General features: G+C 42.4%; 2 protein-coding genes across 5 annotated transcripts; both read left to right on the forward strand.

Annotated features, from left to right (window-relative positions):
• The first annotated feature begins 14,420 nt into the window (after positions 1 to 14,420).
• On the forward strand, positions 14,421 to 14,749 carry LOC122154400 (small integral membrane protein 36-like). The gene has a single exon (XM_042802672.1). It carries the CDS (start codon positions 14,465 to 14,467, stop codon positions 14,747 to 14,749), a length of 285 nt encoding a protein of 94 aa, XP_042658606.1. The 5' UTR covers positions 14,421 to 14,464.
• Positions 14,750 to 14,754: 5 nt separating this feature from the next.
• MMD (monocyte to macrophage differentiation associated) lies at positions 14,755 to 59,677 on the forward strand. 4 transcript variants are annotated; one of them, XM_033002480.2, is made up of 7 exons: positions 14,755 to 14,843; positions 47,166 to 47,247; positions 53,663 to 53,823; positions 54,669 to 54,743; positions 55,149 to 55,250; positions 56,055 to 56,124; positions 57,393 to 59,677. In XM_033002480.2, exons 1-7 carry the CDS (start codon positions 14,803 to 14,805, stop codon positions 57,591 to 57,593), a joined length of 732 nt encoding a protein of 243 aa, XP_032858371.1. In that variant the 5' UTR covers positions 14,755 to 14,802; the 3' UTR covers positions 57,594 to 59,677. The 4 variants fall into 4 exon arrangements, with proteins under 4 accessions (XP_032858371.1, XP_032858373.1, XP_032858370.1 ...); XM_033002482.2 differs by lacking the exon at positions 14,755 to 14,843 and adding an exon at positions 32,023 to 32,122; XM_033002479.2 differs by lacking the exon at positions 14,755 to 14,843 and adding an exon at positions 36,961 to 37,028.
• The last annotated feature ends 6,379 nt before the right edge of the window (positions 59,678 to 66,056 follow it).

The following is a 66,056-nucleotide window of genomic DNA, read 5'->3' on the forward strand; positions in this document are numbered from 1 at the left end:
TAAAGGCTTTACTTTTTTCTCCAGTAATTCTGATTTGTTCAAAGCCTGTTTGGCTCCTGCCAGGCAAGCAGGGGTCTTGATTTCTGTGCTCCAGAAAAAACAAATAAGAAAAGCTGCCGTTGAATGACTTGATTACAGTGTCTGGTTCTTGGAAATCTGACCAGTGGTAAAACTGGAAGCATTTCTTATGTGCCCAGGGAAACCTCCCCCCTCACCAGCCGTGCTATGGAGATGGCTGTCTCACCGGGACATGCCACTGCATTTCACTTGTGGCTGCTCCTGGTTGACCTTCTTAAGTTACTGTGATAGCACCAGGGTAGGTGGTACCTGTGGTACCTCCTGAAGAACAGATGGGATTTCATGCTGTAACCTCCCTAGACCCAGGCATCTGCTTTTGGGGATGGTGTGCTATGGATCTTCCTTTCTTGGACCATGTCTTGCAGGTCATCTCCCAGGACTAGTGGCCTGAGCATGCTCTGGACAACAGGGCTGAGAAATGCTGGGGCAGACGTCTACCTTCTGACCGCCTTCGAGCAGGGCAGAAGGGATTACATTGTTGGCTGGGTATATTTTGTTGGCTGGCTGCCACTTCCTCACAGCTACAGGCTATGCACCTTGGTCCCAAAGAGTAAAATCAGAGCAGTTATTTCTGATGTGTCCCTAAATATCTATGAGAGATCTGCAGCTGTCTGGGGTGGGATCGTCTATTTAGGACAGTGCAAGATAGGCCTGTCTCTATTTTCCCACAGAGCAGGAGCCTGACCCATATACCAAGAAAAACAAAATTAGGAAAGAAGCATTTCCTTCCCTTTTGCTACCCAGGGTATTTGGTGAACAAAGACTCCCTTCTCTCTTTTCCCTCTGTTATTCAGGTGACTTAACAGCTCCTGGTACCCTGCAGCCAGGCTTGGATTTCATCCTTACAGTGTTAACTAAGTGTTAATAATCACATGTGAAGTTTGTGTTTGTGGTAGGAACTGAGCTTCTATGTTCTGGATTCATCCATTTGAGTCTCAATCTCCTTTTAGCCAGTCCCTTATGTCCTCCTTAGTTTTTCTGATGTCTGTCTATCAGGAAGGGGGTTTGATCCCTTGTCTTAAATCCTGGGTATATATTTCTGTTGCTGAAGTCTTTTCCTGAAGTTCTCTTACCTTAAAGAGATTGTAAAATCTCACCCGCTGCACACACCTTGACAATGTTAGTCATGGACCAGTTTCAGCCTTGGATTTCTTGCAGAAAGGTCTCCAAAGCAAACTCTTCCTCCTTGGAGAAGGGGGCTCCCCGCATGTGGGATTTCTTCTTTTTTCTTCCTTTTCAACTTGAAAGACCTTTTGCTTAACTTCTGAGCAAGCCCTTTGCTTTCAATGACCTGATCTCAGGCACACAAACCAGCTGGGAAAACATGAGAGCTGTAGAAGCAGAGAAGTCCAGCAAAGACATGGCTGAAACCATGAGAAAAATGGGTTTCTTGCCATGCAGCTGGGTGGTCCACATGCAGCCTGAGTGTTGCACTGAGTCTTGTGATACTTAACACACCTCTGAGCACAAGTATCTTCTCTGCAGGATCAGGCATATCATTTATCTCATTACATCCCAAGACTTTTCCTGAAGCCATGTGCTGCTGCTTTACAACTCTGACTCTGAAGCTGAAGGACAAGTAGTGGGGGGTGGCTACTAATTTCCACTTGTGCCATGAGAATTTGTGGCTTCTTAGGAGCTTTCAGCCTTGGATCTGAAAAACACATTTTGGTGTGACTCCAGCCAAAAAGGATGGCTTTGTTCAGTCAACCTCCGATGGCAGAAACTGCAGATATTGCCACAGAAAACCCGGGGATACAACGTACCCAGGTGTCACTGAGCACAGCCTCTTCTGGTGGCCTGAGCTTGTGATGGCCTCCAGCACAGCTGATCTGGCTCTCTGTCCTTGCAGCTTGTGTCAGGTCACTCAGATAAACCCATCACCCATGGAGCAGCATACCCATATCCTGTGGTCACCTTGTCTCCAAGTGCTCCTGGTGCAGATCAGTCTCAGTGTGTGGTGGCTCAGCCCTTCTCCTTCCTCCTCCTCCAACAGCAGGAGTAAGGCAGGCTTGTCGGGGGGTGACTGATCCCTACCCTTGGAAACAACCATCTCAAGCACATATTCAACAGAAATGAGAGAGGTTCTCTAGAAAGTGATGGGATGTATGGAAAGCCCTAAAGCAAAATCGCTGAATTTGTGGAAAAGATACTTCCTCCATACTTTTTCCACATTAATCTGACCTTTAAATCTTACAGACACGCACACTAATACAAGTGAGCCATCCTCTTCATCACTGAAGAACTGTCCATGTTTGCTATGGGGCATCCCATAGACTGCTTTGTGGTTCAGGGCCACGCATTTGGGGTTGGGATAACATGCCAGTGTGGGTCATTCTAGACCTCTGTGTGTCTCCCTTGAAACAATGTCAAGGGGCGGATGGGCAACTCCTCTCCCTTTACAGCAGTTATGAAGCTCAAGCATCCATTTGACGAGGCAAGGCAGAAACTTTATTTTCAAAACCATGTATGTGGAGCTCTTGAGGTCATGACCCAGGACGGGTCAGCCAATGTGCTGTTCAAAAAGCATTACAGTATTAAAAATGAAATAATTTTCTCCTTTGAATCACAGCAATCAATTGAAGTGCTTCCACACCAGAGCCAACTGTTTGAAATTGGATACTTTGTTTTGTGTAGTTTAACACTGAGTCTCCATGTTGTCTGAGCGAAAAAATAAAAAAATAAAAAATCTTTCAAAGTCAAAATGATTTGCCAAACATTAGAATATTATTTTGCACTCTAATTAGCTGATCTGTCAGAATAAGAATAAAAACAACACCTGGCTGCACTTAGGTTATTGAGGTACTGCCCAAACCAGGACAACACTGATGATGTAGTTCAGCCTTTTCACTATCAGGAGGTTCATCCATCACTACCCAGATGTAGCCCTCATACTACCTGAAGTTTGATCAGTGAAGTGACACCAGAGAGGGGGATGGCACGTGCCAGTCTGACATTGCACAGAGTTTTCCTTTGGTTTGGTTCTGTCTCTGCACTGACTGTGTTTGTGTGGGCTGCAGCTGCCAGGCTGCTGGAATGCATCATTGACTCACAGACGAAGATGGCACATAGATAATAATTCAACTAGAGCATCTCTGTCCCAAGAAATTATTGATTATCTGAGTATAATTATGACCAAGAACTGCTAAACATTACACAAAAGAGAGGTGTGTTATGTTAAATTGAAAATAGATGTCCCTATACAGTGTGGCACTCAGCCCCAGAGCATAAAGTGTTGTATCATCCTCCCTTTTCAGGGGATGACCTACTTCTGACACAAATGGTATATTTAATGCCTGGAGGATTTAGAGCCTAAGCTCTCAAAATTTCCTCTTTGGCCACCTTTGCTACATGAAGATTAAGTGTGATGTTAATCAAAAGAATTTGCTGAGCAATTGGCTGAAAACATTGAAACCATTCTCCGAATATCATCTATTTGTGTCAATTTTGCTTCTGATTTACCTCCACTGAATGACCCAATATACGATTAAGCGCTACTGGGTAGTTAATTACTTACTTGAAAGCATAAAGAGAAGTAGTTTTATTCACATGTGCATCAAACTGGCCATCTGCTTGAAGATCTGGCAAACCAAGACCTTAGCAGTCACTTGGAGACAGGAAACATAATAGTGTTTCCATACAGGATTTTCTACAGCAGTAAAGTAGAAGTAAATGCCGGCAAAAACAGGAGTGAGTCTCCGGCTGCAACCAGAGCAGCTGAGGGACCTTAGAGACAAGGATGCACACACCTGTGTGGCCTTATCCACATGTGCTCCCCCTTTAGAACTAGTTTATTGGCTTGTGGGCTGATGTAGACATCTGGCTGTTTTTGTGGAGTCATAATTTATTTGCATATCTACATTTCAAATTAAGTTCCAGATTGGAGTAGATCTCAGCTGTGGCACTGGTATCCTACCAATATATGAAAGTGTTAATATTGCCATTTTTAGGGAGAAGCAACCTGAAGTATCAGTGCAGAACTCAACCACAACTATGGCTGTTGAATTGGGTTTTCAACAAATAATGTAAAACCCTAAGCAGTGCTGGATTTCGAAACAGAACCGTATTTGGGCAGGAGTTCACACAATTGGGTCTGTAGAGCATCACAGAGGTTTTGGTCAGCTTGGCTCAGCTCTGCAGCTCTGGGGAAAGCTCAGGGCAAACAAGTCCTCATTTCATGTTGTACTTGTGAACATTTTCATAGTCACCTTCCCACTACCTTGACATCTACTTCAGCTCAAGGTTTTTTGGTCAGTCGAAGAATACATTTGGCTTGAGTTCAGCTGAGTTTTCGCCCAGAGAAGTTGAAATACATTGAGAGAATGGAGCGAAACCAGAATGTTATGAATTAGCAGTAACAAGATATCTGATGAATGACATCAAAACTTGACTGAAGTTAAACCTACAGTGATACACAAAGAGCCAGAAGATAGATGGGACCTGCAGAGGAAGCCAAAAAGGAACAATGCGGCAATGATAAGATAGCGGCTGGGAGAGAACAATGCAAAAATGTCTGGGGCTAAATTTGCAGGAGAAAACGGTGCCTGGTGCCAAGAAAGAAACCCAAGAAAGTGGCAGGACTGACTGCGGTATAACTGAAGTGTCTAGACAAGAGGGAGAGCCCAATTGTCATGAGTAAGGCTGGAAGGAGGAGATCAGAAGCCCAAACCTCCCAACAACATGGGGATGTGGTTGTCTCCTCATGAAAGATGAAAAGTTCCCGGGAAAAGCCCCTTGCTGCAGACTGGCGCTCTGCTTTTGTCTGAGGGAACACAAAATAAAAAGGTGGGTGTGGAAGAAGCAGAGAGGGAAAAAAAAAAGTCTGATGGTAAACAGAGTGAAAGTGGGTGAGGCAGGGGAACAGGATTCAGTTCAGACTGACAGTTATTTATTACTGTTTGTATCCCGATATCTTACATCTCAAAGGGAAGGCAAAGGCTTTGTCCTTAAGGGCCAGTTATCTGTGCCCGAGGGAGGCTGCCAGCAGCATGGTTCCCATGAGGGGGGACCACGTCTCTCCGATGGAGGTGGCGCCAGGCTGACCTTGTGCGTCAGCCACGAGGTGCGGTGATGGGAGCGGGAGCTCGGGGTGCTGGGTTAGTGACAAGCACCTGTCACATTTAACCTTTCCCTGTGGGAAAATGAGCTAAATAAAATAAATGCTGTGAAGGAGGAAAAAGAGAGGTTTGAATATAGTGGGAATGGCACAGTTCAAGGAGTCCATCTCTGTTCAGCAAAACACATAGGCATGTGCCTAGCTGTAGGCATCAAACAAATTCTGCAGCCTTGACTGAGGATTAGGTATAAGCCTTTTCTGTTTTTCTGAATTTAACTCATGCTTTAAAAACTTTGTGAATTTGAAATCGGGAACAGCAAAGCCAGTCTTGCTCTATTTTTCATATTTGTTCCCAGAGGCCTGTTGTCAAAACTGTACTCTGTGTACTTTTACAAAAGAAATCTAGGACATAATTATTTGAATAGAGAGCTATATGTGATAAAAATCTGTTTATACCACAACATCTCCAGCCAAATGATTGACGTATACATTTCTGTCCTTCCATTGATGTAACTTTTCAATTTCCTGTTGATGTCTAAGCTTGATTTATTTTTCCATTTATTTGGGTTTTACAAAGAGCACTAAAAAGCTTGGCACTTGGGTCTCTTTTTTTCATCAGTTCAACCCTCTTAGTCCTCGATCACTTCATTGTTTCTGCAAACAATGAAAAAGAGAGATGGAAAGAACAGCTGTGAACCGCTGGTTTGTTCACCAGGTGTCTGACTGGTATTCAAGTATCCTCTTTTGAGGGAGGCCTATATTCCCTGAAAAACCCTAAAAAGGCAAAATTCAGAGTTCACTTTATTTGCTGCCTTCACACATTATGTGCCACAGATTTGCAGAGATCCTAGGAAGGAGCCTGAAAACTCAAAACAAACAAGAAGAGCTACTTCAGGAAACCTCAGGGATTTTCTCTCCAGTTGCACCCCAGATGAATCAAGCAGAGAGCTCTGCAAGACCTCCTTAGGCAGATTTTTCCAAGTTATTTTTAGAGAGCCCGTCTTCTTCTAACCATCCAACTCCTTTCTCTCTTCTTCACCCAACATCTTATTCAGCAAAGCAGTGGTCAGGAGTCAGAGCTGGAGACCACTGATTTTGCAACACCACTTCCACAGTGGCTGCTCATGACCATGGTGACTTACGTTTAATTCTGCCTGCAAACCTGCACACTTGGGCAAAAGGCCTCTACCTATTCCCAGCTCATAAAAGTTCTTTGGTTCCTTGAAAAGTAGCTACGTGTTGCTGGTTGTCCCAAAGTAGCAGAGTCTTGAAAGCAATCAAGAAAAAGCAGATTGAATTAATAAAGAAAACTGATTCATTGCCTGCAGATTTGTAACATGATCACACCAGCACTCAGACAAGTCCCAGGAATAGTGATGTATTCCTTATATCCCACCCCATGGAGGTTTCCTCAAACACACATGTCACCATGAGGAAAGATGTACAGATTTTGTGCCATACAGAACTGGGGAACTGTTCAGCATCTCTGTCTGAAATGGCAAAAACTGGTGCGCAGCACTGCCAAAAGTTGGAGCCTCCGGTTCCTGACCTTCCCTTTCTCAGTCTGGGTACCGGAGTTTCTCCTGAATGTCTGTAGCACCTGACTTTTCTGGGAGGTCGCCTAAGGGTGTCAGCACCTACTTTTATCTTTCAGGCTGCAGTTGTGCTGGTGAAGAGGTTACTATCCCCAGCACACTGCCAGCTCTCGGTGCACCAAATGCCTCTTGCTAACATCCTCCAGCTGCTGCAGGCACAGTGAGCCAGATCGGCAAAATCCTGATTTATTGGGAATGAGGAAGGAAAGAATATAGCCCTTAATCTTCATAAGCAATAAAACAAGAAGCTGTAGTGCTCTAAAACAAGAAGCTATAGCTCTCACTTTGTGATTTCTTACATTAAGTGCCTTACTACCTATGATAATAATTGTATTCTGGCAGCCACAATGTAGTTAATAACCCAAGTTCAGCTAAACACACGTTTGAGCTGAATTCTGTGTGCACCTAAATCCATCCCAATTCAGCAAAGCATATAATCATGTACTTTAGTGCCAGGGAAATAAGGGAAGCGTATCCTTAAAGACTTGGCTGAAGTTATTTGTGCAGCACCGAGTCAGAACAGTGGAAAGGATAGGATAGTTTATACAGTGTAGTTTTGAGTTTGATAGTAAACTGAGATGTCGTAAGCAAAAGAAGATCTACAGAATTTGGTGCAACCATGTCTGTATCACTCTGATTTTATATCTGCATTATTTTGACTAGCTCTTGCAGAAGGTATGTTATGGGACAGAAGACAGATGAAGGAAGCACCCCAGCTCCAGCAGAATCAAAACCTCATTTGAGTCTGCTTACCCATGCACGACACATTCCAGGAGACTTGCATTCAATATCAAACATTTTAATTTTTTCCCTCCTGCTTTTAAGTTATTTCACTACTGATAATGAGAAGGCATTTACATTTGCATATGCTTCTCAAGCATCCAAGGACAAGTGGACTGACTGAATATTTCACAGCATGTCAAACTAGATTTGCCACAGTTTGAGGTAGGTTTGTATGCTTGCTTGTCTCATGGGTGCAGCGTTACAGACAAGGTATCTCTTGGCTGGCTGGTTATAAGTCAAAATCCTCACGTGCTGCCTTGGCTCTCATTGGAAAGTTTCCTAGAGACGGAAAACAAGCACGTTCCTTTTCTTCAGGTATTAATCCTCTATAGGCTCTCACCCTACAGACTGGCACTGACTAGTACATACCCACACTCTGTTGATATCAGCCCAATTATGTTGACAGAGTTACAGAGATTTATCTCACATGAAGATTTGGACCATTGTTCTAAAATCAAGTCATAGGTTTTACCTTTCACATCAAATCTGTCTTCCTGGTTAACAAAAAAGTCAGTAAAATTTTAAACTATTTTATGTGAACATTCAGCATTGTTTGAATTACATCCTACTGGAGATCATGAAAGGAACACTGCCTGACTGTCACACTATGTGACCTCACTGGTTAGGATTGAGCTCTCTAACCCCTCAGTCCCTTTGCCACACATCATCCCCGACTTGTGCACGCTCCTTTATAGGAAAATTAATTTTTTGCTTGTAAAAAACATATCCAAAGCAAATGTCACAATACAGAATCAGATCCTTTTGGGTTTTTCTTCCTCCAGCACTAAACAGAGCCAGCCTTGATGCCAGCAGAGCCCCCCAGCAGGGAGCTCAGGTAGGAGTAAGATCCAGCACCCCTTTTCTGTTTGATACATCTCAGCTGGGCCATTGGGTTGAGGGATACAGCTCACTTGGAGCCCTGAAACAGAGAAAAAGCAATCAGAAAAATAGCTGATCAGCATCTGCCACCTCATGGCAACTCGTTTTATTTTACTGAGGACCAAATCCTCTCCATCTGAGGCTTTTCTAGTAGGTTGATTTGCAGATAAAGGAAATTGGATCAAGTCAGTATGTTGCCCGGCTGAGTACAAAGGGCTGTAGGTGAGAACTGGTTTCATGAATGGGGTAGCAATGGTGTTTACGCTTCTGGGGCGAGGAGCTAAAGGCATGCAGGCAGTATTCATGAACAATGATTAATATAGTAAATCTTTGTAAGTCTTAATATGCAGTCTTTGTTTTGAGCTTCTGACTTTTTTTTTTTTTTTTTTTTTTTCCCAGCAAGATTCAGGATATACTTAACCTCAAGTGCCAGCTGCCTCTTTCACCTCTGTAGGACTATTCACAGCCTCAAAGGCAGACATTTCACTGACCAATGTATTTGTGGGTTTATGGTCCCAGGAGGGAACTGCAATACAAACAACTAAGTAGAATAGTTCTGTATCTTAATGACTCCTCAGTATTTTAAATTTTCATCTTCCTTCTAGAATTGCTATTCCTTTCTCAAAAGCAGCATTTAAATAGCTGTTTTCTAATGCTGTACAGATCAAATAGATAATAAATGCACCTCTAACTCAGGAAATGGTTTAACCACTGCGTTCAAATGCTTCCTGACGTAGAGCATAGTATAAACCCTGAACAGCGGAAACTCCTTTCTCCCTTCAGATGCTGACAAAGGCTTGACACCACTGACCAAAAGAGCTTAAAAAAGTAGAGGTATCCTTCATAATGAGCGGTGCTATGTCTTGCCGAGAGGAATCTGGTTGAAATCTGGAGTCCTGGGCCGTGCCCGGGAGTTGCCAACGCCGCCCGCAGCCCAGCACCCGGCGCGGCTCCCGGGGAGCCGGGATGCTTTCATAAGGAAAGCAACAGCACCTACGTGTGGTCAGCTTATATTAGGCATGTGTAAAGCTGTGGTGATGATCTAAAACTGGAGCTGCAAGAGGCCCGTAGGAAAAAACAGAGGCATAAAGTCATGATATCACCTTGTCCAACTTGCTGTGCTTCCCTTGGGTTGCTGTGAACTTAGCCGTGCAGTGCTGCCACGCTGTTATCCCCTGTGCTGCTGGCCTCCTGACTATCCCTCACCTCTTGTTATTTTTAGTGGTACTGGGCAATTCCAGTCCCCTTTCACCAAACTTCTCAAATATATTAAATTACTTCTTGAACTATGGAAATAAGCAGGCAATGGGGGAGACCTGGGCGAGCAGCTCCTTGTAGCACAGGGAGGAGGAGTAAGAGAAGGGGTTCAAGCCCTCTTACACCCTGGCAGAACTTGTGCTAGAAGTAAGGCAAGACCCCAAAAGCCCTAGGCTAAATACAGACTCACGTGTGCCCCCTTACAAACACCAAACACTGTTTAAGCAAGCACTGTTTAAGCAGAGGCATCCCCAAGAAAGGTCTCAGCAGCCGTGTTTCTGCTATTGGTGTCTGCTCGCGATGTGCATAACAAATCTGCTTTCACTGGATTTGCTCCAGGCACTTGAGATTTGGATAGATTGGAGTCACTGTGGTTTGGTTCTTATCACACCAGGTTTCTCCCCACTGCATTTAAATCTCTGTAGTTTCCCTCATAAGCTATGTCTTCTTGTATGAGGAAGGCAATGGACTCAGGTAGCTGCCTGCAGCCTATAAGCATCCACCTTCGCTGTCCCGAGCTGCAGAGACAATGTGGGACAAGGTGTTACCCAGGAGGTAGGGCTGTCCTTCCTGATACCCCATCTTGGTCCCTTCATTATTCTGTTTGAAATATGCTGGGATTGCTGTCATCCATATTCCACTCTTTCACACTGCACCGGGATTGAAGAGATTTGTTTCCTAGGAGCTATTTTTAGCAATGACACCACAGTTAAGCCAATCGAGCCTGGCAGTGACGGCTGTCTCACTGGGTCACAGCTCTGAGGTGCAGCCAGATGGAATCAGGTCAGCCGCGCCAGGCGTGCTGAGCAGCATTTTCGGTAGCACATGAGGCTCTGCCGGCACTCTGGCTACTCATGGGCAGCATCAGGACTGGAAACAGCTTTTGCTTCCATATGGCTGAGTCCAGCAGAGCCTGGTCCCTTTTGGATATTCTGCTGTGTACATCCATCTCGGAGCATTGTGTGACAAGTCACACTTCTGCGCTGCTGTGTCTTGGATCTGCCAGCCAAAATGCTTGTGTGATCAGCACTAACCTGCTATAGTCAGAAAGAGCCAGCACAGGAGGGACCTATTATTTAACTCCTGCTTTAGATGGGATGAAGCTGTAGTTTGCTGAAAATGGATTTCTTTTCTTCAGCCATTGCCTGGCATCCCTTTGCAACTTGTGCTGTATTTGTTCTCAAAGCAAACAGAGCACATGTAGCTCTCTCCTGCTAGAACCTCTTCCCAAGACTTTCTTTTTAAAATTTGTTTGTTTTGTTTCGTTTTGTTTGGGTTGGGTTGGGTTTTTTGTTTGGTTTTTGTTTTTTTTTTTTTTTTCTGATCATAGAGAAATTCTCTGCTGTTTCTAATAACCTCTGAACTTTTGTACTGTGAAATTCACTGTACAATGGCTTCAAGCAAAAATTATTTTAAAATATGTCATATTCTGTTATGTACATTTTATTCCCTCATCTCTCATGCCAGATGGTCTGGGTGCTTGCAGAAGAGGTGTTTTCTGTCCAGAAGTGTCTATAATTTGAGGGTGAACAATATAAGAGGATAAAAATGAAGGAATAACAGAGTGTGGAGTTGCATCAGTGGCAGCTGGAGGCCTTGGGTCTTCATCCAGGAGCTCTGGCCTTTGGGGTAGGTTTTTTGTCAAACATTAAATAATGGAATAGTGGAATAAATAGCAGACTCCAGCTAATCCACTTTTAGAGGCTATATTAGAGGTCTTGTGCAACCCAATGTCTCTGCACTCTGGTACAGCTGGTGGCAGAGCTGTCTGTCCTTTGAAGCAATTATAGCAGAGATAAATTTTGGACATCTGAGGAAAGTGGGTCCCACAGATGTGGTCTCACCTGCTGCTGCTAGAGCCAGCCTGCACAAGCCAAGACAATGCTTTGCCCCGACCATCATCCAGGCTCCTGGCACTGCTTGGAGAAACATATGAAACTTGCTTAGGTTTTTCCCAGTCCTCCAAAGCTCCCGAGACTCTCATTTGCTTGGGGGAAATGTGCACCTGCTCACTGCAGAGCTGGGAGAGCTGTCAGTACTCCATCAGGGCAGATGCCAATGGGGATCTGAGACTTTTTCTTATGAAAAGGGTGCAGGCATAAACAGCATGAGAAGAGTGAGATGGTGGAGGCTGGTGAAGGATGGTCAGCTATGGAGCTGTGGCTGCAGGATGGGCAGGAGGGAGCAGAGTTGGGCACAGGAGAACTCCAGGACACTGACCCTGGGAGCAGTGCCAGCTTGCTGGAGTGAGGCTCCACTATAAAAAGCCCCAGTGTGTGTGCAGACGAAGTTCCTGAGGTGATGTGATGCTCCTTCTCCTGGGGTGCTGGCAGGTGGTATTAGACCCTCACAGTCCTTGGGCAAAGAAATATCAGTGGACATCTATGGTCAGCCCTGGATGTGGGCTGTGAGGAGAGAGTAAGTAATGGTATTGAAGCCAAATCCCCTCAGACTTCAATTTTCAGTGCTCTGACTCCAGTCACAGGCTGCTGTGAGCAGGTACGGCTCAAGGACAGGGATCCTGGGAATACAACAAAAGCATAAATGTGAGATTTTGTTGCTGCAAACCACGCCCTGGGTACAGCCTTTGGGAAGTGTTTTGAAAGTATAATATGTTTTCACTCTAAGGAGTGTTTTGAGAAGCTGCAGAGATGCAGAAAGAGGGAGGCTTTTCTCTCTCCAAGGGATCATGTCTGCAGCAGCACAGAAGGTGGTGCAGTAGTCTAGTGCCAGATTTTACATTTTGAAAAGTCCCCCTGAAAGCTGGCATAATGCCTATCTAAATTAAACAATGTCATGTATCTCCAAGCTGCAATATTAGAAAGAAATATGAAACCAAGCTATTCATGTGGAAGACTTTAGAGGAGACAATTCAGGTTTGGCAAACTTGCTGGTACTAAATAAATGCAAGGGAGAAAAAATCCATAAACTTCCTTTTGTGAGCACAGTGATAAGTTTTCAGAATCCAGGCTGACATTTGAGGACTAGTTTTAAACTAACGTAAAATCCTATATATCTCTCAACATGTGAACTATATAGTGTTTACTACTTTGGTACTAATTTTTTGTAGTGCGACATGATTGAAATTTAAGACCATAAAACCTATTGCCTTCCAAAGGTGCTTGTGCTTCTGAGGCATTTTGAAGTGATTTTCAAAAGACTTTCAGTGTCCCAGGGAGTGCTGAAACCAAATCCCAGCTCCAATCATCATTGCTTTGGAGAGGAAGTGCATAATCAAAAGCCTTAACCTGTCTTGAAAAATCTTAGCTTCATCTAAACTACATCAAACAGCCAAATGCCTGATCTGCTTCAGACATGGCACATGATGTGCAATGGGCACGCAATATGAGGGTCACACGAATGCGCATCTTTGGTGCTGTGGGGTTCCCTCCCTCCTGCTAAGCATGCCTCTGCAATGCCAGGAGTGGGATTACTTCTTGATACAAACTTCTTCTCAGCTAAAGAGCCATGAGGGCAGACGGTGTGGGATGCAGCTGATGTTGGCCCTAAAATGAATGGCATGTGTTGAGGTCGACAGCAGCAGGATGGCCCCATGACATATTTCTTACTCACAGCTTAGACACGCCGGATCAGGTTCCCACTGACATGTAAAGCCCTTTTCCACAGCTCTGGCAGTGCTAAGAGCTGGGACAGACTAATCTCTTCCTAAAAGCCTCCTGTGCTGTAGTGCTGAACAAAACCATGGACTTCTGCATGGAAACAGCAAGCATGCTGATGTAGGGTCTGTGGTGCTCATCGGCATCGCCTCCTGCCCTTCCTGTCTGCCTTCCTGGTATCTTATGTGCTGGTATATCTCTTTCTTTTTTTTTTTTTTTTTTTTTTTTTTTTTTTTTTTTTTTTCGGAGGAAGAAGAGAGGTAGAGTCTCTAGCAGAGTTTTCTAGAGTTTTTCAAGCAAGCCTTTTGTGGGCAATGCATGGCACTTATCAATCTCAGAGATGTAAATATGGAAGATGCAAAAAGTACTTGTAGGTTTTGTGGCTGGGCAGCCCGGCACTGCTGCCAGGCAGGGGATGGCCACATCACAAACTTCACTTTTTTTTTAGCAAGCAGAAGGTCCACATAGGAAAAATAAACCAGTGGTGTCCAGGCTACAGAAATGATCTAGTCATGTTGCACTTTTTCACACATAGGAGACTGGAAGGGCACAGAGCAGCCTGCATGAAGTAGGATCCTACAGCTGAGTTTGTGCAAGAACTGGATGGCCAGCATGTGATACAGTGGTGTGACTTGTCCCAGTAATCCTGATATGCAGTTGGGTAATAAAAGTCTTTAATTCACTTTAAAAGCCCTTCTATAGCACTAGTTCAAGGTCTTAGTCAAAATCAAAATTGGGCTCATTAGATTCTAAGGAATGTTACCTTCCAAATTACTTCCTCTCTGATTTATTTCTGTGTTCATTTACTAATTACACAGCTCAGTTTTCTTCAGCCCACAAGTCCGAACCCACTTGTAGAAGGGAGGTTCTGCAGAATGCCCTTAGGGGAAACACAGTTTGGTACCTGCTGGTCAAGGAAAGAGGCAGTTCCTGTGCAAGGGGGGATGTTGTCTTGTCAATATAGCATTCAAATTTAGCTTCTGCCACTGTAGGCAATGTGGTATTAAAAGAAGGAGCTTAAGTTATTAAACTGAGCTGCTTTAATCATCCAGTTCGGGGAAATCCATTGCTACAGGAGACCTGAGGATTAATGTATTTTTACCACAAAGCCAATACATCTATTCTGATCAGTTAACAGTCAGTCACTCGTGCATATGAAACTTCATTCTCCAGGTTTGCACTCAATAGCATGGGACCAAATGGAGTCTTATTTGGAGATTGACCCCGTTACCTTGAATCTCATCATTCTGGTAGCTAGTTATGTTATTTTGCTACTGGTTTTCCTGATCTCCTGCATGCTCTATGACTGCAGGGGGAAGGATCCCAGCAAGGAATGTGCTCCTGAGGTCCCTGCAGACACCAAGCCTCCGATCCAGCTAGTGGTGATGCAGCAGGGCCCACCCAGCACCCACTGGGCAAAGGGGCTCGTCTCTGCCTATGAAAACTCATCCAACCTGCCAGGGAAAAGGGCTACTGTTGTGTAAGGGGACCCTGCCTCCGAGCTCTGGTTTCTGCTGATCAGCTTGCCTCATCTGCTATGTTTACTCTCCATTTGCAAAAGGATAACACATTCAATAGGTAAGTTGAAATGCCAATTTATTTGATACAGTGCCATTGCCAAGGGGGTCATTTTATGTTCAGCTGTGTTCTGCATTGATACAGGCTTGCAGTCTTGCCTGCTATCCATAAAGAGACTGATTTCCATTTACGCTGCCGCTGTCTTGCAGCACCTGGCAGTCGGAAGCAGTGATGCTGTTATCCACTCAAGCACTGAAGAAGGGCCTTGGTTTAATCTCTAGTCGTACTTTGGTACCATTATTTTTGCAGGAATACAATGTTGTTCAAAGCATCCCACCCCTGATGGCTGAGCTGCATTGCCCTGCAGCCTCGGCACATCTTCCTCAGCTGGCAGAGTGCAAATGACCTTGGTAGGCTGTTTATCTCTCCAGTGAGAAAAGAAACGCTAAGGATTTTAAAAGGATAGAGATTGTACCTTTCTGACAGAAGCCAGATGCTGCTCCCATCAGAATTTAATACTTTCCATATTGTCTGTAAGCTCCCAAGAGGGCAGTGCCAAGCCTGTCTTGGCACTTACTTTCCATAGGTAGAACATGAGCTCTGCTCTTACAGGGCAGAGTACCCCTTGCCCTGCACAAATCCCCTGACAAGATACGATATGCTTCCTGGAAAAGCTGGGTACAATGCCTCCTGCCCAAGGGAAAGCATGAACCAGGGTAAATTTACCAGTAATGTGATATGTGTGAGTCATTGTCGCCGTCTGCCCCACTGAAACAGGAATTTCTGACCCTCTGCAGCAAGTGTGACCTATGTCCTGGCTTTCGATGTGCATCTCCACGTGTCTGACCTTGCCCCCGAGTCTTCCTTCAGCTGTATCATATTCCAGCTGAGCCACATGAAGGCTGTTATGGTATCTCCGGTAAATCTAACATTATCTGCATCAGCTCCTGTTATTCTTCCCATAATTTGGGAGCTATAAGCTAAAGACGTTTTTGGCTAACAAGTTTCTCCTGCATCTTGCTGGTTTTCTCCCTCTTGGTGCTTGATAGACTTAAGCTCATGTCTCTTGAAGGGAAGGGAAATGTTTTCTTTGTCCTCCAGGTGAAGCACAAAGGGACAGAGACAAGGGAGATGTTGATCTTGTAGCCACAGAAGTGGCTGAAGTGTTCTGTAGCTGTTCCGGAGCGCAGTCAGCTCAGGTCCTGCTCTGTTCCCATCAGCCTGGGCTGCAAAACTCACCTGAGAACCTGGAGAGACACTGCCCAGGTTGGTCCCTGCTGTGTTCCATGCTGGCAGAGACACTTTGTCACTGATGGCCAAACCAACTTTTAAAACTAATTTGGCCACAGGGAATTTGTGGCTTAGGTTGGTTTGTTCTACCCAGAAGTGTCCATGATTGAGCAAAAAACTGAAATCTGTTTTCTGAAGTCCTAAGATGGGATGGTTAACATCAGGTTACTGTGTCCCTCTAGATAGTACCTAAGCTACTGTGTAAGGTGCTCTTTAACTGGTGGATTTTAACAGGTTATTAAGGGAAAAATAGCACTGGACCCACATTGTTGCAGGTGTCTGTCCCATATGAGCTTTTACATCATCTTAATGCAAAGTACCCACAGCTATAGAAAGCTTTAGTAAACATAGTAAGATTTATTACCTGTCTAAGTGAGGTGTCATGGATGACTCACTGGATGCAATGGTCCTAATGCCTTCAAGACAGTATTTTGAATACTTACAGATACAAACTGCAGAGGATTCAAACCACAGTTGAACAAAGCTGTCAGCTCGATTGCATGGTTTGTACTCCAGTGGGTAGTGACCAGCCGCCTGTGCTACATCCCCCAAAATGCTGGTTTGTCTACCAGCCAGCAGAGCATCCTGGCACTGGCAAAGAAATCCTGAGATACCGAGTATCTTTTTATTTATCTGTATCTTTTAAAAAAGCAGTCAGAATTGTTAGTGGTTTTTCTTTTGGTTTCTAAATTCTTGAGGGTGAACCCAGGTTTCATTTTCAAGCTGTCCTTTGCACCCCTGTGAGTTACAGATAATGCCTTGTTTGGGAAGGAAGCTGGAAATGGAAGGAAGACTCCTGAGAGGTGGGGGCTTAAGTAAAACCCTTAATGTGATGAAACTGGTAATAAGTCAGAAGTTGGTGGCATGATCCTCTGCCACATATACTGAAATAATTATGTTGAATGTCTTGTTTTGGTTATTTAGCACTGAAAAATTGCAATTAGTTAACTGCAAGTTAGAGCTGCTTTGGCAAAACTTGACAATGACTAAGGTGCTGGTATGTTATGGCCACTGTCATCCACACAGGCCAGTGTTACCTTTCCTTGTGCTCTCCCATCTGCCTTATCTTCAGCTTGTAAGTCCTTTAAAGCTTTTTGTGTGTTCATATATCATCTGACATGCTAGGAGCCTTCTTGGTGATAAGGGATCCTTGATGTTAGAGAACAGAAATCTTTGCTAAGAAGACCTTGGAAGGACTAAAAGGAGCTCAGAAATATCACAAAGATTGTGGCACAGCTGTTTTCTTTGTTGATGGTGAGATGTCATATAAAATGCCACAATGCCAACAGAAAAGCTCTGCAGTTCTTTGGCAAAGGCCATGCAAATAATGTAATGATACCATGACATGCCTGCTGTATCTTTGCCACTACACTTGTTTATGTAATACATGCAGAGATAGAGACTTGCAAGGCTATGTTAATAAATACTTTTAGATAGCTCAAATTCTCCAGGTACACAGTTTTTTCTGACAGCAGCCCTTTTGTGTACACCAACCACAGAGTCTTGGCTCCTTGAAACTCAGTGAAAAAGTTATTAATTTTGGTGTGGTCAAGTTTTCTTGCTTAAGCTTTAGGAAGATGGGCTGTAGTGTCGCAGGCGGTGACTGGAGAGGCTGCAGACAGGGGAGCAGTTTCTAGGGGCAAAATGTTCGCTTGTATGGAAATTTATCAGTTGTGATGGAGTTAGTGGACTTTGCCCTGAAATGTGGAGGTAAAAGCAGCAAATGACACTTTCCTCCTGATTATATTTCTAAACAGTGGGTAAAATTCCCTTCCAGAAAATGAGAGACTTAAGTGCATCAGGACTTTGCCTTCCCAATGGGAATAAAATGACTTTTTTAGTTTTGTCTATTCTAGAATATTATTGGTGTACTAAAGCAGTGAAAGAGCCCTTGGGTATGTATAAAGAATTGAAAGTAATGAAGTCACTGCATGTGAAATTACTGCTTTGTGGATGTCTCTGCCACCATGCTTTACTTCATGACTGTTGCAGGATTAATGCATGCAAATGGGCTTTTATCAGGCCAAGCCTGCAGGAAATCACCCTTGGAGCTGCATTCCCTCGAGTGCTTTCAGTCCTCTGCCATGTCCTTCGCGTCACTGAGAAAATGGGCAGTGCAGCTATTTTCCCTAAATTGTGCCGTGTCCCTTTCTGGAATTCACACGGTATAAAAAGCATCTTGAAACCCGGCTTTGCTGATAGCTATACCAAACTGAGCCGAGCGGGGGAGTGCTGCAGAGACTGAGCTATCCCTTTGAGAGACCTGCAGCGTCTTGCAAGCTCTGGTCCACAGCTGGCAGCACGGGAAAGCGCGGGGATGTTACACTGTTGAGATCTACAGCTGCAGTCAAACAGCACTCGCCTAGCTCTCTGCACTTACTCTGTATCTGGCTCTTCCATCACTGTTCAGTTGATCGTGGTTTCATGCCTTGCTTAAACTTCACAACACCTACGTAGACGTGTGTTTTGCCTTGAGGATTACGTAATATTTTAAGGCCTGGATATCTAGCATAGAAATACTGTTTTCAAGTACGTGACATCTGCAAATGAATAAGATGTTGGTAAAAATTCTGTTAATGTTTATTCAGAAGCAATATGAGTTGGAGAGCGTTGAGTGGATAGATAAGAATTTAGGAGATATGCTCCGTTCCCAGTTCTGCTCTTGGCTTATGGGGCATCCTTGGGCAGCTCACGTTCCTGCTGCACTTGGCTCCACATGTCTCTGCTCTGCATTAATTTTCTCTGCTCCTCTGACCTCTGCACTGAGACTTCTCTCTTCTTCTTAGATGTTTGTGCAGTTCATAAGGGGTTTACTACAAAACTGGCATGCAGGGGCTGCACTTGAGTTTCACTCTATGAACTAACTCTAGTAGGTTCAAAGAAAACAAAATAAAATATACTCCAACAAAAAATGGCCGGAGTGGGTGGAGCGAAGTCAATGAACAAAATGTGTAAATCTGGGGAAACCACGGACATAGAGCCTTCAGACACTTGCGCTGGGCGAGCTACGGTCATGGTGACGGTATAGATCTGTAGAGTGGTGGTACAGATCTATAGCTCTGTAGTTTGAAGGGAACGGAGTAGTGGTGGAAGGATTTATTACTATTCTGCAGGAAGCAGGAATTCAGTCTGCACTGGCTCACTTTCAGTTGGCTTTAGTACCCTTTTAAAGTTACATATTACTGCTTCTGTAAAGCCTTTATTAAAGGGTTTTCTCAGAAACAACATAAAAAGAACCCCAGATTTCTAGACTTCTCCAACATTAATTCAAGTTAAACATGTCATTAAATTCACTGAAAATAATTCCTTCATGTGAGCCTGTTCCACTGTAAATACACTGTCTAAACCCTCAGATTTTTTTTTTTAAATCCCTAATAAGCCACTACATATGAGTAGGGGATTAGTCCAGACAGATGAACCCATATTCACAAGGGAGAATTCCTTCCCATGAGTATAGAAACACAGTAATATGTCCAAGTCAAACCCTTTGGCTGTATGAAGAACTTAAGAATAGTTTTTACTGCCTAGAACTGCATCACCTAGTGTTATCAGATCTTCAGCTTGCATAATGTTGGTTCTTTTGTGGGAATGACAAGATATAAGAATTGATATTGGGCCTTTAACTGGAAATACTGTTCTTCCAGCCATGAGCTAATACTACTCCATGCGTAGGGGAGCCCTTCAGCCCGGCATGCCATCTTTTAGATGGATTAAAAACTGCAAGCCCAAGTCTCTCAACCTACCTTTCTACTTTTTATAAGGCAAAGCATTGACCTGTGTCTCCTGGTCCTACTCCAGTCCAAATGACTTTTTGACTCTCCCAAGTGCTTGACTCCCTGTGCTGAATCTGTCCCGTCATGTAGGGTTTGGGTGTTAAAAGCAAATGCATGTGTACTGCTGATGTCCCTAAGGGACTCCTGTAGCCTGTAACCAAAATAGCTGCATTTCAGTGGATAAAATGACAGACAGAGCCGTAGTGAGGATACGCACATGAGGAAGGTGTGAAGGATAGGGGAATGTAGGCTGGAGTCTGCTGGTGGTTGCTGCTGCCCAGGAGGAAAGCAGATGGACTCCTGGGGCAGCTGTCAGGACTCTGAGATAGAGATCTGGTGCTTCATGCTTGAGTGACAGAAAGCTAAATTAATTGTTTATAAATAAATTTTTCTGACTTCCACAGCAGAAGGCTATCTAACTTAACAAGAGAAAATCATACCAGAAATATTAAAAAATGGAAAAATTGGAATGGCTGCCATCTCTAGCTTCTGTTCCAACTCCTGGTTTTGTCTCCTCACTCCCTCCTTCTCAAGTGTGCTGGTTTCCTTGGAGACACCGCTGCTTAGTTTCCCTCTCTAATAATGACACTGTTTGACATTAACCTTTTGAAGAGGCATTTCCACCTTAAAGTGACAATCCGGGTGCAGTATTTGGAGGTAGATACTTGTCACAAGGCATCCAAATCCAGCATCTGATCACTCAACCCAGGCTGTGGATGGGTCAGTCTCTTCCCAGATACACAGCAGATGCTCTGTGTGGGCAATGAAACTGTGCCCTAGTTTCTCCATCTGTTAATGGCAGTAATAATTGTTATGCAACCGGGCTGTTGGATCGATTTAATTAATATTTATGAAGGAACATGAGATCCTTTCACGGGCAGTGCTACAGAGATATCGTTAATTATGAATGATTATATATCTGTGTCTCTTTCTGAGTACATAGGAGACTTGGATGTATTGTTTAAGCCACATTTCACACTCCCTCAGTATTGAAACTTGTTGGGCACACAGCATAGCTCTTCATTACCCTAAAAATACATGAACTTAACTGCTATTGTCTACAGCATGAGCAAGTAACACAGGCTTAGCATGCATCTCTATTTATATAAATGATATTGCCTAAATCATCAATATTTTTGTATAACTTCATTAGGTAATATTTTTCATGTTCCTTTTTTGGTCCAACCACTTCTTTTAAATAAAATAAATATACAAATTCAGGCCAATTCTAGGTCTAAACCTTTCAGAAAAGGTGAGGGGAGGCAGGAGTCAGGCACAACCGCCCACCTATGCTTTCTTCAAATGACACAAGAGAGCCCCTGAAGTTCTGAGTGATTCATGTGAGTTGCATCAAGTTTATTGCTGGAAACTGGGAATTCACAAATCAAATCTGATAAGCATAAAGGTGGATTGAAAAAAATATCTGTGAGTAGCAGCACTTGATTTAATGCCTGAATGTGACATGTACATTTGGTATAGCCACTGTACCACTTACCCTCAGCAACAACAATAAAAAGGACAGTACTTGATGGAAATATATTAATAGCACTTATTACAGGTGATTTCTTTCCTATTCTCTGCATGTTCTTCCCCTCTCAGGAGCATATTAAGCACAGACTTGACATAAGCCACATACTTGTTTTCTCAAAAAGAAACCTACTTGTTTTCCTTCCAAAAGAGAAGAAGATGGCAGCAGCCTTGGCTTGCTAGAGGACACTTCACCTGTCCTGAGCCTAAAGGACACATCCCTTATCAGAGAGAAAGGATCTATCTGAATTCCAGTTGGTTCCCTGCTTGGACCAGTGCAGGGATGTGGTTTGCTACATACAGGGCTTGCAGCAGTGTTTCCATTGAATCATTTCTCATCAGCCACCAACAACTCTGCCCTCCAGGCAAAGCACACAGGTTACAATGGCAGATAAGATGTGAACCCAGGGACACCAAAGGGAAAGAAGAGCTTTTTACTGAGACGGGAATAGTATTTTATCACTTTTCAGGGCATTAGTTTTAGACCAGGTTTACACTGGAACCAGGCTGGTTAATAATGAGTGGGTATTTTTATTACTAGCAAAATCTCTGATGCAGACATGATTACACCAGGAAAAAGTAGTTTGACAATAAGCCTTATTTTGCTTGCTTGAAACTATGTATATTAACTTGGCAAATAACCTCCTTAATTAATTGAACCTCTATTTACAGTTGATGGAGAGAGACAGCTTGTAGGGACGCACCATCAAGTCTTTTCTCATGCAGACAAGGCTCTATAAAGCTGCATTTTTATTTATATACATCTGCAGAATTGAAAATCGGGGCAGCGCTTGTAAAGCCAAGTGGTTTGTCCCTGGGGTATTGAATAGAAGGCAAATCTTTGGCATCAGGAGGCTCTCTGTTTGTTTTGGGAAGGAGAACTGGCAGTGAGCCCAATGCTAACTCTGAACATCTGAGGAAAAGGCTGGCTGGAAAGAATTATGTCGTGACGCAGACAGGGGAAAGCCAGGAAATTCGAAGCCAGGACAGAGACTCTACCTTAACTCATTCTGGCATGGAAAAAATAATTGTGAAGTGTTAACTCCATATCCTTGGGACACATATTTACAAAACATGGTGCTTGTATTCCTTGGTGGGATAGAGGTTTTTGCCAATTTGCTGTGGTAGAGATTAGAGAACTGCTTGGACAAGTGGGAGCTTTAAGCTGTAACTGCAAGAGAAGATATGGCTCATCATTGTCAAGTCTGTGTGTTTTTTGCAACTGTCTTGGCAGGGTTGTTTGGCCTTAGAGGACACATGCTACTCTCTTGTTATTGCCTTTATAGAGTTGAAGGGACAAGGACCCTTTTTCTATCCCTCCAACTAATTTTGCCTTGCCAGCTTTGCAATGTGACAGATCCTGGGGCTTCCCTCCTCTTGTGTTGTCAATATTACAAAAGTCCATCTGCTTCTTGGGGTGACAGTTAAACTACCATTAGGAGGATGTAAGATACTATTGTGGCCTGGTTAATGGGAAACAGTTTTGCAGATGGACTCGCTGCTCTCTCCCTTTTGCAGACAGAAAGTGCTTTGCCTACTTCATCTGCTTAAGGTGAGTACGTGGTTTTATTTCACTGCCTATTTGCTCTGCTAACAGGCAGTGGAAGAGAGGATCCCCCAGCTTGGTGTATAGCATCAGAGAGGAGCGGGCAGCAGTGCTTGTGGCAAGAGGGCAAAGAAAGGTTCCAGCACCAGTGGGGCTGAATGGTGCCTGTTAAAGCTTCCCCCAAAGGTTACAGAGGCCTGTCCCACAGGGCAGAGCTTCAAAGCGCGGTCACGCTGTAGGGCCGCTGTTTCCTGTTTTGTTTAACAGCTGCTTGGGAGGAGGCGGGTTGTGACCACAGTTTTTCTGTGCCCTCTCTGCTGGGAAGTGCACAGGGTAACCTAGAGTAACAGACATTAGAGAAGCCAGATGATTTTCCTTTTTCTAGAGCAGAAGTCAAGGTATACTTACTGGTTGAAAAGGATGAAGGAAAATGGCTTAAGGCCAGGCTGGCTGTGCCCTCATCACACAAAGGTGAAGCACCTCTCTTTGTTTCTACACTTATCAAAGTCTTGCTCTTACCTGGACTGGACCAGGTCCAGCTTTTTGCTATTACCTGCTTTCCAGGCAGGTGTACAGCAGCACTCTCACCTGCCTGGGATGCAGAGAGCACCCTTTGATCTCCAGGTACTTTGTACCCTGCGCAAGACAGGTGGAGTGAAAGCTGGGTCTCAGCAGCCACCTGCACATGCTCAGAGGCCAGACCCCGCAGAAGGAGCACCTGAACCTCACTAGGATTGCAGCAACACATGTCCTGAGCCAGGCCAGGTGGGACATGTGCTGCCAGCAGCACGGCTCTGAGTTGGAGCAGCACGTAACGATGCTGCAAGTGTGGGGCAGCTTCCTGTCACCGCATCCTGTTCAGCACAGGGCTTGAAAGCATCCTCTTGGGTCAGAAGCATTTTACCTCTCTCAGTTGATTTAAGTACTACCCCGTCAGATTAGCTCTGCTCCTACAGGGCACCAGCTTTTCTGTCTTAACAGATAAACCTCTATCAGCCAGATCACGTCTGTCTCGAACTCACAGGATAACCTGCCAGAAGGCAGTGAGGGCTCAGATAAGCTTTGAGTTCAAAGGGGCACTTTAGGCTTAAAACTCGCAGTGTGCCTGATCATGACTTTACCCTGGGGTGGGGACAGCAAGTGCCCAAGATGACTGGAGCAGGGCAAGGCTGCCACACTTGAGAGAGAGAAATAGGTTTGTACGTACAGCCTTGGCTGTTGGCATGGCACAGGCTCCTGCAAGGGGCATGTGGCTAAATCAGAAAATGCTTTAATGTTTTGCCATGGATTTAAAAGATTGAAACAATCATAATGCATATCTCTTAATAATTAAAAAAATATAGAAAGTAAAGCAACTATATCAGGCTTTTTGGTTGTTATACCCATATTAATGTATAATGCATACACCTACACATGCAGAGACTTATGTCTTTGTGCACGTAATTACAGGTTGTTGTATAAAGATTGCAGGTGCTTCTATTTTAACCCTGTATTACAGTATATTGAATTCAATACAGAAGTCACCCCAGCTTGATTCTCATTCTTCATCTCACCTCAGATCACCCTCTTTCTCTACTCCAGAAGCTCATAAGACAGGACAGATGATTTGACAGTCAATTGCATAAAGCAACTACTGTCCTAAGCATCATCTTGCCAAAAAACACATTGTGGGATACAGATAGAGCCCACCGTGTGCACTTTGTGTCTCCCCACAAATCATTGCTCTTTCCATGCTTCAGTTTTTGGATTTGCAGGGGCCAAACTCTGCTGCGTGGGACTCGAGCATGAACCTGGACTGGGTCCAAAGCCGGCGGGCTGGGCTCTGCTCTCCCTTTCTCGGCTGTGGGCAGGAGGTTACTCGAGGTAATTCAATGGGATTTCAGTGGAAATACCCAGGGGTGACATGAGTGCAAGTGCAATGCAGGAGAGAAGGTTCAAATTTGCATGGGTACAACCACGATTAACATTTGGCTGCTGTGCTTCAGAGCCTGTGTCAAGACACAATTTGGCTGCTGGATGTGCTGCCTGAGTGTTTCTGCCATCCATTTCAGGTTGAGCAGCTTTCTGGTTGTCAGTTTTCATGCTCCCTTTGTTGCTCTTTGCACAACAACATGACCACTAATTGCTCCAACTAATTAACTGTTAAAAGACAGTGTCTTGGTCCTCAGACCCAACCCATGGATTTGAGGAAAGCTTTCCTGAGAAGCAAAGACAGTTACAGTTATGAACACCCTAAAACCATGTCATTAGAGCATGCACCTGGAAGACACAGCACTTCATTTTGTTTTCTGTTTGAGGGCCTCGAGCAATACTTTTTCTTAGTCATCAGCCAGGGTGCTTCATAGTGGACAGACAGCATTTTTCCAGTGGAGATGGGATGAATGAAAATATTTGTTTCAATTTGAAATAAAAGAATTTGTCCAATCTGACTGTCTTCCTCTGACATCTGCCCATGAAATACAAAGTGGCAAGCAACAGCTCTGGACTTAAAACCTTAGTCCCTCCCTAACAGACTGGGTGGCCTGTTCAGCAAAGATTTCTCTGGGTTCCCAGGGCTTTCTTGCATTATTTAAAGCTGCAATAACAAAAATAGCTTCTTTTGAGGACTTTAGTATTTGGCAAAGCACCTCATTCTCTGAGTAGTGTTGTACCTTCAAAACTGGGGTCCTATGGATATAACCCCCCTCAAAACCTCCCATGCAGAGGGGATGTGTAATGTTGCTGATATAGCAGCATTGGCTGCTCCTTACCCAGCCAGAGCCAGCTGCTTGTAACAAGACCCTTGTTTTTGTCGACCAGAGATCTCATTTCTGGCAGACCTCTACAATGACCTGAGCATCACAGAAGGCAGACTTGTACTCAAGCTATAAATCATCAGGTCTTTTCTTTCACTACCTTTTGCATAGAAGGTAATAGCAGTCCCACTTTCTTTTGACAATGCAGTAATTTATCGTTCAACAGTGGCTTAATGAAAACCCTGCTGCTGTTCTCACTGGAATTTGAGAATCGACATTACAAAGAAGTCCTTCCTTGACCTTTCTCTCTTGGTGACTCCTGGAAATTAGAGTGTCTTCATTTTAATGAGCTCAGAGGATTGGGGAGTTGCAAGAAAAAAAATCAGCTTCAAAAATACCTAGTCTCCTCTTGCGAATATGTCAGGACGTGTTTTTAGATACAGAGCACTCTTACCTGAACAGGCTTGTGCTCTCCTTATTATGTGACTTCTCCAGCTCAGCTATTTCTTGGCTCCAGCCTATGGTTTATGATGCAAGGCCATGTTTACTTTGTGTGAGGTTAGTTGCAACATACAGACCAGATCTTCAGCTGATATAAATTACCCGTCTTTGTTCCTCTCTCTGTCACTTCTGCAGTCAAATCTAGATGGCAAACCATGGGTCACCTGTCTGTGTGTGTACGTATATACATATAGATAAACACACTCATACATGTTTGCAGCATATATACATCTTTGCAAGGCTTCCAGGAGCTGCATCTAACTGACAATGTAATCATACAAGCAAAATGGAAGAAAACACACTAAATGACAGTAAGAACATAACAAGGTCAGGAGATGCTGATCTCAGGGCTTTCCTCTTTCCTGAGGGTGGGAGGAGGGGTCCCTGGAGCTGCTCTGAACTGTGCCCACGTGCAGGGATGAGCTGCGGGTGATGTGGAGATGGAGCCCAGCACCTGGAAGTGCTGCCGCTCTGCAGTCCCGTGCTCACACTGTCTGGGACGTGACTTCTGCTTCAGGGCCAGGCAACTGCTGCTTTTCTAAGAATGATGGTTTGTGACTATGTAGCCACTGGCTGCAGGAGCTTGTAAAGGAAAACAAAATATTTGTTAGCAGTTGAAAAAACTCAGCTGGATGGTTTTTTTTTTTTTACCAAATAGTTTCAAAACTGTCAAGGCATCTTGTTACCTTTCAGGGAATTGAAAATTTTCCTTATTTTACCTTTTTTGTTAGGAGATTTCTTCCAGAACTACTGTTATGGGGTCAGTCAGATTTTAAGCCCAAGCTCATGGTTATAGAAACACTCCTCCTCTCTTTTACCAACCTGACTGTCTGATTAGAAATCCAGTCTGCTTTCACAGCCAAGGGAGAGGGATGGGTACCTCCAGAGGAAATTCGGATCTTAGCTGGATTTTGTTTCTTCTGAGAGAAAGATGAAGGTGACGAGGCACTTCATTTGGATGCTTAATGTTCAGTGGGAAGAACACAGGTTTGGTCTCTACTGTATGTCTGGGTTTCTAGTCCTGGAGATGGTATGAGCACAACTGTATAGAAGACTCTCTGCAGCTCAGTGTCTTAGAAAATCTTTGATGTGTGAACTATACATTAGAATTTGTATGGGTTTGGATGTTGTGTAAATAATAATCTTTTGTAGTAATACACACATGCTATCTTGCATACATATTTATTTAGTAGCAACTCAGAAAGCTTGGACATGTTTGCAAAGGGCTTTAATGGCAAATGTTCCCTTCTCATAATGAAAGCTGATACATAATGGAGAATCTGTAGGAAAGATAATTTATTCTATCAACATCAAATACACATACAAAACTGTATGGCTCTATACTTATATTTGCAGTTTATTAGCACAAATAATGGTGAAGTGAACAAAAAATAAACCCTACTGAAATATGGGAGAAGTGTCAGTAAACCTTCCCTTGCTGCTGCTTCCGTGCATTTATCCAACATTAGTGCTGAGCACTCTCAAACCAGGACTGAACAATTCAATTACAAGGAGAGCCAAAGAGAAAAAGACAGTGATTATTTTTTATGAAATCAGGGTAAAATCTGGATGGAGTAGCCATATGTAAATGTGGACGTTGGTATATGAAGGGATGAATTAATTTTATATATAAATTCCCTGACACCTTAAGTCACAATGGGAGTCTTGCAATGATGCTGCACCAGGACAGGATTGCTCTGCACATTAGCCAAGGGGTTCTTTCATTAAGGATGACTTTAGCCTACACTGGGTTTAGCTCATTTCTAATAACAAAAAAGAAGACCTTCACTACCTCACCTGGAAGGCAGCAGGAAACAGGGCTCACTCCTTCAGTGCTGCCTGAAGTCCCAGAATAAGAAAAGTGACTGCATTTTCCTTGATCATGTCAAAAAAAGTTTGCCATAGTTGTCAGTTTCTGACTGGCCTCTCTGGAGAGCTGGATGTCATTTTTCCAAGTGGGATGGTTAATAGATACAAGCTTTGCCACTACAAAATGAGGAAAACAGCTGCAGTTTTTACAGTCAGGTAGCTAAACATGGTCATCCCTGAGAAGGAATATTATGTTACGCTCACCTAGCTGTGGCGCAGTAAAAATTATACATGCCTTGTCTCCCCAGGGATTTTACAGCTATGGAGCTGAGGCACATTAATTATCCTGCCGTCAAAACAAACCATTCTCCTGTGCTGAGGACAAAGCTGCTGCTCGGAGCTGGCCTTAGAAGCTGGAATAACAGGGGCTATGTGAGGTTAGGGCTGGAGGTGAGCTGGCAGAGCTCCCCAGGGCAGGCATGCAGAGTGGCTGCCTGCATTCCCGCATGCTTAGCTCAAGCTCAGGCTACATCCCCTGCTATCATGCCCATTTTTGACAGCAAAAAAAACCAGCTTTGTCACCTCCTCTGTGTGAACATTGAAGGAAGGATGGGCATTGTCCCCTTCCCCTCCAAGCTAGGAACTCTCCTGAACATGCAAAAATTTCCAGTTGGTGTAGACACACCATAGCCCAGGCTGTGACGAGCCCTTTTTCAGCAGCTGCGTGCACAGCATTTGAGGAGGGGTCAGGGTGGGAACCACTGCTAGGGGCCCATCCTCATAAAGCTTCAAAACCAGTAGCAGATGACTGGGATGCAGTCCCACAGGGGCTGCTCAGTTCTTCACAGGTGCTATGACTGAAGTGGCAATAAGCAGAGCTGGTGTTTTCATGATGCTGTTCTCCATCCCTCTTCCATCAAACCCTAGTTGTAGTGAGTAAATTGTGACTGAAACAGAGACTCTAAACTTCTTGGCTTGTGTTTTTACATTTCAGTATAAAATCAGAATCTGGGATGTAAACCTGTGCAGCTAATCAGCCAGAATAAAGGTCCAGAGAACAGCCCTGGCTTACACTGGCTGCACTGGAGCCACAGCTCTCGAGACCGGCTGAGGATCTGCCCTTCACGCTGAGCAGAACGGCTGGTTCATTCCTGCCATGCCATGTTCGGTGTTGAGTGCAGGACTGCCTTAGGAGGCAGGCATGTTTATCACCCGCAGCAAAGTTTAATGGAGAGCCAACCTTTTTGGCAGCTTTTTATTGCAGGGAGGGGAGAGGGCTTATGTGAACTGGATTCATGAAGGTGGTTGTACAAATATTTGTTCTCTGCTCCTTAGCAGCAAAGGGATGAGTACAAACAACATCTCCATTTAAGGTCCCACTTACTTGTTACAAAAGACTTGATCCAATTTTGGTTTTGCTATAGACCTCCAGCTTGTTTTGTAGGTTGTGTAACATGTAGCTCAGCCCCTACTCAGTAGCATGGAAGAGAGGCAAGAGTCATGTCAGAGCGATACTGCAACAATGGAAATCCTCCTGCACAGGAGAAAGCTTTGCTCTGGGTAGTGGCTGTAAAAAGGGCACCTTTGGGATCCTCAGTCACTAGTACAATTCCATCCATATCTAGTTAACATAAGCATTCATCTGCACCCCATGAACACAGGATCTAGCCACGAGCATTCAAGCAACGGCATACCCAGTGCAGGTGGTTATTTACCCAGTGGGACTTGGCTGCTCCAGGCAGTTCTCCCTTCTGCAGTCACTGCATCTGAAGATACTGTTTGTACTATAGGAAAAAAAAAATCATTCTAAAGACAAAAAAAATCACAGGAAAAAATTTCAGCATGCTGATTCAGTGCACAAATTAGATTAGGACTGCTCTGCAAATGACCCAGGATCAGATCAGATTATCAAGACTGCAGTTTATAAAACCTCTCCCTCCCAGCTGGGATTAAACCTTAGGCCACATATTGAAAAGTAAAGAGAAAATGAAATATTGAATAGCTGCTCCCAAAGTGAACGTGGTCTATCCAGTATGTGATTTTTCCTACAGGAAAAATATTATTTGATTATGGCATAAATACTGTGCCATATTAGACATCTAAAGGAAGACTAAGCCAGTGTTTACTTTAATTCTGGTGCTCTCTAATAATAAGGCCTTTGATTTTGCAATTTTGGTACTATTCTTTTATGCTGTAGATGGCTAGATTTTGTGCTTAAAAATGATTAGTTTTAAACCACCTGTTGGGTGGTGGACCACAGGTCGTTGCTCTGCCTGTAGGAAAACTGTAATAAAAATAACAGTTTGAACAAACTATTTTGGATGATTCCAAACCCCAAAACATTTAGTCTTAATTTCCTTTTGAGATTTCATATCAGGTTTATATCATCACTGTAATTTGATATTAATATTTTTGAAGTTTAAGTACAGGAACATTTCTCCAGTTGTTTTTAGTAAGTTTCCCATTAATGTCTACTAAACTGGAGTCAAGCATACATTTAATTATGGAGTGTCTGCATGATAGCATAAAATCTCAAACGAAAAAGAAACACTCTTTTAATATGAATAATCTGGAGATTTAAAAGTATCCGTCATCTTTAAATAGCACTATATTGATGACTAAAAGCAGCACTAATGTCTATTGCACTATGCAGCCTGTAGTTTAACAACCATTTATTTTAACCCTCTACGTTGCAGGCATGCAAGTGGAGCATACTGTAGCCCTCAGTTTGGATGGGATTAATGTAACCATCCAAAGGTTGGGCCTCTGCTCCCCAAAACTCCAGGACAAGAAGAGACAGACAAGCTCCTCCAGAGTATCACCTATCCTCTGCTGAGGGGCATCATTCCTTAAGTGAGATTTCCTCCTTTTAGTGTTGAAGGGCACTAAAGATCTTTTAAGTAGATAACACTAATTCAAATGTACCTAATACAGCTCTAATGCTAAAATATGGGAATCAGGATTTCCACTGAGAAACTGAAATGTGCCTTTAGAAAATTCTCATAAAAACTTTTGTTGTTTTCACTGAAACCTCCACAGAAGTTTTCCCAGTGCCAAGGGAACTAATAGCTTTGGGGTTCCTTTCTACAGTTTAAAAAGCTAGTATTCAAGTAAAATACTATTTAGAAGACTCCAGTAAAATTACAAAGAATTGGTAGCAATTCAGAAACCAACATTTGTATTTATATTAGATGTGAGGCTGCTTGAAATGAGCCATGTACAGTCAATACCAGCAGTGTGGGGCACAGTTGCCAGGGAGGGCCAGCCAAGGGCACGGGGAGATGCCACCACGGTGGTGAGCTGTGACATCTACTGCCAGCCACACAATGGGCGAGCAGCAGCATGCCTTCCCCATCCTCACTCTCACACTGGGGATGTATCTCACCCTGTAATTTATAAAATTGATCTTGCCAAAACTGAACAGAAAAGAGGAGAGTGGTGTGACCTCAGTCAGGAGGAATGGTCCAAGCACAGCACAGGAATTGCTGGGCTTTGATCTGCGGCCAGCACCGCATCCCTGCCACTGGGGAAGCTACTGAGGAAACAGATTTTGAAAGCGTGGCCTTCCTCCAAGGCTCTGGGTTCTGTTCCCAAAAATGTGGCCTTGCAATTTTGCATCCACTAGCTGCAGGTAAGAAGGTTGTAACATCCAGTGCAGCAGAACAAGATAAGCCCCAGTGAGGATTCCTGCTCCTCTCTTTGGATAACAAGAAGCAGCTCAGAAGTAACATCCCCAGGGAAGGAGCAGTTTCTGAAAAGCCATGCTCTGTATACACAGACATCTCTATTTCAGCTCTTCATTAGGGACGTTGTCTGTTTATTTCTTGATTTTGTTAAACCAACTTATCTTCTTCTTGTAAATACCACTACTGAGACTCAGGATCCAGCTATCAGGAGGATGGGAATGTGCTGTCTGAGGGTCCAATCTTGAAAAACAGGTTGAGGGATGCCTGTGCCCCTCTGGGTTGTTGTTTACCCACTCTGTCCAACTGGCTCCTAAAAACCTCAAACCCTCCCAATTATTAGTTTTTTTTTTTTCCCTTTAGGCCTTCCAGCAGTTACGCGATGGGTCAGAGTCTTATCGGTGTACATCAATCACTCAGTTACATCACTGGAACGCTGTAGACTTTCATCCACCACAACAGAAAGAGAAGTCAGGTCAGAGTCTAAATGAAAACTTATCCCTTCCACCAAAGATAACACAGTCTTTAACTCTGTCTCAGAAGTGGGGTAAAAATTAAGTGGCTGGTGGAGGCAAGGCCTCACAAAGGTTGCCAATAGCAGTAAAATTTGTTTTGCAATCACTCTGTCTGCCAACTGAGTAGACAAATGTGTGCTGGAATCAAACCTCTTGATGCCTCTGCCTCTTGCAAGTCCTCTACCCTCTCAGCAACTTGGCCTGTCCACCAGTAATTAAATTACCAAGAGTTTCCTGTCGTCCAGAAGGGATGTTGTGAAACAGGACTCCCTTTACTCTTTGTAACATAACACAACCAAGAGAAAGAGCATTTGGATTTTTGTCCTTGAATACCATAAGATGTCTCTGCAGAAACACTGAATGTAACTCTCCCAACACATCAGAGGAATTGCAAGCTAGATGATCACCTGGCTCTCCTTGTCCCTGCCAGCCCCTCCGCTCCCTCTTTCCAAGGTTAATAAGCATTACATAGATTGGGAGATATGGTAGGGACAGTATGTCTGGTGTTTGTTGGGCTCCAGCAAAGAAAATGTTCATTTTGCTTCTGAGTTATATTTGTAAATATTTGCAAGCAATAGAGAAAAATTGATATTTTATTAAGCCTGTTTACAAAACCTAGAAGACCTGAGATAAAGCTGTGCATTGGAGTATAGGTGTTTTCTTCCTTTCTGAATGTATTTAAGGAACCTAAAAAAAATAAAACCGACAAGATGTCAGCAAGATGCTTTGTGAGAAAGCCCCATGCGCTGCTGGCAGGAAGGGCAAAGTGAGTTCACGTGCTGCCGGGCTCGAGCAGCCCCTGGCAGTGAGGCCAAGCCCCGTGCAAGCCAGTGTTTCATGGCCCATGCAGGGCAGCCAGCCACCTCAATTTAACTGACTTCCACTCATCTTGATCTTTATCTCCTATATTTGGGTTTTTTTCTAAACTATTGAGAAAACTAGGTACCATTTTAAGCTAAAATACAATCGTAAAACCCCAATATAATTCAAGCAAATTTCTCTTAAAAATCTGAAAATGAGAGACTATCCAGAGTAAAATTTCAACCATTTAAACACTGACAAGAAATCAATTTGTTTTCTTTTGCTAAATATTTTTTAAATCTCTTAGCAGTCCAAATGGGATGTGGAAATCATTTCCTCTCAGATGACAAACGACAGGCTAAATTCCACTCCCTCTGTTCACTTTAGGCTTGACCTAGAGCCGATAGGAAACAATGAGAGTCTTTCTGTTAACTTTAATGGATTTTATGTCAGACCCATTAAGTAACAGCTTATTTCACTTCATTGATTGTGATGTCAAAAATGAGGTATTAGAGTGATTATGGATGGCAGACACGTTCACAGAGCAAAAACCCAATGGTGGGAAGAAAAAAGGAGAGTAAGTTTTTGTATGTTGATGTCATAAACATCGATTAAAAATGGTCCTCTTTGCCTGTGGAATGGGATTTAAACGTGGAACCGGTTTATTCTGGCCTGGTATAAGTGTGAACATTTTTCATTTACTCTTGAAAAGGCAAAAATTTGTGGATATATAAAATATTGGTACCAAATTTGTTCTTCATGGGTAACACGTTACTAGAAAAAAATCTTCAAAAGCTTCCACTTTTGGAGGCTTAGTGTGGATGCCAAAATTCAACACCTGCAAGAGGGAAGTTACTGCAATTTTCTTTTTTTTTTTTTTTTTTCCCCCAAGAGTGGGGTGTAGCTAGTGGTAATGATATTCTTGGAAGGCCATGATAATGAGACCCCATCAGTGCAACTGGAGGATTGGGTGGGAGACTCCATCTTGTAGGTTCTATTGACACTGAAAGTATATATTGTTATAACACGGTTAGAGTAATTCTTCATTCTCTATTGTAGACTTCCTAAAGGCAAGCTACAACACAGAGTTGCAAAACTGTGATTTTTCAGGGGTTCTTGACAGTACAATACAAAAACTTAAACTGAAGACAAGGGTAGCTGCTTAGCTCCCAGGTCAGGTTGTCCTGATTTGATCTTTTGTATAAAATTCTCTTGATGAGTGAATTTTACCTTTATATTGCCTTTTAATAGACTCTTATTTGCCTGTTATCTTAAATTACATACTATTTTCTGTGGGAGGAATTGACAAATGTTCCAAGGGCTATGGGCTACTCACCATAACCATTGGGTTAAAATCCCTGATTATCTTTTTTATGGTGTAATAACTAAAAGCCAGAAAACCCTAACATTCAGTATTTCTAAACAAGCCTTGAATTCTGGTATCTTTATGACTAAAGCTTCCCAGAGGAAATACTACAGAATCAATATCTGAAAGCAGGATATTTCTGTATTTTTTGAAGTAAAAGTTCTCTGCAGTTATTAACAGACTTGATTCATCTGATGACTCAGAATTTGTGCAGCTGGTCCAAGGCCAGTACAGAGACTGACAAGTGCTGCTTTTCTCTCCTCCTTCTCTAGAGATGCGATCTTGTCTCAGCTACACAAAGCACCTCCTGCCCTTCTGTCAACTTCTCCAACTAAGGAGAAGGTTGAATGCATAACATGCAACAAAGAGGAATTTGATTTTTCACTCCAACAGAAAGGTCTCTGTGTAACAAGTAAATCAGTGTGATCCTACTAGATACTGTTACCAACTGAAATATATTTGAGGTACATCATGAATCCAGAAGAACCCAAGTTTGCTAATCAAAATAAGGAAAAATTATCAGTGTTTTTGAAACAGTCTCAATAACTGGTATATTAGAAGATGTGCTTTTAGGATCAAGTATGCCATGGGATCTTAGCAACTTTCAAACAAAAAAAGACCTTTTCATATTTTTCGTTGTTTTAAAAGATAGATTAATATAAAATTTTATCTTCTTTGGTTTTCTCAATAGACATTTTGAAATCTATGTAATTTTATTTACTACTGGAAATACAATACATGACAAGACTATTATTTCATACACAGACCAAATGACTGCAAAATCATGTTTCTCCATTATTTTCCTGAAGATGCAATTAAACTTCGTTAGTGACATAGATAATCAAATTATGATTTCATGTCTGCCTCTTGTTTAGTAGATTTACTCTCATTGATTTTAAGTCCTTAAATCAGTGAACAACCAACATATATTCTCTCTGCATTTTGGTTTAAGTTTTCTAAACAATTGGAGCTTGTATTTTCTCTGACATATTTAGGTTTTATTTTTATTCTAAAATTCCAGACTCACACAAAATTTTAAAATGTTAATAGTTCAGCCACTAGTTTCAAAGGGGCTCAATGGTTCAGTTCACAGATGATTTAAATAGTCAAATTATTTTAAAACTTCTCTCTCTTCTGAGAGTTTATAGCTACAGTACTCATTTCCCATTAATTGCTCTCATGTTAAAGATTCCTATTGACTTGAAGTATTTCTGTATTACTCCCCAAGGTAACTGTTTATTGTCCCCACAAAATCTTGTGCGTTTGTGGCCATGAAAAATACAATTTTCTCAGAAATATTGACAAAAGGGAAACCTTCAGCAGAATGTGACATTCCATTATCTAGCCTAATATAATGTAATACAAGGCATATCCCTCTAAATTCACTTGTTTTACTTGCAGTAAGTCTTCTTTATTATATTACTAGGTAATGCTGTAATCCCATTTCAGGTTTAATGCTGGCAGCAAGAGCGTGGTGACATCAGGTAAATGTTTATGTTTCAAAACTTCTACTGCAAGGGACTGTATATGCCAATGAAACAGCCCTTCTTAGATACCTGTGTCACCCCAGAAAAGTTGTCCAGGACAGAACTAATTCCATTAGTATTTGGAAAGCTATTTATAAGCCTGCCTTCAGTGAGATGACCTTATTAATTAGATTGGGGGAAGTCTGAGGAGGGAGAGGTGCTCATTTCACAAGACCATTGACATGCATTTCAGTAAGACAGGCTTCTCCTTCACACTATGCTCAAAAAATACTTAGATAAAGCAGAAATCTGGGTCAGTTTGCAGCAAGAAAAAAAAAAAAAAAAGCTACATGCATGCTGCCTGCAGGACCCTCATCCTGGTGCACACCCAGAACATAACTTTTTACAGGGTAGCTCTGCTGCCATGTGTCCTTGGATGCATTAAGAAAGCCCAAGCCCTTCTCCTGAGGGCTCTGGGTTGATTTGCCCACCTGATCTGTACTGCAGAGATGCATTTGAGGACATGCTAAGAGGGAGTACAACCTCAAGTTTTCCCCTTGGTGCTCCAGAGCACCCCACAGCTCGCACTGAAGCATGAGCTTGTGCCCAAAGTGCAGCACACAGCACTTTATCTTGGGCTCATCTGAGGCCTATTGGTGTACTGGTCTTACAGACCACATTATTGCAAAACTGATTTTTGTATCAGAAACTTGAAGAAGAAATAGAATTTCCTTCAAAAATTGCATCAGTAAGATACGTTTTACCAGCCAAGAATATATTTTTTAGAATATATTTCTACCATGGGCACACATGTGTATGAAGCAGGCACTTGGTTACAGCCATACTTACTTTAGAATTTGCTCTCTAAATCTAAGGAAGGGAAAGCACTTTACCTCTAAAACTTCTAAATCAAACCTTAGTGAAACCATAACCTTCCTCCATTATCATGTACACTCCTAAGAGAGGAAGGCTAGATTCTCATTCTGTTTGTTATGAGGCAGAAGGGTATTTTTCTCCACCCTTACTTAGCAGAAATGCTTGATTTGTTCTCCCATGTAGACTGGGAGTGGAGAGGAGTTTCACCTGTCAAACTTGTTTCCCATGCCTCATTAAGGGCCCCGTGCTGCTCAGCTTGCTTCCCTGCTGTATTAAATTGGCTAAGAGCTTCCTGAGCCATAGCATGCTGCCCTGCTGCCTCCAAAGTCAGCCTGTCACCACTGGCAACTCCAAAAAGTAAGTACCTGAGAACATTAGCACTGTCCCATCACCAATACCTCTGTTTTGGAGCCATGGAGCTACTTAGAAATGTTTGCTTTCGCGTTATCTGTTTAACGAATGAGGAGACTAGTTACTGTGCAGGCTCATAAGAACTTGTCTGTGCCAAATGGCTAGAAGAAACTCTGCTTTTGTGTGAGATGTTTAATTTTATTAATATTACCTCCTGATAGAACTTCATTCACCACTGGCATCTTGTGCAGCACTTAAACCTTCATCTTGGGTGAGGAAAAGGAAGCTTTCAGCAAGTCCTGCCTGTTTGTTTGACAGATTTGCGCAACCCAAGACAATTTTGCAATGTAGTGAAGGCTACAGACCCCACTTTTGTGTCCCTATTTGCATAATCCTATAGAAGCATTTGATGTCTGATTCAGAAATTATGTATATCTGTGTGTGTCAATTCTGTGCTCAGAAACAATCCAGGAGTACAAACTTCTCTATCCCTAGACAAGTAGATGGTGCCTCTGAAGGACCAGCAGGAGGTTCTGCATGGGTAAAATTTGACCTAGAAATAATAAGAGCAAACCACATAGCTCATGTACTTTACTGCTGAGACTGTCAAGAATTGCAATTAGTAACAGATTTGCTATGCAGACACCTATTAGGTGTCAAATGGGTCTCTATTAGGTGACAAATGGGTGTCTATTAGCTATCAAACTGGGATTGCCTAGTTCATTTTCAAGAATCCATTTTACAAATACTTCATAGCCCTGATCAGAACTAAATTCTCTTTGACCAATGAAAAAATAATAGGTTAAATTTCTTATGAACAAGCCCTTGTCTGTTTGTTTTCAATACATTACTCCTTCCAAATGCATTATGTGATAGTGCCCCACAGCAGGGATGTATTCAGTGAGGAAAGTTCTTCCATTTCTTTTAACCCTGACTCATTTATTAAAATCCATTTCTGGCTGAGCTCACTATGACGTATTTCTAGTCTTAAGAACATTTTTTAATCAAATGGACATTGGGTATTTGAAGGTTTTTTTCTTTCACACTTTGTAAATAACAGTAATCAAGATAATAAGGTTTTGCTTCCTTGATTTTGTCTGCTTAACACCAATGCTTAATGCCAATTTTTAGCATTTAGATTTAATGGTTCCCTGGCCCATAATAAGGGGTTTCGTTTGTTGTGAGTTTTTTAAGGCATTCTGATTCATTAGATCATAAAAAGCAATTACAGAGATGAGTTCAACAAGTTACTGGTACTGAAAACACATTATTGGTCAGGGCTCTCTAACAATATCTATGCTGAGTAATTTAGTTGTCTGCTTAAGAGATACAGACATTCAGTTCAAAATCTTCCAATCTCATCACTGCAGTCATGATGGTTGGTGGTCTTCCCAACCTGGTTCCACTTGGTCAAGCTTCATGATTTGAATGTTCTCATTTTCATTCAAAATAAACAAATTTGAAACAGTGATGATTTTTTTTTTAACTATACCTTGCATCTGTAAATCTTTGATGCTCCAGCGACAGGAAGTTACACCAATTGTTGTTTTAAAGATCTAACAATTTGTGAGATCTGTGACCACAGAACAAAGGTGAAAAAACAGTCTTTGAAAATTATGAGAAAAAGTCTCTGTGACACATTTGCTGGTAGAGTCTAGATCAAATGTCAAAGGCAGCAGGGAAGGAAACAAAAATGAGAGTGGCTTGGGAAGAGACAGAAGGAAGAGTCAAAGAGGAGCAGAGGGCGTGAGATAAGATGGAGACAAAATGCAATGCCTCTGTGCACACCTTTGAAGGTCTCAGCAGATTCATTTTACAGGAGTCAGTCAAGTTTTTTACCAGAATCACAAAGAAGCCAGCCTTCCAGTCATGGTATTCATAATGTCACACATTCCTGAACATTTACAGCCTGAAAGAGTGAATTATTGGGGCAGTCATAGGGGAGTGCAAGGATGGGAGTGTGGTATTGAGCAGGAAGGTAGCTGTGCCACCACGAGGTCTACTTCAAAATAAAACCACGCTGTTAGGATACAACCGAAGCTTCAGATGTTCAAATACAGCTGTGTGTGTGTGTGTCTGGGTTCTGCAGTGGTGTCCTCAAACTTTGCTCCTTTTGAATTAACAGGTAACATAAGCAGTATGAAACTTTATTAGCAGTGACACTGTTAAATCAGATGACAGATTGTACCAATTTATTAACAGTGATATCTCACTGAGATTAATGGAAGTATTTCTCAGGGAACTAGCTTGGCTCTGCATTTCAGGAGCTCTCCTTTCCAGCGACAAGCTGTATCCTCCCTTTTCAGCAAAGCTGAGCAACTGTCTGCCTGCAGTGGTCTTCTGGCCCAGCCCCAGCTATCCTTGCAGCAAGCGCCTGCTGGAGTCCAAAATCTGTGATTTGTGCCAGAAAAGCTTATTCCGTCCTGAAACTAGAAAAATCGAGGGGCAAATCTTGCCATGGCAGTTTACAAAGCTGTTACCACCTAATTGTTTGCTCACTCCTGCCATGGAGGAAGAGTTAGTAAAAGGGACTGAGGGCCATGAAATTCAGATTTAGCTTGACCTCCAGCCAAGTCATGATCTTCACACTTCCTTCTGCTGCCTGTGTGGAGGTGGTTACCTGGTGGAGGGGACACGTTTGGCTGAGGAGGTGATTTATAAACCATCACAGCTGCAGTCAGCAGATCCCATCTGTTTCAGTCCTAAAGATGGTGGTGGCAGATACAGTTTATTTGTCTAAACCAGTGGTTTGCTTTGGTGTGCCTATACTAATCACTTTTGTTGAGGGCTGGAACCATTCAAAATCCCATTGTAAACAAGATCTTAGATTAGAAGACAGAAGTTTGGATAGAATTTAATATTCTCCTAATTCATGCCCTGATTTGTACTATGTAAACCAGCAGCACGTTAATCTTACAGAAACACGCTTGACATGGTCTCTTCACTTAGTAAAATAACCCCCGCTTGCAAAATTTTGATTTGATTAGGTAAAATTATGGATTACAGCTGGTGGAACTGGGCAGTTAGTTAGCTGAGTTATCAGAAGCAGCCTAGCCACTGTAACCTTGCTTTGGAGAGGAGTAAGTTTTTCCACGCACAGCTTTATGTGACAGGAGGGCCACGGTTTTGCTTGGAGGAACATTCTGCCGCACTGGGCAGCCCCCGTACTCGGGGGCCAGCGGGTGAGGTCACCCCGGGGCCAGCCCCTGCCACGTCCCTTGCAGAAGGGGTCCTTCAGCTTCTGGGTTTAAAAATCGGGCGTGCTGACATCGCCAAGTCCTCATCTATCAGCTTATTTGGGTAAGTGTGTTGAGACAATGGCAGTTCAACCGTTCGGCGCTGTTAAACGCGGCCGTCCCTGCCAGGGCTGCGGAGGGATGAGCTGCAGCCCCGGCACTGCTGCTCCTGTTTTCCAGGCCGACCCTGGAACCCCGCCCCCCCCTCCCCGCTCAGCCTCGGCCACCCTCAGCGCGACCCCGCGGCCGGACCCCGGTCTGCCAGCTCCCGGGGGAGAGGCGGCCCCGGCGGCGGGCTGGCCTCCGCCGGCAGCCCCGGCCTCGCCTGCCCGAGGGGGGCTCCCCGCTTCAGGCCTCCCGCCATTGCCGCGGTGCGGCGGGGGCGGGCCGCTGCGGGCCCGGCCGCTGTGGGCGGGCAGGGGCGGAGGGAAGCGCGGGCCGGGCGGGCTGAGACGAGCCGAGAGGCCGGTTAAAGCGGCCGCCCGCAGCCGCCCGCCCGGCTCCCGCGCCTCACCGACGGACGGCGCCGGCCGTCGCTGCGCGCCGCAGGCGGTTCGCACGCCAATGAGGGCCCGGACTCCGGCCCTCGCCGCCTCAGGAGCCGCCCGCAGCCTCCCGTCCCGACCCCCCGCCCGCCGCCCGGCCGGGGCGGGCGGCCCGGACCCATGCGGCGGCTCCAGGAGAGGTTCAGGAGGTGAGGTCGCCCCCTCCCCCGGCGGGGACACCCCCCGCCCCTCTTCCTTCGCGGCGGGGCCGCACTCCTCTCCCTCCGAGGGATGGGAATCCCTGGCTGCTCCCGCGCTCCCCTCACGGCCAGGCGGGCACTCTGGGGCTGGGGGCCCCGAGCGACCGCGGCGGAGCTTGGGGTCGTGTGAGGGCTGGGGTGGAGGTATCTGAGATTTCCGCGTCCCTCCCGCCCAATTTTGCCTGGCGCCGGTTGCCGCCCCCGGAGCCGAGGGCCCGCAGCATTGCCAGTGCCGGGCGGGGAGAGCAGCGCCGTCCCGCCGGGGTCTTTTGGGGGCGGTGGGGTTCCACATGTCTTTTACTTATTTTTTTTTTTTTGTTTGTTTTCTTTCATTCTTTCTTCCCCTCCTTTAAATGGGAGAAGGTTCACGCATCCGGCCGTGTGTCACAGCCCCGGCCCCGCTGCCTCCCCCGGCCCCGGCCGCGCCTCCCGCGGAGCCCGACCTGTGGCTCCGGAGCCGCACCGGCCTGGGCCGGGCGAGGCCCCCGCCGCCTGCCCCGGCCCCTCAGCCTCCGCGCCCCTCAGCTGGGCGCCGGGGCTCTTTGTCTCTCCGGGTGGATCGAAGATGCTGCTCGTATTCCCGCGGGGTCGGTTGGGTAGCAGTGTGATGGAGGTGCTTGGTAAACGCGTGTGTGTGGGGGGGCTTTAGGTACTTAATTGCTCAAACTCCAGGGGCAAGGCTGGTAACTGTTGAGTGACAGTCTACCTCCCAGACAAGACCAGTTTCTACAATGGTTTACCTCAGCAAGTACGCTGCTGTAGGGCTGTCCTGCTCTCCTTTCACCGACTTGCTCAGAGGGAAATAAAATTGAAAGAGAGAAAAATAAGAATGTGATCAGATCTGGTTTCTGTACTAGCCCCACACCTAGGCTGTTACGCTGGCTGATACCTTGCCCCTGAGGTCAGATGTGCCGCAGCACCTGGTGTTACTTCTGTTCACTCTTCACTTGAAATTTTGCCTTTTGTACTTGCCAGAAGGTTGAGGAGTCTTTTGGGAGGTCAGTGGGATCACAAGCACTTTTTTTCCCATGACCTAATCTATGTATGATACCACAACTGTTAATGGATTCTCAGAGTATTGCAGATTTCATTTTATCTTTATTATCATGCTGTAAGTACGTGAACCTTTACACAGCATGTGATTTCACTGATATTTCCAAATAAGTGGTTTGCTTCTGTACTGATATGAATTATTTCTGTGACTCAGTTGTTCAGCAGTAGTAAAGATTGTGTGAACAGTTACAAACCACAACTAGATTTTTTTCTAATCCAGGAAGGAAGGTGCCTAGTCCTGAGAAATATAGCTCTATTTTTAACTGAATGGACTGAATTTGTAAAGAGGAGATATCTTCCAATTTGGTCAAAGAAGTAAGCTTTTTATAAACCTATTTGTTTATCTTCAAAATCTTACCTAAATGATCATCATGAGAATAGATCAGCACTATATTTTGACTTGCTTGTGATTTTTGGGGGGTTTTGGTTTTCCTTTTGAAAACAAAGAGCCTAGATAACATAAAAATTGCTTCAATATCTAAATATGTAACCCTATTTCATGGGTGCCAGTGCTGTTTTTGTGAAGTTATACCCACCTTGTTGCAGTTTCTCATATGCTGTTATTTGTGTCTTACTAGGTCTAAATGGCCTCTCCTGCTGTTGGAAAGCACAAGAAAAAAAAGATACAAAAATGGAGTAATGTGCTTTTAAGCTGGTAAAAGGAAGTATGAGGCCTTTTGAGCTGAATAAAGGAAATGTACTTCCTGAAAAAGACTAAAAAATCCAGATCTTTGAGGCTACTATCAGTGCTTGCTGTTTCTGATATTTTACTTCATGCATTAAAGAGTAATTCATTCAGCAGATGGGAGTCAAGAATAAAGCAAGATTTGAAAAGTGCTTTTCTCTTTTCCAGTTTTGGGTAGAAGCTTCCTGTGATACCAGGCAAATGCCATACAGATATATGCACTAGATTTTGGATTTTATAATTTACTTTTCTAAGTTGAGTTTGCATGCCAAGACAAGGAATTTTTCTTCCTCCTTGCTCTCTCAAATACTGTGATCTCTCAATTCTGGAATCACTATGAAAAATACAGCATCTACTTCTTGGAAACGAACAGGGTCTTGAGAACCAGGGTCTCTTACAAAGAATGGATTAATCCATATGTTTAATGTTTTAAATATTTGAAGTGTTTTGAGATCAAAGTTCAAGTAGTGTAAAGGGAGGGGTATGAGTTTCTTCTCCCTTGTTTTAAATTGTCACATGTCTTTCTCAATATCCCTTTTTCACTTATTGTGAATGTGCTCATCAAAGAAGGTTGTTTGCATGCTGTGAAACTATAAAGCTTGGACTTCCTTGGCCTCAAGTTGTTCTTGAGTTTTAAGAATACATCTAAATTGTGAAAATGAGCTCATAACTCAGTTCAGTGCAAGAGCATTCTGCTCTCATGGCTGACTTCAAGTACTTATTAGACTGTTAATTTCAGAAATTTCCATTTCTGATCTTGAAGGCATTAATATTTCATATTGAAGGTCTCGGATTGTCAGTATCTTAAGTGGAGAAGTATTTATGCATTCGTGTAAGGTAATGCTGCATATACCCTGAATAAATGGCTCTGGTTTCATTAGAGTTCCTATTAAAGAATACATTAGGGATTTGTTAGAGAATCAGAAGGCTTCACTTAAAGATGTTTTCTCTAAATTGTATCCCAGTTCAGTGGGACCTTATCAGACCATCCTGCATGTGATAATAACCTTTAATGGTTGTGTTAGCGCGAGCCTGTCTTGAAGGAGTAAACAGCATCTGAGTGCTGTGTATTAAGTTTCCTCTTTTAGAAAGGTGAGATTATATTCCTCACAATTATCTTTCTCAGAAGAGGCAATCTTGACCTGTAGATAGAAGGACGAACAATGCCCCTGTGTTGCAGTATTCATGTAGCAGAAAGCTAAAAGCATCCATTGTTGTTGGTGATGTGGGGTTTATTTATCTTTGAGAAAGAACAGAACAGTTTTGCATCTAGACTGTGCATAAGTCAGGAACCAAATTCTTCTGCCTTTATATTGCAGTGTCTGACCTTCTTAACCATGTGTGTCAAAATAATTTTTCCTGGGTTTCACAGAGCAGCTGTTTTCAAACTTAAGGTCTGTTTCTCAAGGCATTAAACATGAACTGTCAAACTGGAAATGAAACAAACTCAAGAGAAGCATTGGCTGGAATTATTGCCCTGTTCAGCCACTTTTTAAATGTTCCTTCCTCTAAAGCTGTTCCTGATAACCTTTATAAATAGAATTATAAAAAAGCATAGGGAAATAACTGAAGCTTTGATTTACTGAAAATGTTGTCTGTGAGTAGTGACCTGAGCAAACATGCTCCAGCATTTGCTGCCTGAGTCTTGCAACCTGTGGCATTCAATACCCTTAAGCAAGGAGAGGTGCAGGAATGTCAAATGTACAGCAAAGTTAGGTGCTGGGGTGTTGCAAGATCCTTTTCTGTAAGGTAGAGGTAAAGTCCAACTCTTCCTCTCCTGCCAAAACACACTAGTAGTGGTGGTGGTGTTATTAGTATAAACATGTAGGTGAAGCGGATGGTAAAGTACTGCTACTGGTAGTGTTCTGCTAGAATTCTTTGGTGGAAGAAAGGCAAATTTGAGCTGCTGTGGGAGTCCCTTTCTCTTCAACAGCTGTGTATTTTTGTTGTTGTTTTAAAGGAAATAATCATAATTGAATTATATATTAAAAAAAAAAAGTTTGAAATATTTTGTGTGAAGTTTTCTGAAACCTGCTGCTTGTCTGTTTTGCCAGCCTGAAGTTACCACACAGATGAATGTATATTTGCATCATTCCTGTGCTGACACAAACTAAGGAGAAAAATCCCAGCCCTTTGTGTAGATAGCAGGGAAAAGATACCTTTGCTAATGCTTCTGTTTTACTGCTAATAACAGTCCTTAAATTAGTGAGAATAAGAGGCCCTGGTAATAAATGGACTTTTCTGAAATGTTTATTTCCATAATTCTGTCTAAAATCCAACATTACCCCATGCTCTGTTATGACTGCTTTAGAAAGATCCAGTATCTTTTTTACTAAATAAATATAGATAAGAGGAAAAAAAATTAAAAAGAATCCTCTAATGGATAATAGAAGATCCAATTATTGGGCTATCTTCAATTATTTGTAGATTTTTAGATGAAGACAATATCTGATGTGGAAATTTGTAACAAGAGAAATTACAAAGCTAATACTGAGGGTAAGCTTATTCGTTTGGGGGCGGTTGTTATTTCCTGCTTCTTGTGAGACTTCCAAGGTACCACTATGGCCTTTGGAGAAATGTAATAATACTCTAGATGCAGTCAGTGAAAGGTTTCCCATGACTTTGAATTTATGAAGTTGGGCAAGGGCAGTCTAATCCTGGTCACTCAACTGAGCCAACAGATGCTTTTATTTTTAAATGTTTTCCTAACTTGGAAGCAGAACTGAGTAAACAGAATGCTCCATCTGTAGAGGATGCTGAGATGGTCTTCAGCAGCTGGTGAAGACCTGTATGCACTGGGCAACAAAGCTATTTTCCAAATGTTCTGCAAGCTTGTGTATATAACTACAATGTCATTATCCTCATGGAGGTGACAGCAACGTGTTATTTGTCACTGACAAAAGAATTGCCACTTTTTAACCATATGTTAACTCCCATGGAATTTTTCATTTGCGAACAACCATTTATACTCAATGTCTGTGAATTAAATTCACATTTTTATTATCCTTTGTATTAGTAACAGCTGAAACTTCTTTGACATTGCCACACTTTGGAGAGAGTTCATGACACTGTTATTCTGTCTATGCTGTTAAATTTTCATGTATCCATATAGAAAAAAATGGTTTACAAATCACTTAAATCAGTTGAGAAAACCAAGTGTCTTTTCCCATAAATTTGGAACTGTTTACTCAAACAAGATTCTGGTTGGTTGGTTGTTTTTCCCTGGTTTGAGATTGGCCAGTATTTTATGGATGTCATAAAAATAGGTCTGGTTTTGACTTAAACCAGGAGGGACATGGGGGAGGACCAAAGTTTGTCTAACAAGCTCTATATAAATCTAGCTAACAAAGCTGCTCTCACTTCTGAACATACAGACATGTTCTGTATTTGTTGTGAAGCTGTTCCTGGCTCCTTGGATACCTGACTAATTGTCAGTGCATGGTTTTATAATAGTTTGGAGTAAACTGGAATTTATTGTTGAAAGAGAATCACTTTTGTATGATAGTAGGCTGTGCTGGGATAACATACACAGTATTGTAGCTGGAGTAGTTCATAACTTTGATTTGACTGTCTGGTTGCATATAAATGTGTGCTGCCTTTTAGAGGTTTTTACACAGATTTAAACTGTGTAGTTTCACAGAAACAACTCAGGTGTTTGTTTTTTTAGAATAGTTAAATGCAACCTTTGTATTGGCAAGTTCTTCCAAAACTTTCTAAAGCTTTATCATATTTCATTTGGCTTGCATAGACTGTGTTTGGTGTGATTGTTTGTTAGGTAATGTCTGAAAATTCTTAGAGAAAAAGATAGAATGTGTATGGTTAAGCCTCTTGAAATTTTTTCCTCTTTGAAGTTAACCATTAGTCTCCTTTCATGTCTTTGTAGCTTGGATCTTAGTAACAGACAGAAAGTAGGATTAGCCTCAAAGACAAATTGAGCCATCTACACGAATATTGCTTGCTATCAGAATTGACAAGTCAATGTTTAAGTTGGTTTATTCTGAGGTGTTACAGAACTGGAATATTGCTGTAGTTTCAAGAACTTTTAAAAATAAGAGTAACCCTTGGCAGATATGGTGAAGTCCATATTTCAAGAGTAATTTGAGTCCATATTATGTAATTTAAACAGGAAATAGTTAATTCTTCATCCGACCAACATCCACTGTTAGAAAAGAGGGTCTGACTTTTGTATACAAAGTCTTGATTAAAGATAACCATCTACTGTGACAGGCAGTCACAGAAATTTATTTAACTTATGTTCCTGTTAAGAGAACTTATTTGGGAGAACTTACAATTTAAATAACAGTTACTTTTAACAAGTATGTACTTACAATTTTTAACACTACTAAGTTGGAGGTATTCCTTCATGACAGTCCAAAGAGATGATTTATTAACTTTCCTAAAAATACCTCTTAATTATTCAACAGGTTCATGAACCACCCAGCTCCTGCAAACAGCCGCTACAAACCCACTTGCTATGAACATGCTGCTAATTGTTACACACATGCAGTAAGTATATTTCCTTTTCTTTTTTTAGACCAGATGTTTTGGGAAATTTTGTGTGTTTGGATGGCTAAATGCTTACCTTTGCCCAAGTGTATACATATTTACAACTTGTCTGGTTTTGTTATATAAGCTTCCAATGTTGCTTAGATGGCTGATAATCACTAGGCCCTGCTCTGAATCTCTAGGAGTTCCAGATACTTCATAAGATTCTTCTTCACCCAAGTTAGTCACATGTCTTTAACTAGATATTTTCCCTCTGTCCCAATCAAAGGTAAAGGGAATATAGACCTATTCTATTTAGTCTTGCAAAGCAGATTTTCCAGTACTGTGCTGACATAATATTGTGCGAGTTGTATACTGGCAAGTATAATAAAGATTGATTCATGTTAGAAGTGGAAGGCTTCATAAGACTGTCATGTGGGTATTCACTAGAAGAGCTGAAATGACTTAGTTCAAGTACTTAAATTTATTAATTGATTCTTTGAGAAAACTACTATTTCGAGAGAGGAACTAATAAAGCTAGCAACCCTACTAAAAATCCTATCCTGTCCTTATTTTCCTAATGTAAGGACCCATACTAGATTTGACTATGCAATATATACAAAATAAGCAAAGCAGTCCAGTTCCGTCTTGTCCCCCCCCTTTTTTAATTGTAATTGGGAAGTTTAATTTGCTGTCTGGCACTTTGAAAAGGACTTAAAAATGTATGTGTTTGTTTTCTAAGATAGCATTTGCCCTTTTATAAAAGCAGCTTGTGCTTCTCCTCAATCCCTTGTTTAACTCCAAACATCTGAAGTATGTTTGACTTTGTCCTCAGACTCTTATCTTTAGTGAGTCTGAGTGAGCTACAGATACGAATGCTCAAGGTAGCGCACTGGACTCTTCAGTCCTAGAAAGAGCTCTGTTCTTAAGGATCCTTTGTGTATATTTGATAAATAACCAACATACAGCAATGTGTTGCTGGTAAAAATAGAATCACCTTGGTTTTCATATAGAAAAGGTAACTGAAGCTTATGTGTTTTTAAGCCAAGAGTCTCATGTACAGCATTATGTAAGTATATGCTTATTTGTGTAAAGAATGAAGCAACATTCTGTTAGTGAGCACAAATATGTAGTTTATCTCATAATCCTTGTAGAAATCTTGTTTACTCTGGCCAAAAAGTTAGATTTCAAAATATCTGGCACAAGTTGCTGTACTCCTTAGCAATTCTAGCCTTCACCTAGTTGCAAAAACAGGCATGTCTTATTTCTGCCTGTTAGCAGTAGGTTATAGCCAAGATGTTATATCAGTATTTTATGGTATGCTACAGTTTCTGGTGAAGCTGCCTAATTACTTTCTGAACAGACAAGCTACATGCTAAAACCTACCATGAACTACTAACAGCTTGGGGATATGCAATATTAGCATGCCCTTTGGAAGAAAATAAAGTGTAGTATAAAAGAGGGATTGTAACTCCTTAAATAAAATTGTATGCAATAAATAACTTATAATCAAAATTTAAAGCCTTGAAATGGGAATCTAATCTTAGAAAGCACAGCAAGCTGTGGGGGGATGCTTGCTTCTCCTCTGTGTTACAGACTGTTTTAGTAAGTGTTAGATGGTCAAGTGGTTGAGCCTTTGCTGCTAGACTACAGTACGAGTTTTCAATTAGATACTGATGTAATTTCTACAAAACAGAGTTTAGCAGTGGTTCTCCATGTTTTTTTTCCAAAGCTTTATTCATAAATCAGGAAGTAGTCAACTTGTATTTTATGAGCGTGGCTATACTCCTCAGTAGGTATCCAGTCTGGTTTTTGACTTAAAAATACATAGTAGTCAGTTTAGGCAGCTGCTTAAAAAAAAAAAACCAACCAAACAAACAAACAAAAAAGCACCAACCATCAACAAACCCAAACCCAGAATCCCATGCATAGCTTTTTGTTACAATACACTTAAAGGTAACTTTGTGTAGCATAGTAAGATATCTTCAAATTTCTGACTAGTGAGGCTATTTAAAATGTCTTGATTGTTTTAGTTTTAAACGAGCACTGGCTTGTCTTCAGACACTAGGAGACAGGAAGGGCAAGGTAAGCAGTTGAATACAGAGACAGAAAAGTCTGCTCTCTGTTTAGAAGAACAGGAAGGAAACAGTGTTTGAGAGAAGCAGGAGCTGTAAGAATTTGAGTTGTAAGGTAAGCTAAATCTAAGGGGAAGGATGGTTCTTTCATCATGAAACTTGGTTGCTTTATACTGCTCTAAAAGTTTCTTCCAACTGCCTTAAAAGGAGGAACTATTCTTAAAATAAGTTGTAGTCTATTTCAGTCTTGGTTGGTGCAGTGCATGGAAAGAAGAAGAAAGGAGTATAAATATTTTAAAAATGAGGCTTGGAGCATTTAGCAGGCCATTTGAGCATGGAAGGAGGGGGTCATCAAAATTTCAGAAGGGCTCTTACGATGAAAATGTCTCCATTCTACCTCACTGATATTAGCAGTTTCTCAGCTCTCTGTGTATTGTACAACCCAAGTTGCCAGAAGGCTTCCCTCTTCACAATGCTTGTCTCCTTATTTGAGAAGAAAAGATTGATGAGTAGGGAGGCACTGTACTTGTATTCAGGACTACACTCCTGGAGCAGGCAGCTTGAGATGGACACAGACCTTCATGGTTTCCTCTAAGTGGCACATGTGATTTTGGCTGCTTTGTTGATCTTTCCATTGTCTTCATTTCCAAAGAGGGAGTGTTTCCCTTGCAATGAAAGGCACATGAGATTGCAACAATAACACCATGCTTTGCTACATTGGCTTGTGCATTAGAGGTCGTTGTTGCTGACTATATGACGTCCATAGCCTTGTGTGCCAAGAAAGTAACTTAATTTGGCATGAATGTTATATACAAAAGCAAAATTTTTAACAGATTTTTAAACCTCCCTGTGGGAGAGACTGTCTACAGAAGTACGGAAAAAATACAGATAAAATACTGACCAATGTACCCGTATCCTAGGCAACCCCGGATAGATGGAAGATACCAGATACTTTGCTGTAAGTCAGTAACCAGAAAGTGTAATTTCCCTGAAGTACGCCTGATCAGGTTTACAGCTTACTGTTTCAGCATCTTTCTTTGTGCCTGAAGGCTTTTTGCAGTGGCTCCTACTTGTGACATAGGGGTTGTGATAGTCGATTTCCCAAATTACATCACACAGGATTGTGCCCAAGCCTCTCCTTAAAGATTCCTGCCTATAGCTGTAAATAAATAAATTTTAATTCTTTGTGTTTGTCCTTATTGCAAAGGGTTTTGTAACTTCATGCTCTCATTTTATTCTAGCATTTCTCCACAAAACTTAGTGAATTTGTTGCCTGCTCTCTTGTTCTGTAAATCTCTCTACCAGCCCTGTTTCTGATTTAGCAAGTATTAATGAAGGTGCCAAAATTAGTAAATCAGAGTATCATGGTTCTAGATTTGTTCACAGTACATTAAGTTGCCGGGTTTGATGATATTCGTTTGGAAGAGTTGCACTTCACAATGAAATAAGCAAAGCTTTTTGTGACTTGTAACTAGTTTTATTACTAGGAATGCTGGCAACTTAGAAATGCTATGTCATTGCTGGCACACTTACACTCATTCTATTAGTTCTGATTCTTTGACTACTTTTTTGGTAGATATTCCCCCCTTGTAAAAGACTGCTGATTACTTCTCCATTCTGAAGATTAAAATGCGTTTCTTGCGCTAGAGATTTTTTTCAAATGAACATGGGAAAATCTGCCTTGTTTTGTTGACTGAAGTGTTCTATTTCTTTTGTAAGATGGATGTTAGATATAATGAAGTCCATTATATCATGTTATCTCTTACGGCATTAGTATATAAGGAACTTTTATCCAGTTGGCTGGAACAGCCGGGTATGATTTCTGGATTTTGTGTTTAATCTAGCTATTTTTGGTCAGAAAAAGAGTAATAAAACATCTCTTGTTTAGTTTAACTGTTCCCATGATGCATATCAAGCACAGAGGGAAAGTGCTTCCAAACAGAATACTTAGAAAAAACAATAAATCCTTCTCATGGTAGTATAGCACTGTTCCCTGTGAGAAGTAGAATCATTCTTCAGAGCCAGGACAAGGCAGAAAAGAGATTAAATGTACTTGTTTGTAGCTGTATTCTTCATTCTCAAGGTGCAGAGAAAGAGGTGATAAGAAAATTGCTTATTTGTTTAACCCTATAACTTTGTATACAGTAATTACTAGGAAAAGTGATTGGCATCAAACTCTGTCTTGGCCCATTTGAGCATTACGCATCATAGCTTAACTTGGGAAATATTTATTTTAGTAACTGGTAAAAACCTGGGATGTCTGTGTAAGAAAGACAAGTTGTTCTATATAATATCTAAATCTAGTTTCCAAAGCGGTCTTCCTTCCTCTAAAATGGTCTTAATCAGAGCTCCAGACAGAATCACTGAGCAAGCCATGCCCAGACTTTTAGTAGGGAATTAGTAGGGATTTGCTATTTTACTCAGTACTTGTGTTTGTGATACCTGTGGGTACATAATCTCTCTGAAACCTTTTAGTTCTCTGTTATGTTTAGTCAAAACTGAAATTTGCACTAGAAATTGGGAAGGAAACTGATAAATGTGGATACAGCATGACCGCACAGCTTAAAGAAACACAGCTAAAAAACTATTTCTGGGGCTTAGTATCTTCCTGTCTCCTGCAAAAAACTAAATGAAACAACTGCCACATCTAATCAGTTCTTTGCTGTCTCAAGGGCTTTAGCCACACTTCAAACTGTATGCCATATGTGGAAAACAGGAGAGACTAATCTCTTGAGGAGTGAAACACTTCCACCTTTCCTGAATTTGGGGGCTGTCCAAGATATGTATATGGAAATTTATGGTTTGTGATAAATGAGAAGCCAGACCGACAGACTATTTTTGTCCTTAAAGTGCATGAGGTCAACTTCCACAGTCTCATTTCAAAACTCAGAGTGTTTTCACTGCTGGTCCAAGTGCTGTGGGTACAGGAATGCCATATTTTAATTTCTATGGATCTACAGCTTTTGGTGGAAATATACTATTTTGCAAAAACTCAGAAAATTTAATAGTAATGAAGTTACAGTTGATGTACTTCAAAATACAGAAGTAAAAGCCGCCACTTTCTTTTTTTTTTCTTTCTATCTGTCTGGATTAACCAGGTACTTTTCAGATTCATTTGGTATACTCTGCATTTTCTGCACTGTAACTGTGATCAGAGCCTCAATTTTTCCTAGTCTGTAAGTAGATAAAGGACAAAGACAATGCAGGCTAGACCAGAACTTTGCACTCTTAAGCTATCAAACCTGTAATGCAAAGCAGAGTTGTTGGATTTGTTTAAACATTACTTGTTCCTAGCTTTATTGTTCAGCATATGAGACTTGGATTAAACTAGGAAGAATTTAACCTGTGAAGCTTATTTACAATTCAGGTGAACAAATTAACATCTTAAGACACGCCATAGGGCTTGGAAGGAAAGTTTTTAACTTAGAAGGCTGACAAAGATATACCTTCATAGTGGAAGGAGATGGGTAGAAATGTCTGAGCCAGCACATTCTTTGCTTTTCTTTAAATACTTCTTGGACGTGCTTTTTTTCTGTTGCATTTTTTTTTTACCTAGTTTTCTTTATGAATGAGACAAAAGTACATGATGTAATTTATTCTGGAAAACGGTGTAGTTTTAAATGTATATGAAGCCTGCAGCCCACTTCTTATATACTTCATGTGAACATGATAATTCCATCATGATGTTCTGACAGCGGTTGCTTTGGAAGATCTGAATTGAAGCTGCTTGAGAGGGAGGTGGTAAGGAAAACAGACTTGGATACGCTGCATTAAAAGAACATAATCTTTGTGCATTAAGAATCTATTCATAAAAGAAGTTTGTGTCTCATTTATTTATGATATCTAAAACACAAGTTCTCCAAAGCTTTTGCTTAATTATCTTAAAGCATTTCGAAGTATGCAGTTATTTTTTCATGTGGAATTTAAGTTTATCTTGGTCTGTCCTGTACTCTGCTTCTATGCACAAGAGGTGGTTTAGATTCAAGCCTCGAGTAAGATCAAAACTTTTTAAAAACACAAATCAGAATGTGAAAATAAAACCACCACTAAGACTTAGCAAATTCTTTTGTCTGATTTTGTATCATAGCTAGAAGAGCTAGAAACCTAGCCTAATACCATGTGAGGAGAAATTTATCACAAATGGGTATAGCCTAGATGTCTGAGACATTGTCGAAGTCTTGACGCTTATGTGACAACATACAACTGAATTAAAAACTTGCTGCGGTTAGTGTGCCATCACATGTCATACGTATGGTCTTATATGGCATATTGCAGTTTGATCTGACCTGCTTTTGCTGTACTGTGGGTGGTACTATGCTGGCTGTGAGGAAAGACTTAACAATGGCCTTTTGTTTTCTTAGTTCCTCATTGTTCCTGCAATTGTGGGTAGTGCCCTTCTCCACCGGCTTTCTGATGATCGATGGGAAAAGATAACAGCATGGATGTATGGCATGGGGCTCTGTGCGCTCTTCATTGTCTCCACAGTATTTCATATCGTTTCTTGGAAAAAGAGTCACTTAAGGTATCGCTGTAAAATGTGTAAGGCACTTTATTTTCATGTTCTGTGATGTTTTTCCATTGTGTTTCTCAGTCAAAGACATGATTTTACAGAAGGCTGGAGTAGTACCTTGTACTGAATCATGAAAAACCACCCTTGTTTCCGTTGGAAGAATTACTGAGCCAAGCTCATATGTATATGAACTTTAATGTCGCTTTTTTTGCAAAGTATTTTTCTAGGCCCTCGTGGCTCTTAATCCAGAAGTTGAATGGGAAAAACATAATCTAAGTGCATGGTGGATATAATCTCATTGCAGAAATGAGAACACTGTCTGGGACTATGACATACTTCAATACTTTGAGGAACACAGAGTTTGGCAAAAGAATTATAATATACCTCTAACTAGCAGAAAGTCTCCTTGGGAACAAGACAGAAATAGGAAAACTAAGATGTGGCTTGGTTTTGTTTTTGGTTTTGTTTTTTTTTTCTTTTTAATTTTATTTTATTTTTTGGTCCCATTATGACTCCTGTATAATTCTGGACCATAAATTGGGTTTAACCAGTAGTCACTGAATAGTAACGGTTTCTGGATTAGGCAGAGTTGATGTGGCAGCTTTCTGCCTCCTTATCAGAGAGCGGGATGCATGATGGGGTGGAGAAGGGGAGAGAAATGGAGGAGTGTTCATCTCCTACTTATGATCTCACTTCTGACCTCCTGAAGCTGAAATCAGCTGAAGTCTTCCAAAGGGTTTTAAGAGGTTGTAGAGCTGATGTATTTTCCCTAAAGTAATTCCAAAGTGCGTCAGGAAACTGAGATAACAAAAGTCTTTCCAAAATCTGCCTTGGTGACTTGTTCTCTCTCTTACTAGGACAATGGAGCATTGCTTTCACATGTGTGACAGAATGATGATCTACGTCTTTATTGCGGCATCATATGCACCATGGTAAGAAATCTGAAACTCAGCTTCAGAATTAAAGCTTTTTCCAATGTAAACAGTTTATCATTGCAGCTTTCCAAAAATCTATAGGTATCATCTTAGATGTAGTTGACCACGTTCTGCATTGTGAAATGCAATATAATGTAATCTCTTGGGATTTGTTGAACAGAAGGTAGTATTAGAAAACATCAGAAAGTAATTTATTTATATTCCACATACCCCAGCTTATGCTTCCCTCACATCAATGCAAACACACCTTCTGTCTGTGTACAGAATGCCCAAATGTCTTCTCCTTCATCATGCCTAATTTATAGCTCTGGATATTTATTTATTTTTATCAAGCCCTACTATGCTTGTGTCAGTATGGTCCATTCATTCATCACTTGTCTCTTGAAATCTTTGTATTTCCAGGCTAAATCTACGTGAGCTTGGACCTCTAGCATCTCACATGCGTTGGTTTATCTGGCTGATGGCTGCTGGAGGAACAATTTATGTATTCCTCTACCATGAAAAGTAAGAATTATTCTTTGCATTTAAACTTAAACTGAAATTAAAAGGTGGGGGATTTCTTGCTTCTGAGTGTTCCTATCCAGCCTTTCACACTTTGAAATAAGAGCTTTCAAACAGTGGAAATATCTGATGAGAATGATGCAAATTTACATCTTGACAGAAGATAATTGTATTCACCCTGTCGTAACATGTCTTTAGGCTATATTATTGTCTTCTCTTAAAGGGATGGGAGGGAAGTATCCACTTTTAAAACTTTTGCTACAAGAAAGCAGGGGTGAGAGTGGGTAGGATAAGGAACCGGTTGAAATTAAGGCTTTCTTACGTCTCTAATTTATGTAACATTGTGTATAGATTATACTGCAACATTAGATTGTTTATATATAGTGATGCATATTGACTCCTGCTACCTTCTTGGTTTTGTTTTGAGATATGAGTCTTTGAGTTTCAGATCTGAATTCTTGAGCCTGCTTTCATTACTTATTCTCAGGGAGCAAGACCCAACTTTTTTGTTTTGGAGATGAGCTACTGAGGTTCTTGCCAAATAAGAAAATATAAGTTGTCTCAATGTTTTGTTCTCACTCATACGTAATGCAAATGAGTACATCTAGGCAGTACTTAGAGGAGAAGGTTTTGACTGCAACTGTACAATGTAGAGATAAATACTAACTTTACTTTTGTCATAAAACATTGTTATGTGTCTGCACAGAGAGCTTTTGGAATAGTTTAATGGACCCATGCTAAAATAAAATTGGAAATATTTTCTTTACTGTTGAAGGCAATGTTCATCCTCAGATCATTCCTTTTTAGGTATAAGATCGTTGAACTCTTTTTCTATCTAGCGATGGGATTTTCTCCTGCCCTGGTAGTGACATCCATGGTAAGGAATCTGACTATTAACATCACAAACTTTTCTTTTATAACTAGCTTAAGTTCCAGTGCACTCTCTTCTGAAAATACGTTAATTTTAGTCCACCATAATTATAAATGTTCTTCACAGAAGAACCAAATATAGTCAGTTATATATTGGGTTTATAGTTTACATTTCAATTAAATGCTACCTTGTTTTGTTTAATCTGCACAGGGCTGCAGGGTCTAGATAAGACGACCTTAGGTTCCAAACTTCACTGCTGAAGACTGGCACTTATGAAAGCATATTGGACAGAACAGTTCAATTGCTTCCATTTGAGTAAAAATGATAAAGATGTGAAGTAGCTTAGCCTGTCAAGGGATGTTTCTAGATTTTACTATTTATGAACTTAATGCCTACTTATCACTTACAAATTGGGAAAGAAGCTTTTTCTTTATAAAAGTGGAACGGACTTCTGATAACACGTTGTCCTTTTTCTTGGTATATGTAAGAAAAATCTAATCAATTGTGGTCTGGACCATGATGGAGGAAGTAAATTGAGTCCTACCCCTTTCAAAATTACTTAGGGGCAACAAAGCTAGAAGATTTTGTCTCTTTCTAGAGGCTTCTTTTTATTGGTGAAGCAGGGGAAAATTGAGAAGTTTAGAAGTCATTGAACTGTATCAAAGTGATACACTGTATCTGAGATACTTGATCTCTCAGTAATTGATGCTTTTTTTTTTTTTAAAAAAAAAAAGGTTTCTTGGTACATCTGTAAATCATCCTACTCAGTCTTGTCCACCTCAAAACTTGGACTACTACTGATTTATAGTTACACATTTTAAATAACTTTGAATAACCCTCTCTGCTGCTATAAGTCTGACACCTCTGAAGGTAATGCCTTAGTTGTTTCACGTGAATGCTGTGCTACACCAAAACTTTGCTGGATGCTTCATCCAACTAATAGGAAGCTTACGCACAGTAATGTGGTTTTCTTTTTCTCCATGTTTATCTGCTCTGCTGATGAGCATGAAGCAGAACATCAAACTTGTCTTGAGTTACCCAGCTATTACTTCTGTAGTGCTATTGAGACATAGTATATAAATGTGGTGTTATATATTTCACAAAGTGTAATATAAATATACTAGTTTTCTCACTTGTCCATCTGTCATATCCCAGATGTTCTGAGTTGACAGCCAGCTTTCTTTTCTTGGGGGGAAAGCACTTTGTATTTTGTGCATAAAATGCCCTTTCCCACCTTTACACCCCATCCCTAATCTTTCCTTGTTCATTGACAGAGCAACACCGATGGGCTTCAGGAGGTTGCCTGGGGAGGCTTGATATATTGTCTGGGTGTGGTGTTCTTCAAGAGCGATGGAGTCATTCCGTTTGCCCATGCCATCTGGCACATATTCGTGGCCACAGCAGCTGCTGTTCATTACTATGCCATTTGGAAGTACCTTTACAGAAGTCCTGCAGACATAATTCGTCACTTATGATTATATATATATATATATATATAAAAATAATCTGCACGTGGCCTCTGTAACAGTATTATTTGACTTAAGGAATTTGGGGAAATTGGAAAATTGCACAGAAAAACTGCACTGACTTTGATAGTTCTCTGAACACAATTACTGTGAACTGATGTTTTATGTATCCTGCAATTGCCCATCATGTGGCAAGTGCTGTAAATAACCAAGATACTGTACTGCAGTACCAAGAGTCCATTCCATGTTAATAGAACTGGCTACCTGATGTTTACAAATAAATTTTGTATTCTAGTTTAATTTTACAATTTTTAACTAAGTGAATTTTTCTAAATTAGTGATTCACATGGTGAAGTCAGTGCAATAGCAAAATTGTAACTCTTGGTTTGAAATTGGTTTCTATCACCTTTACACTAGTCATTTATTAAACATGAATCAAACAAATAATCTACTTTTACCACCCATTATCTTGGTATAATGTGACTTTTATAGAAACTTTTTGTGTTTTTTGTAAACTTTAAAAGTACATTTATTGAACTGAAGACACACAACTGTCATCTATGCAGTTACTCATGTTGCAGAATCTTGCAAGAAATTATTACATTCCACATACTGTACTGACAAGCAAACATTGTACCTCTTCCAAAGGTTGTATTTACAGGTGTAATGGTAATAACCACTTTTATGATCTAAACTCTAAATGTGATTCTGTTGGATTTTATCATGATAGTAGTGTGCTCATCTATAGTACTACTTAAACAGCACCTTAATTTGGCTTTATCCCAGAAGGAAATGGAGTGCTTTAAAATAAATAGTTAATTGGATTTTCTCTTCAAGATACCCAATTCTACACCGTGCTGCCCAGCCAGGCAGCAGTTTGAATGAAAGCTGATTTACCAAGGTTTGGCAGTATTAAGGAAGGTGGACAGCTATTAGCCCTCTATCCAAACCAGAGAGTCAGTCATTTCTTCAGAATATGTGTACATATATGGGTGCTGTAATATTAAGGCTTGGATTCTCAAAGGGATTTAAATTGGCCAACAGAACCAGTTCCCACTAACTTTTGTTGGGGTTTTTCTGTTGGGAACTCCTGGTCAGAGCAGCAGATACAGAGCAATTGCTGACCGCTTTAATTTCATGCTTATTGGTTCTTCACAAGCACAGCCCTTTGGGGAGGAGAGCTTGAAGAACCTAATATGGTGTCACTTGTCACTCTGGGACTTAACAGAGTAAAACTGGTCTCTAATAGTATCGTTGGCTTCCTGTACAGGAAAGCAAATGTGGTAGCAAGTCGTGATTGTAGAGCATGTGCATTAAATGACCAGATGTAGAGGAGTCATTGTAATAGTTTGTCCAATAATTGTATCCTGTCCCACTATATGCTGAATGTCTTATATTAAGATTGACTTTATCCTTTTTCTAATTTACTCAGTTTTTCATGTCAGTATTTACAAAACGAAAACGTGTTGCCTTTTTCAGATTTTGTTCTGGATGTTGCCTGTCTGCAAACAATAAGTAGCAAGATAGGGATGTTTTTCAAGGTACCGTTTAATATTGCACCTAGATTTGCCAGTGAGTTGCATATTTTAGAATATATACATTTGTATACAGAATTTACAGGAGGGACAAACTTTAAATTCAAGGTGTTGAAGAATCGCTGTATGGTGTTAGCAGGTGATGGGAGAAATGGCACCATTACAGCAGACTCGTTAACTGCCCCAGAAGAGAACAAATGGAACATCTGGGCAGGTAATTCCTAGTACAACAGTCTCACACATCTGGATGCCTCAGTTTTTTAACATTGTGTCTATTTTAATATCTTCCACTTTTTGTGATTTCATATATTTTGTTTAAATGCAGTACTGTTAAAACCACTAAAATACATGTAAAGGTTTTCTGTAGTCAAAAGTGAAACTCTTGCTTGAATATGTTTGTTTTAATTTTAAGTTAATTTTTCATGGCATTGCTTTTTGGAGTGTTTGAAATGGTTTTTAAAAAAATTCAATTCGCCAAAAATATTTTGAATTACTGTATTCTAGTCAATATGATACTGAATGTACTAGACTAACAATAAACATTTTGTGCAATTTGGAGACTGTTGTATTCTTGGTGGGTGGTTGTTTCTTCCCCTCCTCCCAACACTTATGCAGAAAAGTAAGGGACTAACACTGTTACCACTCTTCACATGAGAGATAGAGTTGAACCTAACAACACTCATACTTGCTCAGTCAACACTTTAAAATAAAAAGAGTAGGAAAGGTTGAAATCCAATTTATTCAATTTTGTGTATGGAAATAAGTATATCTAAATTTTGGTCACTATTGGGAGCTTTCTACTTTCCCTGTTGCTGTTCTGAATCAATTCTCTTATACCATTATATACTGGGGTTGTGTTTGTTTTGTTTTGTTTTTTCAACTATATAACACTAAAATACATAATTTTGCTCTTATCCCTACAGGAGTGTCCTTGCATAAAATATAGACAAGTTGAACTAAAAATGTATTTCTTGAAAATGAGTATGCCAATTAGCCTTCTACCTGCCCCTCCAGCCGCCCCCTCTAATTGCAGCTCTCCAGCCTGATTCCTCCCAGAAGTAACAATAGTGCTTTTTCCAGTAATGTTTGCTGCAGCAGCAGAGATGTGATTTCTTTGTCTTCCTGAAGCAAATGTTTTTAAAAGCCCTTGCTTCTGTATTTTCTATGCCTCTAGGTTTTGGAAGTACAAGAAGTACGCCGACTCTGAATGAAGCAGCGATAACATGCGTTTTAGTTTTGCAGATGGACCTTTCCAGAGGATGTCTGGGATGCAACAGGTACTTTGAACATTGGATGCTTTCAGTCTCATTACTTTCAGGTCATATTTTTCTAACACAATAATGTGTGCATATAAAAAATAGATTATCTGAAAAGAATGATTTAAGGATTTATTCTAGTGTACTACTTCATTTTTTTTTTCTTTAATTCAACAGCAACAAGGAATGCACAAAAAGGATTCATTTTTCTTTCTGTTAACAAGCAGTTGTAAAAGCAGACTTTTCCTATTCTGTTTTCCCCACATCCCTCTTAATTACTTGTGATTATGGTGAGAAACTGTATTACTGCCTTCCAGGTCTAGGTAAGTAGTGAAGTCCTTTCAAAGGAGGTGTAAGTGTCTGAACATGGTGTTTACAACCTTCACTGTATCTACTGAATTATGGTGTAAAAATGGGATTCTTCAAAGACTCTTCAAAACAGTTGGTTATCGTGGGTTTTCAAAATTTCAAAAAGTTACCTAAATTCCAGATCAGCGTTATCAGACAGATGATTCCATGTAATGTTTTTTTACACAGTGTTTTTCTAACAGGTTTTTTTGCCAGATTTGAAGCACCAAGCCTGTGCCAGGCATGCCGTGTTTGGGTTGTTCCATGGACCAGCAGTTCCGCAGTGTTGGTAGGGTGCTGGATGGAGTAAGGTGCTTCTGAGGCTCAGGGTTATTGTTGTGGTACATCATGAATTGCAGTATGGCTTCTGACATGATTTTCACAGCTGGTAACTGAACTCTTACATGCTGTTATGTGAATTGTATCAATCACACAGGTGTCATAGCATTTTTAGAGCTGCTCCTTGCTGAAATGCATGTGTGTCAGGTGCTGGAATGAGCAAGTTAAAGAGAAGATAGTGAAGCTTTTCATAGAGTTTATTTTCTGTTAAACCTCTTGCTTAAATGTCCCTCAGGCTCAGGACCCCTACACAATTCTTTATTTAGGTCTGGTGTGTCTAGCCATGTGATTTCTCTGGAGGCTAAGGCTGTCATGTTCGCATCATGTGCTTGACTAAGTCTTTTCTCTGTACTTTGCTATTTTTAAAAGAATGCAGGATGTTAGTCTCTGCTCGCTAATTGCTTCACCATCAATAGGTGTCTATAAGATTAAAGCTAAAAATAGTTAACAAAAGAATGACCAGGATGGTGAAGCGGGCGCTTGCTGGCTCCGCAGTGTGGGCGCTTTCAGCCCTTCTGCCTTCCCTGGAACGCTGAGCGGGTCGCATAGCTTGCGGCACGGACTGTTGCTCTCCAGCAGCTAGAGGCTGCTCGCTGTCATTCTTCTACTGTTTGAAAGAGTCTCATTCATCATTTGTCTGAATAAATCCACTAAGCACTGTCAAGTCTGCAAAGAGAATGCACACAAGACACCTGAAGTGTTCGCTAGTGGCTACTTGGAAGCATTTGGATGCTTTTAGCTTGGGGTTCCGGCTGTCCGGTGCTGTCCAACTGTGGCACAAGCAGGAGCCAGTGGTAACACTGTGCCTGGGGCTAAACACTCCCAGGCTGCTTGGTGTTGGGTTTTGGACAGACTTTGCAGCCTGTCTTGAAAATCCAGCAAAGAAGTTTGAGGTGAAGCATCTTCAGAGTACCTGTACCATGTACAGTCTGAACTAATGGAGTAGTTCAGTCTTACAGGTCCAACCTCTATGGAAAGCAGTAGTTTCTTTAAAAAAGAGTTTCCAAATTCCTGTTTGGGTAGTATTTTGTAGCTGGCTGGTGTTTTGTTACTGAGCTGGGTGCCTGCCTGCTAGCTTGTTTTTGCACCAGGCATCCTCTTTCTGTGTGTGGTGAGCCTGACTGTGGGCAGTGAGGGTCGTGGCAATGCTTGTTCCCTTGTAGAACCAGGGCACTTGTTACTAAGGATAAGCTGGGGAACCAAAATCTTCTTGCAGGAGGCTAGCAGTGAAGACAGCACCAGTTTTAGAAGAGAAGTTATATCATTGACTCTAATGAGGCTAGTGTGCTCTCAGAAGGATCTGTTCAGATGTCTTTGTTGCTTAGCAGCATGAGCCCTGCTGGCGGTGGGTTTGGGCACCCAAATCCTTTAGGTGCCTTTGAAAAACTCCCTTAAATTTTCACATAGGTGAAAAGCCATTAGCAAAGATCCACTGAATTAGTGGCTGTAGGTCCAGCAGACGTATCCTTGCTTCCAGGAATGACACAGAGGTGTGGTGTTCAGGCAGTGACCAACCACAGGATGCAGCTTCTGTGACACAGTCAGCCAGCAACCGAGCCTGGTCTCTGGCAGGACACTCAGCAGCCCGCAGGATGTTTGGAGGGAGAGCTGTAGTTAGTCCGGATGTTGAAACACTGAAACCCAGCCCACACCACCTGCTGAACTTGGGGAACCTGTGGTATGTTTGGCTTTAAACATCAATGGTTTAGTAGCATCATAAATGCTAAAGGATTGAACATCGTTGCTGTGGGAACACAACCACGTTCTCAAATTAAAAACCATGCACTTGAGAAGCTAAGGATTAGTTTAGGAAGGCAATATAGATACATGGATATAATTTTTTTAAGATACATGTCTTCACAGATGAACATGTTTGATTGAATGAAAATGGCTTTTGTGTTGAAGCTGATGGTGATGCTGAGCAGCTTAATCAGCCTTCTGCTAAATCACTGAAAATAAAGCTTGAAGGGACTCTCAGATATTTTTAGCCCAATCTCTGCCTGCAGGCAGGATGAACTCTGCCTGTCGTTCCTGACGTGCTTGTCCAATGTGTTTTAAAAAGCCTCTAACAATGGGGATTTCACAATTCTTCCAGGCAGTTTATTTCAGTTTCACCCTCTGCCCTCTTAGACTTTTTTCTGCTGTCCAAGCAGTATTTTCTTTGCTGTAATTTAAGCCTGTTACTCCTTGTCCTGTCTGAAGTGGGCTCAGAGAAGAGCCCTTACAGGCAGCTTTTATATGGCTGGAGGTTCACTTCTTCCCTTTTGTCTTCCCTTTATTTAAACAAACCCAACCCCTTCAATCTTTCTTCATGGCCACCTCATTTAACAGGGCCATCAGGGTGTTCCAGAATGACTTCAGACTCTATTTTCTTGGCTGATAATGTGACATAGAGACATGAGAAATTAGTGGCAGTGCAAAAGGAGGGAGAGGTGGAAGCAGGAGCTGTAATCCTGTGTTTCGGGAGAGAGGGACAGTGAGCCTGGGGCTGGCAATCTCCCAGGAACCAGTGGAGAGCTGAGAGGGGAACTGCTGTGGAGGAGATATCAGACCCTCCTGGGGCACAGCATCATCTTAGAAGGAGGAAAGTCCCTGAGGGACTGGGCAGGAAAGGAAGAGGGGGGGACACTGGCTGGGAAGGGGGCTGCAAACGTCACCCGGCTGGCTTTCATGCAACCCGGGGAGTGCAGCAGTCAGGCACCCCAGAGATAGGATGTGGCATCTGGCGGTGTGGTTCAGGGGAAACAGGAGCTGGGACCAAACACCAGGAGCCTGAGCGTGCCCTGACCCCAGCCCGGGCCGTGCACCGCCCGGCTGGGCGAGGGGGAGCCTGGAGCTGGGTGCTCAGCACCCACCGTGCTGCTGTGCTGGGCTGGGCAGTTTCTGTAACACACCTTGGCGAGGGGCTGTGTGCCCACGGCTGGGTCCTGCTCTGGCAGAAGCGTTCCTCTCCCTGCTCGGCCGTCCCACAGCATCCCAGGAGAGCTGCTTTTCCTCCTCCTTAGCGTTTTTGTTCTGGTTATTGGTTTGTTTCATTGTGTAAGTCAGGGTGGTGGTGGGTTTTGTTGTTTTTTAAGTGTGTGTGGGGTTTTTTTTTTTTTTTTGAAACTAATTCCAGTTTGCTTTATGGGCGCTTTTTTTTTTTTTTTTTTCCCCTAGTATTTTAATGCAATTCCCAGTGCTGCACTTGTTTCCCACAGAGCTCCCAGCAGTGTCTCCAGGACAACCCCCTTGCATCCCAGCCAGGGTGTGCTGGGGGTCCCACAGACCCACGTTTGCTTCCATCCAGTCCCAAAGCACTCGTCACGCAGCAAATATCTTCCCCCCCCAATCCGAGGTCAGTCCTTGGTGGCACGAGTGGGGCTGAGCCTCCTGCCCTGGTGACTCAGAGCAGGGGAGACGCTGGCGCTTGCCCTCGGCTGGCACAGGGTGACACTGCCCGGGGCACAGGTGGCAGCAAGCGCTTTGTCCATCATTTCTGCACTGGGGGGGAGCAGATCTGACTGTTTGCCACAGAAACGTGCAGGGGGGTGCTGGAAAAGAGCAGTGCCCTGGCTGGGAGCTTGGGCTGACCCACTGGGACCGGGGTCCAACTTTTCCTCACTAAACCTTCTGATACCTGGCGGCATCCTCTGGCTCTGTGCCTGGTAAAGCTGTTGTTTATTTGCAGCGGAGGTGGCTGCAGCCTCTGGGTCGTTGCAGCAGCGCAGCCCCAAGGGGCTTTGCCTTTGCAATCCCATTTTGCAACCCTGCCTCCTGACTCTTCCAGCCTCATCCAGCTGCGCAGGGCAGGGGGGCAAATGGCAGGGGAGGGCCTGAGGGGCTGCAAAACCGCAGCAGAGCAACAGGTCCCTTCCCAGCACGGGCATCGCTGCCACCGTCGGATGCCCCAGCTCACTTCCTCGGGGGCCACTGGGACCTCGCCGCCTCGGCACTGGGTGACCAGCTCGGCTGCAACGTGGGAGCAGGGTCTAGGCTGGAGACACAGCGTTGGGGCTGAGCAGGTGAACGTGTCCTTTCCTGGAGGCGATGTTTCTGAAGGCTGCAGAGGTGGAGACTGAAATACAGGTGAGAGGGGCGAGGTCGCTGGGCCAAAGTCTTTGTTGGAAGGAATTACCTCTGGCTTGTTTTATCAATCCCGGGTGAGAGTTGGCTACTGACTGCTAGCTAAAAGTGGGGTTGGTTCTCAGATTTTCAATTAAAATTGGGTCTACTACTATGCAAAATGATGGACATGATCGTTTTGAAGGCCAAATGTGTTTTACGCTCCCAGCTGGCAGCTGAAGCATCTCGGGCAGACGCAGCCCCCGCTCCCGGCACCCCGGGCGGTTGCAGCCCCTGGTAGCGGAGCTGGGGGGGAGCCCCGCTGCGGGCAGGGGGAGCGCGGGGCACAGCTGGGGCGCTGATGGGCTGAGGCCGCGTTCGTCCCCTTCCCCCCCCGGTGACAGTTTGATCCCTCGCTGCGGAGCTGGGCCAGTTCCCAGCCCGGCGCTGTCGGGGGGTATCGTCCCCCACTGCAGCGTCGTGGTGGCAGAAACTCCGGAGGGAGGATACACCGGGTGGTGAGGAGGGAGAAAAAAACTGCTGGTGGTTTTGAGCCGAGCCCAGCGCTCGGGAGCCGTGCACGGCTCTTGCGTGACCCCTGGTGTCGGCGCTGCTGGAGGCAGCCAGGCCTGGGCGCACGGTGAGGGGCGCTGCCGGCCCGGCAGTGGGTGTGCGCTGGGGCTCGCTGTGCTGCTCTACATCCACACCCACGGATATCTCCCATTTCTCTGCCCCACATTTACATTTAGGGGCTGATTACATGTAAAAATGAAATGCTGCTATGTAGGAGAAACACAACTGTCATACTTGGGTGTTGTGACGAGTTATATTTATTAAGTCCCACTTTAAGGCTTCTTTTTGCACTGATCAGACTCGCTGTGGACTACAGTTGCCAGGCATGCTGTGGGTATGGATGCTTGTTTATTCTGCTTCTGGATAATTTTTTTAGG

Source organism: Tyto alba, unplaced genomic scaffold (genome assembly GCF_018691265.1).
Source record: "Tyto alba isolate M040663 unplaced genomic scaffold, T.alba_DEE_v4.0 Super-Scaffold_39, whole genome shotgun sequence".
NCBI lineage: Eukaryota > Metazoa > Chordata > Aves > Strigiformes > Tytonidae > Tyto > Tyto alba.

What these genes read in the sequence shown, in the direction of transcription:
- LOC122154400 (XM_042802672.1), top strand. Translation starts at nt 14,465, where the DNA reads ATGGAGTCTTATTTGGAGATTGACCCCGTTACCTTGAATCTCATCATT.
- MMD (XM_033002479.2), top strand. Translation starts at nt 36,976, where the DNA reads ATGCTGCCCTGCTGCCTCCAAAGTCAGCCTGTCACCACTGGCAACTCC. An exon ending in ACCACTGGCAACTCCAAAAA is followed by an intron (nt 37,029 to 47,165) that starts GTAAGTACCTGA and finishes ATTATTCAACAG; the next exon opens with GTTCATGAACCACCCAGCTC. An exon ending in CTAATTGTTACACACATGCA is followed by an intron (nt 47,248 to 53,662) that starts GTAAGTATATTT and finishes TTGTTTTCTTAG; the next exon opens with TTCCTCATTGTTCCTGCAAT.